At 43.0% G+C, this 72,089-nt stretch overlaps 3 protein-coding genes and 1 pseudogene across 8 annotated transcripts in view; 1 reads left to right on the forward strand and 3 right to left on the reverse strand.

Moving 5' to 3' along the window:
* Positions 1-25,207: 25,207 nt before the first annotated feature.
* Positions 25,208-31,950, reverse strand: LOC123143274 (uncharacterized). Its single transcript, XM_044562131.1, has 2 exons — positions 31,546-31,950; positions 25,208-27,422 (listed from the first exon to the last, which is right to left on the reverse strand). Exon 2 carries the CDS (start codon positions 27,398-27,400, stop codon positions 25,388-25,390), a length of 2,013 nt encoding a protein of 670 aa, XP_044418066.1. The 5' UTR covers positions 27,401-27,422; positions 31,546-31,950; the 3' UTR covers positions 25,208-25,387.
* Positions 31,951-34,053: 2,103 nt separating this feature from the next.
* LOC123142374 (disease resistance protein RGA2-like) lies at positions 34,054-38,452 on the reverse strand (annotated as a pseudogene).
* A 4,618-nt stretch (positions 38,453-43,070) lies between these two features.
* LOC123143275 (disease resistance protein RGA2) lies at positions 43,071-54,651 on the reverse strand. 6 transcript variants are annotated; one of them, XM_044562133.1, is made up of 7 exons: positions 54,474-54,651; positions 54,121-54,242; positions 53,856-54,033; positions 48,549-49,604; positions 45,472-47,638; positions 43,913-45,064; positions 43,071-43,798 (listed from the first exon to the last, which is right to left on the reverse strand). In XM_044562133.1, the coding sequence occupies exons 4-7, from the start codon at positions 49,587-49,589 to the stop codon at positions 43,686-43,688; spliced, it is 4,473 nt and encodes a 1,490-aa protein (XP_044418068.1). In that variant the 5' UTR covers positions 49,590-49,604; positions 53,856-54,033; positions 54,121-54,242; positions 54,474-54,651; the 3' UTR covers positions 43,071-43,685. The 6 variants fall into 6 exon arrangements, 5 of the variants coding, with proteins under 5 accessions (XP_044418068.1, XP_044418069.1, XP_044418071.1 ...); XR_006470772.1 differs by lacking the exons at positions 53,856-54,033; positions 54,121-54,242; positions 54,474-54,651 and adding an exon at positions 49,800-50,365 and having other exon boundaries at positions 43,071-43,363; positions 43,645-43,794; XM_044562134.1 differs by lacking the exons at positions 53,856-54,033; positions 54,121-54,242; positions 54,474-54,651 and adding an exon at positions 49,800-50,362 and having other exon boundaries at positions 43,071-43,363; positions 43,645-43,798.
* A 17,351-nt stretch (positions 54,652-72,002) lies between these two features.
* LOC123141422 (uncharacterized) overlaps positions 72,003-72,089 on the forward strand; it is a 15,157-nt gene continuing 15,070 nt past the window's right edge. Inside the window, exon 1 of the mRNA XM_044560578.1 lies at positions 72,003-72,089. This exon is cut by the window's right edge and continues 76 nt beyond it. Coding sequence (XP_044416513.1) covers positions 72,049-72,089 — 41 coding nt within the window. The 5' untranslated portion in view covers positions 72,003-72,048.

The raw sequence follows: 72,089 nt of genomic DNA on the forward strand, positions 1-72,089 counted from the left end.
TATTGGCTCCCACATATTCTACGAAGATCTTTATCGGTCAGACCGCATAACAACATACGTTGTTCCCTTTGTCACCGGTATGTTACTTGCCCGAGATTTGATCGTCGGTATCTCGATACCTAGTTCAATCTCGTTACCGGCAAGTCTCTTTACTCGTTTCGTAACACATCATCCCGCAACTAACTCATTAGTCACAATGCTTGCAAGGCTTATAGTGATGTGCATTACCGAGTGGGCCCAGAGATACCTCTCCGATAATCAGAGTGACAAATCCTAATCTCGAAATACGCCAACCCAACAAGTACCTTTGGAGACACCTGTAGAGCACCTTTATAATCACCCATTTACGTTGTGACGTTTGGTAGCACACAAAGTGTTCCTCCGGTAAACGGGAGTTGCATAATCTCATAGTCATAGGAACATGTATAAGTCATGAAGAAAGCAATAGCAACATACTAAACGATCGAGTGCTAAGCTAACGGGATGGGTCAAGTCAATCACATCATTCTCCTAATGAGGTGATCTCGTTTAATCAAATGATAACTTATGTCTATGGCTAGGAAACATAACCATCTTTGATTAACGAGCTAGTCAAGTAGAGGCATACTAGTGACACTCTGTTTGTCTATATATTCACACATGTATTATGTTTCCGGTTAATACAATTCTAGCATGAATAATAAACATTTATCATGATACAAGGAAATAAATAATAATTTATTATTGCCTCTATGGCATATTTCCTTCACTGTCTACCATCTTCCGTACATTTTTTGAAGAATGAAAATAAGCTGTCAACTATTTTGAAATAAACAATATAAATTACTTAATAAATATGTTTGAGAAACTCACACAACGGTAGAACTGGAAGCGTGTCAACAAGGACCCAAATGGTCATATTCTTTTCGTCGATGTCAGGATCACCAAGATCGAAGGTGAGAAGCATACCCTCATGAAAATCATACGCCTTGCAAAGTGCTTTCCAATTCAGGCAACCAAAATTGGATGAGTTCACAGATTTACAGCAAAATCATAACCATGATGGGTCCTTAGGTGAATTATCTTTGTCACCATGCTTTCATGATCTTCAAAACCCATCTTCTCCAAGACATATTGTCTTGCATGGCATGGGATAAGCTAGTCGAATTGTAAAAGACGGAAATTACACGTTGAAGAAGCAGAGAAGTCGTGCAAAAAATAACAAAAAACACCTGTCGTCGTTGCGTACCATTTCAACATCGAAGGTCTCCTGGAGCTTGATGCTGAAGCGCCGACCTTCTACCAGGTGAGGCCTGTCGCACATACCGCGCTCATCTTCGCAGTACTTGCACATAGAGAATTCCCTTTCATCGTCAGACATTTCCTATATGTTCATTGTTGAAACAGACGTGCATTCAATAAGAAAAACTAAATCATAATAGAGATAAAACAAATTACTCCATTCAAATTAGCATGCATTCAATAAGCAAAACTAAAATCATAATAGAGATAAAACAAAGTACTCCATTCAAATTAGCATGCATTCAATAAGCAAAACTAAATCATAATAGAGATAAAACCAATTACTCCATTCAAATTAGCATGCATTCAATAAGCAAATAACTAATAGGTAATTAATAGTCCATCATCGAATACATATATAGTAGTTTGTAGTAAAGATCATCATATAATATCACTAATACATCTCGAATAATAGTTAATTAATAATGTCCTATCAAATGCATCTCGTGTAATAGCTCCTCTATGTTCAGTGGGCCGCGGGCGGTGGACACCCAAAGAGAAGGAACCATCACAGGATCATAGCTCTGGTGAGATCCTTGAAGAATCTGCCAGGTATTGGAGAACCTGTCGTCCGCCAACGCAACCATGTAGCGATGGACGTGTGCGTCCTCCTCCGTGACACGGTGCTGTACCACCTGTGCGGGGGACTCAAGCCTCTACACCGATGCAGGCCCATGTGACCGCGACCAAAGACGCTCCGAGTCGACGACGGGCTAGCTCCTCACTAAGCTGCGCTTACCGGAAGGTAGCACAACCCAGTACCAGCCCGGCGGAGCCTAGTCCCGGACATGGCCCCTCTGCTCAAGCAGGCCTCCTCCACCGAGTCGACTACGAGGATGCGGGATAGGCATCGTCGACGTCGAGAACAAAATGCTTAATTATGAAAACAAAATTAATAAACACTTAGCAAAATTCGGCATGACCTTTGCTAAAAGCAAGACATATCGAGCGCCTGAAATTTACCAGAACGTGGACGAATCAACATTCTGGCAAAACATAGGCCACTCGGTTAAACAACTAAGATTGTGACATGTTCAAAATATGACATATATCCACTTCAAAACATCCACTCCAAATTTGCATATAACAGGAATAATTGTTTTTACTAAAAAAATAACAACAAATGTGATTGTTCAAAATATGATCCTAAGATTAACTAGCTAGGGTTCATACTACATTATCCTAAGATTCATACTACATTATCCCAAGATTAACTAGCTAGGGTTCATACTACATTATCCTAAGATTAAACAACTAAGATTAAACACCTAAGATTAAAAACCTACATTATCCTAAGATTCATACTACATTATCCTAAGATTAAACAACTAAGATTAAACACCTAAGATTAAACAACTAAGATTAAAAACCTACATTATCCTAAGATTCATACTACATTATCCTAAGATTAACTAGCTAGGTTTCATACTACATTTTCCTAAGATTAAACAACTAAGATTAAAAACCTAAAATTTTCAACTAGCTAGGGTTCAAAAGAAACTAGGGAGGAGGAGGAAGGAGGGAGGAGGATGTACCTCTCGGTGGAGGAGGGCCGTGTTGGGGAACGTATTAATTTCAAAAAAATTCCTACGCACACGCAGGATCATGGTGATGCATAACAATGAGAGGAGAGAGTGTTATCTACGTACCCTCGTAGACCGTAAGCGGAAGCGTTATGACAACGTGGTTGATGTAGTCATGCGTCTTCACGATCGACCGATCCTAGCACCGAAGGTACGGCACCTCCGCGGACTGCACACGTTCAGCTCGGCGACGTCCCACGAACTCACTATCCAGTAGAGCTTCACGGGAGAGTTCCGTCAGCACGACGGCGTGATGATGGTGATGATGATGCTACCGACGCAGGGCTTCGCCTAAGCACCGCTACGATATTACCGAGGTGGATTATGGTGGAGGGGGGCACCGCACACGGCAAAAAGATCAACTGATCAACTTGTGTGTCTATGGGGTGCCCCCCTCCCCCATATATAAAGGAGTGGAGGAGGGGGAGGGGCCGGCCCTCCTAGGCGCGCCCCAAGGGGAGTCCTACTCCCACTGGGAGTAGGATTCCCCCCTTCCCTAGTTGCACTAGGAGAGAAGGAAGGGGAAGGAGGGAGGAAGGAAAGGGGGGGCCCCTTCCCAATTCGGATTGGGCTTGGGGGGGCGCCCCCTCCTTTGCTCCTTTCCCCTCTTTTCCACTAAGGCCCAATAAGGCCCATATACCTCACGGGGGGTTCCGGTAACCTCCCGGTGCTCCGGTATATTCCCGATCTCGCCCGGAAGCATTCCGATGTCCAAATATAGTCGTCCAATATATCGATCTTTATGTCTCGACCATTTCGAGACTCGTCGTCATGTACGTGATCATATCCGGGACTCCGAACTACCTTCGGTACATAAAAACACATAAACTCATAATATCGATCGTCGCCGAACGTTAAGCGTGCGGACCCTACGGGTTCGAGAACTATGTAGACATGACCGAGACACGTCTCCGGTGAATAACCAATAGCGGAACCTAGATGCTCATATTGGTTCCTACATATTCTACGAAGATCTTTATCGGTCAAACTGCATAACAACATACGTTGTTCCCTTTGTCATCGGTATGTTAATTGCCCGAGATTCGATCATCGGTATCTCAATACCTAGTTCAATCTCGTTACCGGCTTGTCTCTTTACTCGTTCCGTAATGCATCATCCCGTAACTAACTCATTAGTCACATTGTTTTCAAGGCTTATAGTGACGTGCATTACCGAGAGGGCCCAGAGATACCTCTCCGACAATCGGAGTGACAAATCCTAATCTCGATCTATGCCAACTCGACAAGTACCATCGGAGACACCTGTAGAGCACCTTTATAATCACCCAGTTACGTTGTGACGTTTGGTAGCACACAAAGTGTTCCTCCGGTATTCGGGAGTTGCATAATCTCATAGTCATAGGAACATGTATAAGTCATGAAGAAAGCAATAGCAATATACTAAACAATCAAATGCTAAGCTAATGGAATGGGTCAAGTCAATCACATCATTCTCTAATGATGTGATCCCGTTAATCAAATGACAACTCATGTCTATGGCTAGGAAACTTAACCATATTTGATTCAACGAGCTAGTCAAGTAGAGGCATACTAGTGACACTCTGTTTTGTCTATGTATTCACAGATGTATCAAGTTTCCGGTTAATACAATTCTAGCATGAATAATAAACATTTATCATGAAATAAGGAAATAAATAATAACTTTATTATTGCCTCTAGGGCATATTTCCTTCAGTCTCCCACTTGCACTAGAGTCAGTAATCTAGTTCACATCGCCATGTGATTTAACACACATAGTTCACATCACCATGTGATTAACACCCATAGTTCACATCGTCATGTGACCAATACCCAAAGGGTTTACTAGAGTCAATAATCTAGTTCACCTCGTGCTACCTCTTGAGCACTGCGTTGGTTTTCCCTTGAAGAGGAAAGGGTGATGCAGCAAAGTAGCGTAAGTATTTCCCTCAGTTTTGAGAACCAAGGTATCAATCCAGTAGGAGACCACGCGCGAGTCCCACGCACCTACACAAACAAACAAGAACCTCGCAACCAACGCGATAAAGGGGTTGTCAATCCCTTCACGTTCACTTACAAGAGTGAGATCTGATAGAGATGATAGGATAATATTTTTGGTATTTTTATGATAAAGATGCAAAGTAAAATAAACGGAAATAGAAATAGCAAAGTGTTGGAAGATTAATATGATGGAAAATAGACCCGGGGGCCATAGGTTTCACTAGTGGCTTCTCTCAAAATAGCATAAGTATTGCGATGGGTAAACAAATTACTGTCGAGCAATTGATAGAATTGAGCATAGTTATGAGAATATCTAGGTATGATCATGTATATAGGCATCACGTCCGCGACAAGTAGACCGAAACGATTTTGTATCTACTACTATTACTGCACACATCGACCGCTATCCAGCATGCATCTAGAGTATTAAGTTCATAAGAACAGAGTGATGCTTTAAGTAAGATGACATTATGTAGAGGGATAAACTCGAGCACTATGATATAAACCCCATCTTTTTATCCTCGATGGCAACAATACAATATGTGCCTTGCTGCCCCTGCTGTCACTGGGAAAGGACACCGCAAGATTGACCCCAAAGCTAAGCACTTCTCCCATTGCAAGAAAGATCAATCTAGTAGGCAAAACCAAACTGATAATTCGAAGAGACTTGCAAAGATAACCAATCATACATAAAAGAATTCAGAGGAGATTCAAATATTGTTCATAGATAAACTTGATCATAAACCCACAATTCATCGGATCTCGACAAACACACCGCAAAAGAAGATTACATCGAATAGATCTCCAAGCAAGGAGAACTTTGTATTGAGATCCAAAGAGAGAGAAGAAGCCATCTAGCTAATAACTATGGACCCGAAGGTCTGAGGTAAACTACTCACACATCATCGGAGAGGCTATGGTGTTGATGTAGAAGCCCTCCGTGATCAATGCCCCCTCCGGCAGAGCACCGGAAAAGGCCCCAAGATGGGATCTCATGGGTATAGAAGGTTGCGGCGGGGGAAATAGGGTTTCGGCTCCGTATCTGATGTTTTCCGGGTATATGGGTATATATAGGAGGAAGAAGTACGTCGGTGGAGCAATGAGGGCCCCACGAGGGTGGAGGGCGCGCCCCCCTACCTCGTGCCTTCCTCGTTGATTGCTTTACGTAGACTTCAAGTCCTCTGGATCACGTTTGTTCCGAAAATCACGTTCCCGAAGGTTTCATTCCGTTTGGACTCCGTTTGATATTCCTTTTCTGCGAAACACTGAAACGGGCAAAAAAACAACAATTTGGGATGGGCCTCCGATTAATAGGTTAGTCCCAAAAATAATATAAAAGTTTATAATAAAGCCCAATAAACATCCAAAACAGAATATAATATAGCATGGAACAATCAAAAATTATAGGTACGTTGGAGACATATCAAGCATCCCCAAGCTTAATTCCTGCTCGTCCTTGAGTAGGTAAATGATAAAAACAGAATTTTTGATGTGGAATGCTACTTGGCATAATTTTTATTGTAACCCTCTTAATTGTGGTATGAATATTCAGATCCGAAAGATTCAAGTTAATGGTTTAATATTGACATAAAAGTAATAATACTTCAAGCATACTAACTAAGCAATTATGTCTTCTAAAAATAACATGGCTAAAGAAAGTTATCCCTACAAAATCATATAGTCTGGCTATGCTCTATCTTCATCACACAAAATATCTAGATCATGCACAACCCTGGTTTCAGCCAAGCAATTGTTTCATACTTTAGAATTTTCAAACTTTTTCAACTTTCACGCAATACATGAGCGTGAGCCATGGACATAGCACTATATGTGGAATAGAATATGGTGGTTGTGGAGAAGAAAAAAAGGAGAAGATAGTCTCACATCAACTAGGCGTATCAACGGGCTATGGAGATGCCCATTAATAGATATCAATGTGAGCGAGTAGGGATTGCCATGCAACGGATGCACTAGAGCTATAAGTGTATGAAAGCTCAACAAAAGAAACTAAGTGGGTGTGCATCCAACTTGCTTCCTCACGAAGACCTAGGGCAATTTGAGGAAGCCCATCATTGGAATATACAAGCCAAGTTCTATAATGAAAAATTCCCACTAGTAAATGAAAGTGATATCATAGGAGACTCTCTATCATGAAGGTCATGGTGCTACTTTGAAGCACAAGTGTGGTAAAAGGATAGTAACATTGTCCATCCTCTCTTTTTCTCTCATTTTTTTCTTTTCTTTTCTTTTTTTTCTTGGGCCTTTTCCCCTCTTTTTTTTCTTTGGCCTCTTTATTTATTTGTTTATTTAGTCCAGAATCTCATCCCGACTTGTGGGGGAATCATAGTTTCCATCATCCTTTCCTCACATGGGACAATGCTCTAATGATGATGAACATCACACTTTTATTACTTACAACACAATACTTAGAACAAAATATGACTCTATGTGTATGCCTCCGGCGGTGTACCGGGACATGCAATGAACCATGGGTGACATGTATGAAAGAATTACGGATGGTGGCTTTGCCACAAATACGATGTCAACTACATGATCATGCAAAGCAATATGACAATGATGGAGCGTGTCATAAATGAAACGGTGGAAAGTTGCATGGCAATATATCTCGGAATGGCTATGGAAATGCCATAATAGGTAGGTATGGTGGTTGTTTTGAGGAAGGTATATGGTGGGTGTAATGCACCGGCGAAAGTTGTGCGTTACTAGAGAGGCTAGCAATGGTGGAAAGGTGAGAGTGCGTATAATCCATGGACTCAACACTAGTCATAAAGAACTCACATACTTATTGCAAAAATCTACAAGTCATCAAAACAAAGTACTACACGCATTCTCCTGGGGGAAGGGTTGGTAGGAGTTAACCATCGCGCGATCCCGACCTCCACACATAAGGAAGACAATCAATAAATATATCATGCTCCAACTTCATCACATAACGGTTCACCATACGTGCATGCTACGGGAATCACAAACTTCAACACAAGTATTTCTCAAATTCATAATTTCTCAACTAGCATGACTCTAATATTACTACCTCCATATCTCAAAACAATCATCAAGCATCAAACTTTTCTTAGTATTCAACGCACTCATAAGAGAGTTTTTTTTACTAATGTTGATACCTTGCATATTAGGATTAATTTCACGATTAAAGCAAATTACCATGCTGTTTTGTAGGACTCTCAAAATAATATAAGTGAAACATGAGAGAACAATAGTTTCTATAAAACAAATCCACCACCGTGCTCTAAAATATATAAGTGAAGCACTAGAGCAAAAACTATATAGCTCAAAAGATACAAGTGAAGCACATAGAGTATTCTAATAAATTCTGAATCATGTGTGTCTCTCTCAAAAGGTGTGTACAGCAAGGATGATTGTGGTAAACTAAAAATCAAAGACTCAAATCATACAAGACGCTCCAAGCAAAACACATATCATGTGGTGAATAAAAATATAGCCCCAAGTAAAGTTACCGATAGACGAAGACGAAAGAGGGGATGCCTTCCGGGGCATCCCCAAGCTTAGGCTTTTGGTTGTCCTTGCATTTTACCTTGGGGTGCCATGGGCATACCCAAGCTTAGGCTCTTGCCACTCTTTGTTCCATAATCCATCAAATCTTTACCAAAAACTTGAAAACTTCACAACACGAAACTCAACAGAAAATCTCATAAGCTCCGTTAGCGAAATAAAACAAACCACCACTTTAAGGTGCTGTAATGAAATCATTCTTTATTTATATTGGTGTTAAACCTACTGTATTCCAACTTATCTATGGTTTATTAAGCTCTTTTACTAGCCATAGATTCATCAAAATAAGCAAACAACATACGAAAGACAGAATCTGACAAAAACAGAACAGTCTGTAGTAATCTGTATCTAACGCAAACTTCTGGAACGTAAAAAATTCCACCAAATTAGGAAGTTCTAGATAATTTGTTTATTGATCTACTACAAAAATAATCAACTGAAAAGCACGTTCCTGTGATTTATGAAAACTAATCTCGTGCGCACAAAGTTTCTGTTTTCTGCAGCAGAATCAAATAACTATTACCGTAGGTTATCCTAACGGTTTTACTTGGCACAAACACTAATTAAAACACAAAAACAAATCTAACCAGAGGCTAGATCAAATACTTATTCCTAAACAGAAGCAAAAAGCAAAAAACTAAAATAAAATTGGGTTGCCTCCCAACAAGCGCTTTCGTTTAACGCCCCTACCTAGGCTTTGATAATTCTAATGATGCTCGCATGAAAGACAAGAATTGAAGCGCAAAGAGAGCATCATGAAACACATGACAAACACATCTAAGTCTAACATACTTCCTATGCATAGGCATCTTATAGGCAAACAAATTATCATAGCAAGAAAAAACTAGCATATGCAAGGAAGCGGAAAGAAACAATAGCAATCTCAACGTAACGAGAGGTAATTTATTATCATGAAAATTTCTACGACCATATTTTCCTCTCTCATAATAATTACATGTAGGATCATAGGCAAATTCAACAAAATAGCTATAACATAACATATTCTCAACATGATCCACATGCATGCGAAGTTGATACTCTACCAAAATAGTGGGATTATCATTAACTAAAGTCATGACCTCTCCAAACCCACTTTCAATATTAATGCAAACATTATTATCAATCTGATATTCATCATGGGGCTTAAATAAATTTTCAAGATCATAAGAAGAATCACCCCAATCATGATCATTGCAACAAGTAGTAGACATAGCAAAACTAGCATCCCCAAGCTTAGGGTTTTGCATATTGATAAAACAATTGACATCAAGAGAATTTATAGTAAAATCATTGCAATCATGCTTTTTATTCAAGGAGCTATCGTGAATCTCTTCATAAATTTCTTCATCACAATTTTCAGATTCACGAATTTCAAGCAAAACCTCATAAAGATAATCTAGTGCACAGAACTCACTAGCAATTGGTTCATCATAATTGGATCTCTTAAAAAGATTAGCAAGTGGATGGGGATCCATAAACTCTTAGCAAGCAAAGATGCAAGCAAAAAGAAGGCACATGGTAACGCAAGATCGAACGGAAGAAGGGCGAATAAAACGACAAAGGTGAAGTGGGGGAGAGGAAAACGAGAGGCAAATGGCAAATAATGTAATGCGAGGGATAAGAGTTTGTGATGGGTACTTGGTATGTCTTGACTTGTGCAACGGCGCCAGAAATGGCTTGTTGTTGGGAGTCAAATATTGACTTGACTTGGCGCAAATCTCCCCGGCAACGGCGCCAGAAATCCTTCTTGCTACCTCTTGAGCACTGCGTTGGTTTTCCCTTGAAGAGGAAAGGGTGATGCAGCAAAGTAGTAAGTATTTCCCTCAGTTTTGAGAACCAATGTATCAATCCAGTAGGAGACCACGCGCGAGTCCCACGCACCTACACAAACAAACAAGAACGTCACAACCAACGCGATAAAGGGGTTGTCAAGCCCTTCACGGTCACTTACGAGAGTGAGATCTGATAGAGATGATAGGATAATATTTTTGGTATTTTTATGATAATGATGCAAAGTAAAATAAACGGAAATAGAAATAGCAAAGTGTTGGAAGATTAATATGATGGAAAATAGACCCGGGGGCCATAGGTTTCACTAGTGGCTTCTCTCAAAATAGCATAAGTATTGCGATGGGTAAACAAATTACTGTCGAGCAATTGATAGAATTGAGCATAGTTATGAGAATGTCTAGGTATGATCATGTATATAGGCATCACGTCCGCGACAAGTAGACCGAAATGATTCTGCATCTACTACTATTACTCCACACATCGACCGCTATCCAGCATGCATCTAGAGTATTAAGTTCATAAGAACAGAGTAATGCTTTAAGTAAGATGACATGATGTAGAGGGATAAACTCAAGAAATGTGATATAAACCCCATCTTTTTATCCTCGACGGAACCAATACAATACTTGCCTTGCTGCCCCTACTGTCACTGGGAAAGGACACCGCAAGATTGACCCCAAAGCTAAGCACTTCTCCCATTGCAAGCAAGATCAATCTAGTAGGCCAAACCAAACTGATAATTCGAAGAGACTTAAAAAGATAACCAATCATACATAAAAGAATTCAGAGGAGATTCAAATATTGTTCATAGATAAACTTGATCATAAACCCACAATTCATCAGATCTCGACAAACACACCGCAAAAGAAGATTACATCGAATAGATCTCCAAGAGAGACAAGGAGAACTTTGTATTGAGATCCAAAGAGAGAGAAGAAGCCATCTAGCTAATAACTATGGACCCGAAGGTCTAAGGTAAACTACTCACACATCATCGGAGAGGCTATGGTGTTGATGTAGGAGCCCTCCGTGATCAATGCCCCCTCCGGTGGAGCACCGGAAAAGGCCCCAAGATGGGATCTCACGGGTACAGAAGGTTGCGGCGGTGGAAATAGGGTTTCAGCTCCGTATCTGATGTTTTCCGGGTATATGGGTATATATAGGAGGAAGAAGTATGTCGGTGGAGCAACGAGGGCCCCACGAGGGTGGAGGGCGCGCCTAGGGGGGTAGGTGCGCCCCCTACCTCGTGCCTTCCTCGTTGATTGCTTTATGTAGACTCCAAGTCCTCTGGATCACGTTTGTTCCGAAAATCACGTTCCCGAAGGTTTCATTCCGTTTGGACTCCGTTTGATATTCTTTTTCTGCAAAACACTGAAATGGGCAAAAAAGCAATTTGGGCTGGGCCTCCGCTTAATAGGTTAGTCCCAAAAATAATATAAAATTGTATAATAAAGCCCAATAAACATCCAAAACAGAATATAATATAGCATGGAACAATCAAAAATTATAGATACGTTGGAGACGTATCACCTCGCTATGTGATTAACACTCATAGAGTACTAAGGTGTGATCATGTTTTGCTTGTGAGAGAAGTTTAGTCAATGGGTCTGCCACATTCAGAGCCGTATGTATTTTGCAAATATTCTATGCCTACAATGCTCTGCACGGAGCTACTCTAGCTAAATGCTCCCACTTTCAATATGTATCCAGATTGAGACTCAGAGTCATCCAGATCGGTGTCAAAGCTTGCATCGACGTAACTCTTTACAACGAACTCTTTATCACCTCCATAACCGAGAAATATTTCCTTAGTACTCTAAGGATAATTTTGACCAATGTCCAGTGATCTACTCCTAGATCACTATTGGATCCCTTGCCAAACTCAGGGCAGGGTATACAATAAGTCTGGTACATAGCATGGCATACTTTATAAAACCTATGGCTGAGGCATAGGGAATGACTTTCATTCTCTCTCTATCTTCTGTCGTGGTCGGGTTTTGAGTCTTTACTCAACTTCACACCTTGCAACACAGGCGAGAACTCCTTATTTGACTATTCCATTTTGTACTACTTCAAAATCTTGTCAAGGTATGTACTCATTTGAAAAAACTTATCAAGCGTCTTGATCTATCTTTATAGACCTTGATGCTCAATATGTAAGCAGCTTCACCGAGGTCTTTCTTTGAAAAAACTCCTTTAAAACACTCCTTTATGCTTTTCAGAAAATTCTACATCATTTTCGATCAACAATATGTCACTCACATATACTTATCAGAAAGGCTGTAGTGCTCCCACTCACTTTCTTGTAAATACAGGCATCACCGCAAGTCTGTATAAAACTATATGCTTTGATCAACTCATCAAAGCGTATATTCCAACTCCGAGATGCTTGCACCAGTCCATATATGGATCGCTGGAGCTTGCACACTTTGTTAGCACCTTTAGGATTGACAAAACCTTCTTGTTGTATCATATACAACTCTTCTTTAAGAAATCCATTAAGGAATGTAGTTTTGACATCCATTTGCCAGATTTCATCAAATGTGGCAATTGCTAACATGATTCGAACAGACTTAAGCATCGCTACGAGTGAGAAAATCTCATCGTAGTCAACACCTTGAACTTGTCGAAAACCTTTTTGCGACAACTCGAGCTTTGTAGATAATAACACTACTATCAACGTCTGTCTTCCTCTTGAAGATCCATTTATTCTTAATGGCTTGCCGATCATCGGGCAAGTCAACCAAAGTCCATACTTTGTTCTCATACATCGATCCCATCTCAGATTTCATGGCCTTAAACCATTTTGCGGAATCTGGGCTCATCATCGCTTCCTCATAGTTCGTAGGTTTGTCATGGTCAAGTAACGTGACCTCCAGAACAGGATTACCGTACCACTCTGGTGTGGACCGTACTCTGGTTGACCTATGAGGTTCGGTAGTAACTTGATCTGAAGTTTCATGATCATCATCATTAACTTCCTCACTAATTCGTGTAGGCATCACTGGAACTGATTTCAGTGATGAGCTACTTTCCAATTCGAGAGAAGGTACAATTACCTCATCAAATTCTACTTTCCTCCCACTCACTTCTTTCGAGAGAAACTCCTTCTCTAGAAAGGATCCATTCTCAGCAACGAATATCTTGCCTTCGGATCTGTGATAGAAGGTGTACCCAACAATTTCTTTTGGGTATCCTATGAAGATTTACTTCTCCGATTTGGGTTCGAGCTTATCATGTTGAAACTTTTTCACATAAGCATCGCAGTCCCAAACTTTAAGAAACGACAGCTTAGGTTTCTCGCCAAACCATAGTTCATACGGTGTCATCTCCATGGATTTAGATGGTGCCCTATTTAATGTGAATGTAGCTGTCTCTAATGCATAACCCCAAAACGATAGTGGTAGATCGGTAAGAGACATCATAGATCGCACCATATCTAATAAAGTATGGTTACGACATTCGGACACACCATTACACTGTGGTGTTCCAGGTGGCGTGAGTAGTGAAACTATTTCACATTGTTTTAACTGAAGGCCAAACTCGTTAACTCAAATATTTTACCTCTGCGATCATATCGTAGAAACTTTTATTTTCTTGTTACGATGATTCTCCACTTCACTCTGAAATTCTTTGGACTTTTCAAATGTTTTAGACTTGTGTTTCATCAAGTAGATATAACCATATCTGCTCAAATCATCTGTGAAGGTCAGAAAATAACGATACCTGCCGTGAGCCTCAACACTCATCGGACCGCATACATCAGTATGTATTATTTCCAATAAGTCAGTTGCTCGCTCCATTGTTCCGGAGAACGGTATCTTAGTCATCTTGCCCATGAGGCATGGTTCGCAAGCATCAAGTGATTCATAATCAAGTGATTCCAAAAGCCCATCGGCATGGAGTTTCTTCATGCGCTTTACACCAATATGACCTAAACGGCAGTGCCACAAATAAGTTGCACTATCATTATTAACTTTGCATCTTTTGGCTTCAATATTATGAATATGTGTATCACTACGATCGAGATCCAACAAATCATTTTCATTGGGTGTATGACCATAGAAGGTTTTATTCATGTAAACAGAACAACAATTATTCTCTAACTTAAATGAATAACCGTATTACAATAAACATGATCAAATCATATTCATGCTCAATGCAAACACCAAATAACATTTATTTAGGTTCAACACTAATCCTGAAAGTATAGGGAGTGTGCGATGATGATCATATCAATCTTGGAACTACTTCCAACACACAACGTCACTTCACCCTTAACTAGTTTCTGTTCATTCTGCAACTCTCGTTTCGAGTTACTACTCTTAGCAACTGAACCAGTATCAAATACTGAGGGGTTGCTATAAACACTAGTAAAGTACACATTAATAACATGTATATCAAATATACCTTTGTTCACTTTGCCATCCTTCTTATCCGCCAAATTCTTGGGGTAGTTCCGCTTCCAGTGACCAGTTCCTTTGTAGTACAAGCACTTAGTCTCAGGCTTAGGTCCAGACTTGGGCTTCTTCACTTGAGCAGCAACTTGCTTGCCGTTCTTCTTGAAGTTCCCCTTCTTCCCTTTGCCCTTTTTCTTGAAACTAGTGGTCTTGTCAACCATCAACACTTGATGTTTTTCTTGATTTCTACCTTCGCCGATTTTAGCATCGCGAAGAGCTTGGGAATTGTTTTCATCATCCCTTGCATATTATAGTTCATCACGAAGTTCTAGTAACCTGGTGATAGTGACTAGAGAACTTTGTCAATTACTATCTTATCTGGAAGATTAACTCCCTCTTGATTCAAGCAATTGTAGTACCCAGACAATCTGAGCACATGCTCACTGGTTGAGCTATTCTCCTCCCTCTTGTAGGCAAAGTACTGTCAGAGGTCTCATACCTCTCGACACAGGCATGAGTATGAAATATCAATTTCAACTCTTGGAACATTTTATATGCTCAGTGGCGTTCAAAACATTTTTGAAGTCCCGGTTCTAAGCCGTAAAGCATGGTGCACTAAACTATCAAGTAGTCATCATACCGAGCTTTTGTCAAAACATTCATAACATCTGCATCTGCTCCTGCAATAGTTCTGTCACCTAGCGGTGCATCAAGGACATAATACTTCTGTGCAGCAATGAGGATAATCCTCAGATCACAGAGCTAGTCTGCATCTTTTCTCTAGGAACATATCAAAAATAAATGGAGAATTATATCGCGAGCTATTGATCTACAACATAGATATGCAAATACTATCGGGACTAAGTTCATGATAAATTAAAGTTCAATTAATCATATTACTTAAGAACTCCCACATAGATAGACATCGCTCTAATCATCTAAGTGATCACGTGATCCAAATCAACTAAACCATGTCTGATCATCACGTGAAATGGAGTAGTTTTCAATGGTGAACATCACTATGTTGATCATACCTACTATATGATTCACGCTCGACCTTTCGGTCTCAGTGTTCCGATGCCATATCTGCATATGCTAGGCTCATCAAGTTTAACCCGAGTATTTCTGCGTGTGCAAAACTGGCTTGCACCCGTTGTATGTGAACGTAGAGCTTATCACACCCGATCTTCACGTGGTGTCTCGGCACGACGAACATTGGCAACGGTGCATACTCAGGGAGAACACTTGTACCTTGAAATTTAGTGAGAGATCATCTTATAATGCTATCGTCAATCAAAGCAGAATAAGATGCATAAAGGATAAACATCACATGCAATCAATATAAGTGATATGATATGGCCATCATCTTGTGCCTTTGATCTCCATCTCCAAAGCACCGTCATGATCACCATCATCACCAGCTTGACACCTTGATCTCCATCGAAGCATCGTTGTCGTCTCGCCAACTATTGCTACTACGACTATCGCTACCGCTTAGTGATAAAGTAAAGCAATTACAGGGTGATTGCATTGCATACAATAAAGCGACAACCATATGGCTCCTACCAGTTGCCGATAACTTCGTTACAAAACATGATCACCTCATACAATAAAATATAGCATCATGCCTTGACCATATCACATCACAACATGCCCTGCAAAAACAAGTTAGACCTCCTCTACTTTGTTGTTGCAAGTTTTACGTGGCTGCTACGGGCTGAGCAAGAACCGTTCTTACCTACGCATCAAAACCACAACGATATTTCGTCAAGTTAGTGTTGTTTTAACCTTCAACAAGGACCGGGCGTAGTCACACCCGATTCAGCTAAAGTTGGAGAAACTGACACCCGCCAGCCACCTGTGTGCGAAGCACGTCGGTAGAACCAGTCTCGCGTAAGGGTACGCGTAATGTCGGTCCGGGCCGCTTCATCCAACAATACGGCCGAATCAAAGTATGACATGCTGGTAAGAAGTATGACTAGTATCGCCCACAACTCACTTGTGTTCTACTCGTGCATATAACATCTACGCATAAACCTGGCTCGGATGCCACCGTTGGGGAACGTAGTAATTTCAAAAATTTCCTACGCACATGCAGGATCATGGTGATGCAGAGCAACGAGAGGAGAGAGTGTTATCTACGTACCCTCGTAGACCATAAGCGGAAGCATATTGACAACGCGGTTGATGTAGTCGTACGTCTTCACGATCGACCGATCCTAGCACCGAAGGTACGGCACCTCCGCGGACTGCACACGTTCAGCTCGACGACGTCCCACGAACTCACGATCCAGTAGAGCTTCGCGGGAGAGTTCCGTCAGCACGACGGCGTGATGACGGCGATGATGATGCTACCGACGCAGGGCTTCGCCTAAGCACCGCTATGATATTACCGAGGTGGATTATGGTGGAGGGGGGCACCGCACACGGCTAAAAGATCAACTGATCAACTTGTGTGTCTATGGGGTGCCCCCTCCCCCGTATATAAAGGAGTGGAGGAGGGGGAGGGGCCGGCCCTCCTAGGCGCGCCCCAAGGGGAGTCCTACTCCCACTGGGAGTAGGATCCCCCCCTTCCCTAGTTGGACTAGGAGAGAAGGAAGGGGAAGGAGGGAGGAAGGAAAAGGGGGCCAGCCCCCTTCCCAATTTGGATTGGGCTTGGGGGGCGCCCCCCCTCCTTTGCTCCTTTTCCCTCTTTTCCACTAAGGCCCAATAAGGCCCATATACCTCTCGGGGGGTTCCGGTAACCTCCCGGTGCTCCGGTATATTCCCGATCTCACCCGGAACCATTCCGATGTCCAAATATAGTCGTCCAATATATGTATCTTTATGTCTCGACCATTTCGAGACTCCTCGTCATGTACGTGATCATATCTGGGATAACTACCTTCGATACATCAAAACACATAAACTCATAATATCGATCATCACCGAACGTTAAGCGTGCGGACCCTACGGGTTCGAGAACTATGTAGACATGACCGAGACACGTCTCCGGTCAATAACCAATAGCGGAACCTGGATGCTCATATTGATTCCTACATATTCTATGAAGATCTTTATCGGTCAAACCGCATAACAACATACGTTGTTCCCTTTGTCATCGGTATGTTACTTGCCCGAGATTCGATCGTCGGTATCTCAATACCTAGTTCAATCTCGTTACCGGCAAGTCTCTTTACTCGTTCTGTAATGCATCATCCCGTAACTAACTCATTAGTCAAATTGCTTGCAAGGCTTATAGTGACGTGCATTACCGAGAGGGCCCAGAGATACCTCTCCGACAATCGGAGTGACAAATCCTAATCTCGATCTATGCCAACTCAACAATTACCATCGGAGACACCTGTAGAGCACCTTTATAATCACCCAGTTACGTTGTGACGTTTGGTAGCACACAAAGTGTTCCTCCGGTATTCGAGAGTTGCATAATCTCATAGTCATAGGAACATGTATAAGTCATGAAGAAAGCAATAGCAATATACTAAACGATCAAATGCTAAGCTAACGGAATGGGTCAAGTCAATCACATCATTCTCTAATGATGTGATCCCGTTAATCAAATGACAACTCATGTCTATGGCTAGGAAACTTAACCATCTTTGATTCAACGAGCTAGTCAAGTAGAGGCATACTAGTGACACTCTGTTTTGTCTATGTATTCACACATGTATCAAGTTTCCGGTTAATACAATTCTAGCATGAATAATAAAAATTTATCATGAAATAAGGAAATAAATAATAACTTTATTATTGCCTCTAGGGCATATTTTCTTCAGGCCGGCGCAGGAGGAGGGCCGGCGCGGGGGGGGGGGCGGGGGAGGAGGGCCGTCGCGGGGGCCGGGGCGGCCGGCGGGGAGGAGGCCGGCGCGGGGGAGGGCGGACGGCGGGGAGGAGGGTCGGCGCGGGCGAGGGTCGGCCGACGCAGGGAGGAGGGCCGACGCGGGGGACGGCTGCGTGCGGGGGTCGACGGCGGCGCGTGGGGGATTGAGGGAGGAGTGTGGAGTGTGTGAGTGAGTGAGTGAGCTGAGTGATGAGGCCGGGGGCGCGAGCAGGCCGGCCGGCGCGCACGCAGGGGAGGGAGTGGGCTTAGCAGCAGCGCGAGTAATGGGCCAGCGCTCCTGCTAAGCCCACTAGTTGTAGCGCCGGCGCACATCACACGCTACAGCTAAGTGGCCTGCCCTTTTGGCCCTGTGGCCCGCTTAACAGCAGCGCGGCCCGCGCCAACCAGCGCTGCTGCTATACAGTAGCAGTAGCGCCCGTTTTGGCCGGCGCTACTGGTACATACCAGTAGCATGGGCGCCCAAACAGGCGCTACTGCTAAAATTCTATGTATAAGCATTTTCCTAGTAGTGCTACCAGGACGAAAAAAGGAGTTTGCTTCCTCATAGTACACTAAGAGGTGAATCTAGTCAATTGGTAGTCATGATAAGAAACTTTGAAAGACTCCTCGCTGACAGGTAGTCATACCAAAGAATAAAAAGGAGTTGCTTTCTTATAACACTAAAGTTGTCTCCGTAGCACACAAAGTTGCTCTAATTTTTTTTGTCGAAACCTATCCATATGGGATCTAGTTTTGAAAAACTCGTCGTGAGAAATCTAATGGTGAAAACGGAACTGAATTTACATGCCTGAATCAAAAGTTACGGTTTTTAAGACTTTTTGAACCCCAAATAAATGCACATGAGACAAGATGTAGATTGATTCCATCGGTACACCCGTGCGCTACGGGATGTGGCTAGACAGATTTCTTTTCTAGTATACATCGCTGGATACAAGGACATATACTTACCATATATGGGAGTGCGCTTCAAACAACGAACAAGCGCAGCGGCGCTCTCTAGCCACGTCCTTTTTAAAAAATGAAACTTGAGTTGATATTTCTGAAAAATGTGTGAGCCGATCAAAAAACCTGAATATTACAGTGCTTGGGTAATCCGAATTTACAAAAAAAAAGACGCTGTGTATTCTGACCAGAATTAATATTTGATGAGACTATGTACGAAAACTGAAAACAACCAAACAAAAAAAAGCCCTGTGGCATGCCTGCTGGCGTTCTGGTAATGCTTTCTACCCCATGGAATTATATTTTTGGAATAATTGTCAAGTTTGATTCCTTTATTATCGTTGCATTAGGGAATTCATCAAAAGTTCCCAAAATGAATAATTACTTGGACAAACATACGTATGCCATAAATACAGATAGTCTCCAAGAGGCTACACTACATCTTCGTTTTTCCTAACACACAAAAGCTCACTGCGCATCCACGAAGTACAGACTACATAACACTTCTCTTTCTTCTAAAATGTAGGAGAAGTTATGCTAATTCAACTCCCGACCTGCTGGCCAAGAAGTGTTGCGACAGCATATCCCTCGCCCTGAAAGCTTTGCGAGGTCTCGATCATTTACATGGACCCACTTCTCATTCCATTTGTGGGAATTTGATGATTTATAAACCATCCCCAACGAATGAAAGGTTCATGTTTGAACATTATGAATCACTTCATGCCGACTTGTTGCCCATAAACTTTCCTGAATGGAAAACTGGAAGATTTTCTGAATCCGTGGATGAAGAATCACGAGCATAAGAATTTCTGATTTACCATGTTCCTAGAAAGAAGATAGTTCTTTTTTCCATTCGAGAAACGAGGAGCATCCTCGTTTGCTAAATGGCACACTTCCTCGGAGTTAATTCCCGCACATGGTGCTCGCACGGCTGCATCATCCTCCATTTCTACGACTATTATGCAACATGCATCATTCATATACCATTTTACTTCGAGTTTTCAGATTGTTGATCCTCTCCGGGTCATGGTTTGCATCTAGTCCTAGCCAAACCAGAGTTGGAAAGTTCTCTAGAGAGATGAGACCCAGATTCTATAAAAAAAATATTCAAAGCCCTTTCCTGGGAGGCAAGGCCAGGAGGAAGATACTTCAATTTGCAGTGCCTTAGTAAAAGTTTCTGCAAGGCAGGAAAGACTTGTATGAATATGTAAAGGAGAAAATCTAACAAGTCACACACGAAAAAACATAGGCTTGGAAGAGCCGAACAAAACAAAGGAATCAACAGTTCAGGAACAAAAAGAACAGTGGCTCAACAACTAGGTATGGGTTTGATCTCTAAGTAAGAATAACCCTAAATGGCTCGGTAGTGCCGAAAAAACTTTGGAGGTACCGGGGCTTAGTAGTGAAATTCATACAAGGATTGCTAGGGAGTGAATTTTGGATAACTTTGGCTTATGATCTGTTTTCAAAGTTCAAACCAAAGTATTTAATTGTTCGTGCCCCCCTTCGTATTATGGCTTTAATATGCTCAATTCGAATGTCGATTCACCATAATACCTACAAAATACAGACCACGGTGAAGACAAGAACTAGAAAAGATATTTGTAGGGGTTCACCATTCACCAGTCATCTTTCACTAGTACTGAGTCCTGATACACAATGAGGTCACATGCTAGCTATACCTGACATAAAGTCAATAAAACATTAGTTCTCTCAATGATTTTATCATAAATCACCAAAACTAATTAGGATAATATGGAGATGCACTTTCACCATCCTCTCCTTGCAAGGTTATATTCTTCAACGAGTCCCGCTTCGGTATAACCCCCTCCTCAAACGTATAAAGGGCCAATGTAGTCTTTTCACACCTCAATACGAGGCGCGTTCTGTTTGACTGATGTGCGTCCGCACAGGGAGAGCCTCCCAACTGGGCCGGCCCATTATGGCGTGAAAACTGTGAAAATAAACACCCATAAAAAAATGACCAGCAAAAGGGTTCGAACCATGCACCTCAGCATAGTAAGTGCTGATCGCTAGCCAGTCCACTTGATAGAATTCGTTATCAAATAAAGAAACGCTTGCTATTAGAATGACCACAGCAACATGTTTAGTGTAGCGAACCATTTTTTCACCTGTTTCTTTTTCTTTTATTTTTTGTTTCTTTTTCCTATTTCAAGTTTTTTTATTCTCAACAAAATTTAATGCTTTTAATTTTGTTCACAATTTCATAAAATGTTGGTTTTTTCCAATTTGTTCATAAATTGAAAAAATAAATCACATTTTCAGAAATTAAATGAATTTTTCAAAAATGTTCGTGTCCTTAAAAGATTGTTCAGAATGATAAGACATGAACAGTTTTTGAAAAGTACGATCAAAATTCTGAAAACCAATAATTTTTGGAAAACACAAACAACAATTGGAATTTTCAAACATTTTTTCAACATGTCGAACAAAAAATTGAAAGCAAAAGGGTTTATTGAATTTCCTCAAACATTTTTCTGAATTTGTGAACGAAAAATTGAAAGCAGGAACATTTTTTTAAATTCCAAACAAATTTTGAAAGTGCGAACGTTATTTGAAACTCCACGGACATTGTTTGAATATGTGAATAAACTTTGGAAAAAGTGTACTTTTTTGAATTTGTGAGAAATTTTTGTAAACTAGAACATTTTTAAAGTTGTGATTTTTTTGTAAACAACAACATTTTTTAAGAGTAAAATACACCATAAGTCTCAAAAATATTTGGTGTGTGTCATATTGGTCTGAATACTATGAAATTTATATATGGGTCCTAAAAGTTTGCCAAGTGTGTTGCTCATAGTCCTATCCACGCTGCATCAGTTTTGACTTGCACGGGGTGGGAGGTTGACTACTTCGATGTGACAACTTTTTTGCACACCCCCTACCAAAAGGTCATATGTTCTAATTTTATGGCATTCACACTTGCGCACATCATATCCCTTGTCCTCCTCTCCATATCCAACGGCCACCATCCACCTCGGCGCCGGAGCGCGGTAAACATGATGAGCTTCCTGCATCATGCGTTGGAACCACTCTGACACGTGTACCTTTTCCGTCGAGGTAGGATCGGCTATGTTGTGGAGGAACTAGGGACGGAACCATTAAGACTTCTGCAACGGGGTGGAAGGAGGAGGACACAGGATGAAGCCTGCCGGCTGCTTGCTGCCACCGCCGCCCTCTCGCGTACGGCGGTGGCACCACAATCTTTGTGGGAGGCAAAAACCATCGTGTGGGGGAGGGGGCTTTGGGTCGTCGCGTGGGAGAGCATGACTGACGACGACGCTGATGCAGGATGGCGGACTTGCTAGCAAAAGTTGGGATCCATCCTGAGATTTCCAATAAAATACCATGTTTCTGCGGAGAGTGTTTGAGTAGGCCAGAAGGGTCCGTTTGGGAGCAGCTCGTTACTCGACATCCCTTAAATGGCCCCAATTTTTTTAATGGCCCTGCATGACCAATTCAAGGAACCATGCCAAGTTTTTTGAGTATTCGACAATTCTTTCATTTTCTAGAGTTTGTTTTGCGGAAAATGGCCAATAAATGGTCAGACGTGACGCAACTTGCATATGGTGTCAGATTTCGTTCAAACCTGTCGTGGATGCCTACCATGGGCAATATCACTTGCTTGCAAAAATTGGGGTCATTTCATGCATGTCGAAAAATTGACCATGTTCATGGTAGGCGAGAAGGGTCCATTTGTGAGCACTTTGTTTCTCAACATCTCTAAAATGGCTCCAATTTTTTTCTTGGTATTGTATGACCAATTCAAGGCACCATGCCATTTTTTCAGTTTTCAGAAATTCTTGCATTTTTCCGAAGTTTCCGGTGATGAATGGCCGGACGTGATGCAACTTGCATACGGTGTCCAAATTCATTCACACTTGGCATAGATGACTACCATGGGGCATGCCCACCTGCTTGTGAAAGTTGGGGTTAGTTCATGCATGTAGAAAAATAGACCATGTTCAATGGAGGAAGTTCGAGTAGGCCAAAATGGTCTGTTTGAGAGTCTGTTTTTGTTCATGGCCTTGTATGACCAGTTCAAAGTACCATGCCAAGTTGTTTGAGTTTCCGGCAATTCTTGCATTTTCTAGAGTTTTCTCGATGAAAAAATGGTCAATAAATGGTCGGACGTGACACAACTTGCATACGGTGTCGGAATTCATTCAAGCCTGGCATGGGTGCCTACCATGGGTATGTCCGCCTACAGGCAAAAGTTAGGTCATTTTATGCATGTCCAAAACTATACCATATTCAATGGAGAGTGTTTGGTTAGGCGAGAAGGGTTCGTTTGAGACCATATTGTTTTCGGCATCTGTCACATGACCCAAATTTATTCCATGAGCTTATATGGTCAATTCAAGGCACCGTGCCAAGTTGTTTGAGCTCCCGACAGAGTTGCATTTTCTGAAGTTTTCTCGGTGAAAAAAGGCTGATAAATTGCGCATTAAGTTTTGACAAGTTTGAACACATTTTCCAAAATTGGTAACAAATTTCCAACAATTGATGAAAATTTTGAAAAAAAATTGGAAACAATGTACTATTTTAAGAAAATATCAACTCTTTTTGGAAGCACAAATATTTCTTAAATCTATGAATAATATATTCGAAAATGTGATTTCTTTTGAAATTCTAGATCATTTTTTAAATTCTAAAAATATTTGAAAACAAGAACATTTATGGTATTCCAAAAAAAAATCCAATTTTTTGAACAAGTTTGAAAAAGAACAATAAAGTTTGAAAAGTAAAAAATAATTATCAAAAAAATATAATAAAAATAAAAATAGAGAAAAATTGTTTAGGCGTTGGCCTAACTAGGCGACGGCATCAATCGAGGGAAAACCTTATTTGACGCTTATTATTTCCCACATACGCAATCGTTGCGAGTGAACATAGGTCAGCCCATTTTAATCTGTTTGTTGCCTCTGCAGATGCCGGTTTTGGGAACCTCTAGATAGTTCCAGGCTGGTTTTTACCGGTTTGGGAGCGTTTAAGAAGGTTCATGAATTTTGTTTTTCATTTTCAAAATCCCAAAGCTCAAAAAATGTTCAACATATTTATTTTTTATTCGTATTTTACAAGGAAGTTCAAAAATATCAAAAAATGCGCCTTTCAAAAACCTTTAGAGTTTCAAAATTGTTTGTGTTTTCAAAAAAAATTCGGAATTAATAAAATCACATTTTTTAAAAATTGTTCGGAGTTTAAAAATGTGTTTCATGTTTCCGATTTTTTTTCCACTTTCATAATTTTGTTTACAATTTTGAAAAATATCCGCGTTTAAAAAAAGTCACGTTAGAATTTCCGCAAAAGTGTTCAAATATGTGGCTGCTCATAGTTCTTAAAACTCCATGCAGTTACTTAGCCAAGAAAGCTGGCTCATCGTAGTTGTTCGGCTCGTTTGTGTGTTTGCGGGAGGTCCATGTTCGATTGCTGCCGAAGGCAAATTTTTTGTAGTATTTTTCACTCTTTCACTACAAAACCACTTTAGAGATAGATCGTTGATGGGCCGGCCCAATTTACTGCGTGTACGGTTGAGGTGATGTATTTTATGAAAGGACCATCCTACCCTTTCTTATGAAGGGGTATGGGCAGATCTGGTCCGTCAATGTATTTACCGAAGAAGAAGTGTTAACGAAAATAATGGTGGTTGTGTGTACATAGACACCGACCAGTTATGATTTGTACAACGGTGGGAGTTCAGACAAAATAAGGGTACGACAGGTGTCCTTGGCTACGATTTTTTCTTTTGCGCTTGTGCTTATCTACTTTGATGTGACTGATCCTTAGGAAAATTCAAACAAATTTTATAATCACTCATGTGAAAACAGATGAATCATCTGCCAATCTAGGATGAGATGATGGCCTTTTGTAGATAAGCATGAAGACGATCATTTCATTTGTTCCTTCCCCACAAAATAGAGAATTATTTCGATAAAAGCTTGGAAAGATACACTAATAAGTAAACCAAGGATTTGAAGAAGAAAAGAAAAAAACTATGCCTACGCACCGTTGTTGGTATCCGGCCGGTGGATTCCAAACAACTCGATGTGATCTACAAGGATGCGGATAATGGTGAGGAAGTCACCACCATCGCCGAGCTGCCTGCAATGGGAAACATCAGTGCAATGGTGGGCTGCGTAGCACAAGAACTCAACCCACACCGCGAAGATGACCTCCAGCACGTTTGGCAGGTTCCACTTGTTGTCAAGTAGCTTAGTGGCAAGATGACCAGCCCTGGTGTAAGCACCGCCGATATGCTCACTGTTGTGCTTGTGAAGCACATGCTTGGCGAGGTTCTTGCTGGATGGGACCATAGGGTGGTTCCCATCCTCGCCTTCTGCAGTAATTTCCCGTGCACCATCATCCTTCTCCCCAATAGACTGGCCACTACCAGTACCATCTTCCAACCGTTCAACCGTTTCCCAGCTCCCGTCATCCTCATCTTCACTGGACTCTCCAGCACAGAGTTGAGCCATCATTTTCTCCAAATCAGGGCAATTCTGACGGAAAAGGCTGCGGCGTACCCCTCCTGGCAGTAAGTTGGGGCGTACAACCAGGAGGAACCCCATGTAGTTGGACAGTACCTTGATTGCCTTCACAAGGGGGTGTCCCTCTTCAATTTGCGGGCAGCAGTGAAGGTAAATATCCGTCGCAATGTGCCAGACAAGGACGCACTCATCAAAATCCTTTTCCACAGTCGGGCCGATATCATCAAAGATCCCGCAGTCGGTAAGCGCTGCTTGGCCACGCACATATCTGATGTTCCATTTTCTCCAATCATGCATTGTCTTCAACATCTGTGTCATCAGCAACTCCTTCAACTCAGGCGTAACAGGAATGGTGCTTGAGTAATGCAGTTTCTTCCACCAGGTCCCCAGTCCCGTTGCCCTGGCAATTCTGTCTCTGAGCTTGGTCTTGTCACGGACGCAGAAATCCAGCACATTATGTTGCCCGATAGATTGCAACCACCTTCTGTTGCTTGCCGCCTTGACGGACCGACGAAGGCACATCACCGCACCATAACACCGATCCCATTTCCGAGCATGCAAGAATGCGCATGTCCATGTTGACCCTAGTGCCCTCAGTACAGAAGTGATCTCCAGAATGATGGCACCAACCAACAGAACATAGGTGATGGCAATGTCAACCCCGTTGTAAGCACCTCTACCGCCAAGCTGGAACAGCAAGAATGCCGCCACAGTGGCAACCGAAGAGACAACACGGATGCAGCAGCCATGCCAAGTGTGGATCATCGGTGCCTTGGTGTAAAGCAAGTCATACAGAAGAGAGAGCTCCACCTCCACCAGCCCATACATGTACATGCCTCCATTGAAGTGCTTGCTTTTCTTAATTGCTGTAGCGGCACTGTATGCCCCAAGCGTCGGCACACGATCGAGAAATTCACTCCTGCAAAAGCTGAACAGGTAATGAGCTCCCAGCAGAACCTCTTGCTCTGCATCCATATCGCCTTTTCTATCCAGTCTGCCATACTCGCCCTCCCGTATGTCCAGAGTGGTGCCTAGATTTTCAATGTTGGCGAGCCTGAGTGCCAACACCCTCTCGGCATACTTGATGACGCCCACGACGAACATCAGTATGGTCGCTGACACCAGGCTCGGCGCATTGCCAATATAAACATAGAGGATATAGCTGGCTCCTGAAACCTGCACTAGCAGAGTCAGCAGGTGACGCTTCCAGAGCTGGTTGTCCTCTAAAGAGTAGGCTGTGATGGTGTCCTGGCCACCCAGGTGCAGCAGGAAAAACGGCGCCCAGAACGCGATTAGCCGGTCCTCGTAAGGCCTGCTGTTGAGGGACATGTGGCCAAGGGCATACACCGCGATGTTGTCCGCCATCAGGTACGCCAGCCAGAGGAAGATCCTCAGCGCAGCAGAGGCCTTGCGCCGACGGATCCCTGCGAAGATGAGGAGAACCACTTGCAGCATGAAGCTAGCAAGGACCAATATTTGGATCCCCCATTCTTTCCACAGGTGCACCGCCAGTCCTCCCGCCATTGCAACGTTTGTGCACCGGCCACTGAAATGGGTACATCAGCATGTCAGATGATAGCTTGCATGATCAGTAACTGTGCACGATATTCTGAAATTATGAACAAGAAAATGGGCATTTTACATGAGAGAGTTAAGTAAACAAACCAAATTGCGGGAGAGTGCCACCGAATGCTCTGGAGCCAACTCCTAGAACCGCTGAAGGGTTAACAAGGGCAGGGCACTGTATATTTAAGACTAATGGAAACTAGTTCTTTAATTATGTGTTCAGTCGTCTTGCTTAGCCTCTATAAGAATACTAACATGCACATCGTGAACCTGTCCATCCACATTGTATTTCCACAAATGACGCTACTTCTAATCTTAACATTGTCTTGTTAGTTCAGACATGATCGACAACATCTCCAGATTATGTTTAGGACTCACTCGAGTCCAGATTTATCAGAAAGTCAGATGTGCTTGGGATGCGGGCACGCATGTGATTGACACCAGAAGATGAGCTGTACATAGAGAAATGTTCATGTTTAGTAACACCTCAGCATCGGGAAGTTGAAGCCTTGGCTAGAAAAACTGGTAAGTGTAGTTTACTACTCTTAGCTGTACCTAGACATATTCTTTAGGACTCACACGAGTCAAGTCTACCTATGTGCCCTTTTTTTTGTATGAGCCACACCGAAAGGTTTATCTTTTAAAGTTTTCTTGCATTTTTTATCAGTTCCGAAAATGAGAGAAAGGTTCATTAACAACTTTATGTGAATCACAACTGTATATGTGTGTTTGTGAAATACAAAGAAATGCAAAATGCGCTTCATCAACAACTTTATGTGAATCACATATCTATTCTCAGATGACTGTAAATATGCTAGCTATTCTATCAATACACTCACATATTTGTTAAACTTCATCATATATATGTTAAATATACACAAATGCAAAAAGTGCTTCACTAACAACCTTATGAGATTCATATATTTATTCTTGTTGTCTGTAAATATGCTATTTCTATTCATACGTGTAGGACTTCTCTTTGTTTTCCTTCTGAAAATATGGACCTATACTAATACGCAAATAAAAACCTTTTTTCTTGAACACCCAGGAGCCACGATAGCTGTGTATCATAAGGAGAAATAAATATGTACAATGGTGAGGGGAGAAACTCCATCAACCCAAACACACATCAAGACACAACCCTAAGGAATAAACTAAGAACTCTCACCACACATAAAACAAGACTGACCACACTCAGACAAAGGATGAGAGAGCGCACTCGTTAGCAACTGTCAGCAACACCGCCGAAACATTTGGCCTAGCGCCACTGAAAACACAATCGTTCAGATGCTTCGATATTTCTCACGCCACTAAGATAATGAGAAAGCTAAGCAATTTCCGGAGTTCTTTGGGAACTTGAATGGGAGCTTGACCCCCACCAGCCAGCGGTGGTTTGTGGATCAATAGCAATTACCAATTAGGCCTAATCTTTGGAGAATATGAGACCAGACCTGCCGGGAAAAGAGATATGATACAATGATACAAGAAATTGTTCACATGTATATACATATGTGTGTAAGACTTGTAGCACTAGCAGAGCACGCCCAACATAAAAACAGAGACCAAATGATGAGGTGAGCGGGTGGTAGAATTTACTTGGAAATGGTCTGTTCATTTGAAAGCTAGCAATAAGACCATAACCAAAAGAATCTTTGTGACTTGGTTTGATCGTTTCACACTAGTGAACTATTCAGGAACTAAACTTGATGCAGTACTACTGAAATGCGTACATGTTTACACTAGTTCTTTCCGACGCCATTCAAAATAATGTTTACTGCATTGGTATACGTTACTCCCTCCGTAAAGAAATATAAGAGTGTTTAGATTACTACTTACATGCAACTTTGTTCTTAGTCTCTATAATAAGTACTCCTCCGTTTCTAAATATTAGACCTTTTAGAGATTTCAATACGGGCTACATACAGATGTATATAGACATAGTTTAGAGTGTAGATTCACTCATTTTGCTCTGTATGTAGTCCGCATTGGAATCTCTAATAAGCCTTATATTTTGAAACGGAGGGAGTAATATACTAGCTTGCACATCATGAACCGATCCATTCACATGCATTTTCCACAAGTGACGTTGCATCTAATCTACCGATTAATTAGCGGCGCCAGATCAATCAGAAAGTCAGATGTGTCCTAGATGCGTGCACGCTAATGATGCCAAACTGTCTTGTTCATTCTGACGTGATCAACAGCTCGCCATGACAATGGAAGATGAGCTGCAATAGCTTTAATCAAGTACTGTAAATCATCAGGGCATGCATCATTCGAGCATGAATTGTTCATCAGATTAATACGTTAGCAGGCAGCTAATTAGCTTGTCAAAGTTACAACTGACGCCATCTCTAGTCACCACCCACTAGCCACTCTGACATATCAAAGTTTAAACTTTCAGCAGAAAACTGGTGAAGTGTAGTTTGCTACTACTCTTAGTTGTAAAAGATAAACTCTTTAGGATCCAGTCGAGTCAAGTCTATACTTGCATGCCTTTTTTTTATCAGAGCCACCCACTCCATCAGCAACGGAAAGCTTTCAGAATTTCATCTAATTTCTTGTTTTCATTTTCCAAAAAGGAAAGTTATTGACAGCTACAGAATTTGTTAAAATACATTCAGATATTAATTTACGATGAGATTTAGCATAATTATGATATTCATGTAAATGCAAAATGCGCTTCATCAACAAGTTTGTAAATATGCTATTCTGCTCTTACGTGCTGGACTTTTATTTATTTACTTCCTAAAAAATACGAACCTGATGACATGCAAATGAAAAGCTTGTTCCACAAAAGAAAAATGGGAAGAACATGTTCAAATATTGAAAATGGGAGACTTGTAGCGATAGCAAAGCACACTAATTTAATCACGGACCAAATAACGGCGTGAGCAAGTGGTGTAGTTTATTCTGAAATTGTCTGTTTGTTTGGAAGCTAGCCATAACCAAAAGACTCTTTGTGAATTGGTTTTGTGGTCACCTTACTTGTGATCTCTAACATCGACCCATCCACAATTGTGACCGGCAGCGCCATGACAACTGATGATGAGACGCACTAACAACTTTAATCAAGTGTAAATTAATCTTCCGGGCCTGCAGGCCTGGATTATTCATCAGATTGATCTGTTAGCTGGAAGCTGGCAGGCTGGTGAATAGTAAAATACAATTGATGTTGATGCCTTATCTAACACTAAGAAGTAAGCGTCACTAGTAGCCAGTTGATAAGAGAAAACATGTGCCTAGAGATATGTTGTTTATGACTCGTAGTCAGTCCGTCAAGTTCAGGCTTGCAGGAGTAGAAAGACACATACAGCTGTAAAAAGAAAAAGGAAATCATAGGGATTAAGCTATGAGAATACAAGACACGCTGTTTGTATAAAGTCTTGTAACAAATCGTATTCTATCTTGTAAAATGCATCGACTGTACAGCTGTTGTTTCCCTCAAAAAAGTAATGTATACTCCTACTAGAGAGAAACGAGCACTGAAACAGAGAAACGCTAGCTAGAGAGAAGAAGGAACGCCCTGGTGAATTGTAGTAGGTGAGGCCCTATTATCAGGACTGGAGAAACTGAAGACTGAAGATCATCACCAAGCACTGCCACCATTGGTGGAACCAAAATTAGTTATGCACGACCTAATGATTGCTGTTGCTTCAGTAGTAATTGAGAGATTTATCAGTGCTGCATTCTATTGACAAGAGGGAAAAAGGAAAACGCAAAACCACACATGAACTGAGTTAGACTGATTGATTCCGAAATAGCAAACCTGAGAATCTAACAGCGACTTGGGTGGCGCCTGTCTGACCATGGAGAAGGTCGCTGTGCTCAAGTAATTCAGAGACCCCACTGTGGCCTTCTACTAACAGTGTATTTGGTGGAACTGAATCAAGGATGTAAGAACAAACTCTGGCACTCCCGGATTTATTTAACAGCGGGTGAACCAGATTTATAATAAGAAATAAAGGGGGGAAATGCAAACACGCACATCAACTGAATGGAACAAACCGAGCAAACGAATTAGCAAAAAATAAGGATCAAAGGGTGAATAGATAGAACAAATAAAATGCTAAGGATCAAACGATGAATGAATGTGGCGGTACCCGGCGGGCGGCGCGGCAGCGCATCTTGAGTGCAGATGGCAGTGGCGTTAAAAGGTTTGCCGTACTAGCAGCAACACCAGCAGCGGGTTGTCTTCTCCAGCCTCCGCACCCTCCGGTAATGCTCCCCAACGCCGGAGCTGGCAGTGGCTACCGCCGACGTTGTTGGCACCGACCGCGCCCGCCCCCTTCCTCTTCGCCGACTGCGCCACCGATGCGCCCCGGCCCCAGTCCCGCTCCACCGCGCGGCCCTCCTTTGGCTACGGCATGGCGGCGCCCGCGCACAAGCATCTGTCGGACCAGAGTCGCTCCGACGGCGCCGCCCGCGACCTCCCCGGTCGTCAGGCAAGCTCCGGCCGCAATCCAATCCCACCACCGACGCTCCAAAAAGACGGGCTGCAGCACAGCCCGCCCGACAGCAAGCTTACCTGACGAGGTTCTGTTTCAGTGGGCTGCAAATATTGGCCCATTGGGTACATTTGGGATATTATTTTTCCTTTCAAAAAGGCCGAAGGCCATATATTAACTAGCACAAACCCTTAAAAACACTCTTACATAAATTGAACACATCACATCTTTGGGGGTTACCGAAGTCTTCTTCCTCGCGCGCATCCACCCGCGACGCTCCGTGATAAGTACTGTGCATGTCAGTGTACGTTGAACACGTACATCTTCAACTGAATTTACAAGTTTTATTCAGTCTGAATCTTTATGTTTTATCATTCAGCCTGTGCTAGCTTGTGATATCCTGTACTTCAAACTGTAATCATCTTTAGCTGCTGTCTGATAGTTAATGAAGGTGGTATGTCTAATTTGGATCTAGTTAGAGCAGCAAGAGGCTTCTACTTCTAGCAGCTGGGTGAGAAATTTAACGCAACTGAACTCATGGAAAAGGAAAACAATGAACTTTACTACGTAGTACTGCAGTTGAGTACTGTGGTAGCCTACTCCTTCAGTACATACTACACCTGACTTAATACTCTTCCAAATTGTGATTCCAGTTTCGACGCATATGGCTTTAGCCATTCCTGCTGTTAGCATTCTGTGCTGTATCTGCTAGTACTTGACAGCTTTGATGGCTTAACAGTTTCGAAACTCAAATTGTTTGATACCAACTATGTAGTTGACACACATCTATAATACCTAGATAGTTCATCCCAGTTATTTCTCTAGACATGTAGCCTATCCACATCAGCAGCCAGCCATGTCAGCTTTTTTCTTTTTTCTTTTCCAATCAAATCGTGTGACTCAAGTTCTCTTTAGTTCGTAGCGTTCCTTTGGTCAACGAATTGCTCTCTCGCCTTCTGCAACCGATCGATGAGTCACTCAATCAAGAGCCGGTGGAGCCGATCTCTTTGTATCTTACACATCGACCTATCAACCGTTGCTGTCACGCCGCGCGAGGTAAGGCAGCCCAGGTTCCGGCGCAGGACCGCCGCCTCCTGCCGCTGCCACTGACGGACAAGGACGGGGATTCTCCACCGCCGGCCACCGTCGGGCGTGCAGCCCCATCTCCGCTCGTATCCAGGCATGCCGGCCAGATCATGTCGCTCCGGTGTCCCCGCATGCCGCGCAAGGTAAGGAGCCCCTACCAGCTCTGGCGCAGGACCGCCGCTGCCTCCTGCCGCTGCCACTGATCAACAAGGACGGAGCTTCTCTGCCAGAGGCTCAACATTCAGCTTCGTGCCTCTGATGGTGACCATCTTTTTAATCCCACTCGCTATCGTCACCTTGTTGGCAGTCTTGTCTATCTTGTTGTTACGCGACCTGACATCTCCTATCCTGTCCACATCCTGAGTTAGTTTGTTTCCGCCCCAACCTCTGTCCACTATAGTCATCTCCTCCGTGTTCTGCGATATCTTCGTGGCACGATCTCTCAGCGACTTTTCTTTCCCCGCTTCAGCTCTCTTAAGCTCCAGGCCTACTCTGATGCTACTTGGGCTAGTGATCCCTCTGATCGACGCTCGCTGTCTGCTTATTGTGTCTTTCTTGGTGGCTCTCTTATTGCCTGAAAGACGAAGAAACAGACTGCAGTTTCTCGCTCGAGTACAGAGGCTGAGTTGCGAGCCATGGCTATGTTGACGGCTGAGGTGATCTGGTTACGGTGGTTACTTGAGGATTTTGGTGTGTCTGCTACTACCTCGACTCCCTTACTGTCAGACAGTACCGGTGCTATCAGTATTGCGCGTGAGCCGGTGAAGCATGAGCTCACCAAGCACATCGGTATGGATGCCCACTTTGTGCGTGCTGCTGTGCAGGATCAGACTCTCGCTCTTCACTATGTGCCCTCTGAGTTACAGCTGGCTGACTTCTTCACGAAGGCACAGACTCGAGCGCAGCATGGCTTTTTCCTCTCCAACTCAGTGTTGTTGATCCACCATGAGTTTGAGGGGGGGTGTTAGATGTGTATAGTCTCTTTTCGGTATATCCCCATTGTACAAGGGGTTTCCTGCACTTTACCACACATGTATATGTAATGGACTTTGGCCCTCAGTAAAGCTAAGTTGCTTTTTATCTAACAGTCTCCAAATTGTAGGGATTAGCCGTGTACAAGACATACCATTTCTTTGAAATACCTCCTTCGCGTGCATATGCCTTGACATGCTCAATGTGCCTGAACTTGTCCCACTCAGGGCTAGATTAACCCGCTGCTATGGAAGCGAGCAGCGCTAGGCTGTAGTATAGCTCTAGATACCTTAGGTATAAACCTCCCATGTATTATGGGAGTGTCTCCGTGACTTTATCCGCGAGAACGAGCCTCTGGAGTGCAGGAACACCCTCCAACACCTTCAGCTTTGTGCAGTCTTCCATGGAAAGCTTCTGCAGTCTGGGAAGATTAGTGATCCTCTCCAGGTCAAGGTTTTCATCCAGATTCAGCTCAACCAGAGATGGAAAGTTCTCTACAGAGATGAGACCCTGGACATAGTATATGTTTAATTTATTCAAAGCCCTTGCCTGGGAGGCAAGGCCAGCAGGAAGACACTTCAATTTGCATTGTTTTAGCATAAGCTCCTCCAAGACAGGAAAGGCTTGCACTTGCTCCTCCCACTCCCAGTCCTCCCATTCCACCATTCCTGTAAAATCCAACTCATGCAATCTTGGAAATGCAGCCACCATCTGGGAAGGACGAGGACTGTGGTGATGGTACGAGTGCAGGAATTCAGGTCCAACACTCTTGATGGCTGGAGCACGGTTGATTTGAATGTACTCCAAATAAGGGAGCTGACACAAGCCGTTAGGAAGCTGTATACAACAAGCCAAGTCCCAAATGAACAAAATTCTCAATCTCTGGAGGGGCACAACTGGTGATAACATCATCCACCTTGGAAGCCATCGACCAAAAAATCCAGTGATATCAAGATATTCTAACCTAGGCGGAGGGCAGAGCTCATCAAACACCTTCTCGATTTGTTGTTGCTCTTCCTCAGAGACACCATCTTCCTCTTTAATCAGCCCATCATCTCCCAATATACTAGCACAGTTTAACATTAGGTTGGTAAGATGCACCTTGTCGCCAAGCTTTGCCTTTGTTGCAGATGAGGAAGCAGTAATATTCTCCAGTCCGCCCAATTGAAGTTTCTTGAGACGAGAAAGAGGACCCAACTCTTCCAAACTGCACCAATCACCATCCACTTGGACTGGAAAGTCAAGTACTATCCTCAAGTTTGTTAGAGCACAAAACCCCCTGGGTATGCCTTTTATACTTGTTCCAACGAAGTTAAGGTGCCTTAGCTGCCCTAACTTTACAATGCTAGGTGGAAGTTTAACAATTCACTAAGACTTATGTACTGCAACAGTTTCATCTTTCCAATGCTATCTGGCAAACTAGATATATCAGTGTTTTCCAAGGACAAGTACCTCAGGTGCTTGAGTTCATGCATAGATTCAAGCAAAGCTACAACATGTGCAGAATATATATATATATATATATATATATATATATATATATATATATATAAAGTTCGTAGACATGGTAAATTAACCAAGGAATCACCAGGCTTGATATTTATAAGCCAACTGAACTTAGCACCCTTAGTGTACATTGTGCTTGCAAAGAACTCCAGTCTAAACCATCTGATTCTGATCCTTTGCTTTCTAAAGATATTTGAAGAAACTCATGTGCACTAAGTTTACTAACAATATTAGTTTCTCCACTGCAAGTTGCTAGTGCCTCATTTCTAGCCACAAACTGAGCAAATGAGCGTACAACATCATGCATGTTGCAGACACACTGATCAACATATTGTGTATTTGGCTCCACAAGATTCCTCAGTATCAGCTCCTTATAGTACTTGTTTCCTAGTTCTTCTAAGTCATCAGAGTCCCCATGAACAAATCCTTCACTAACCCACATGCCAATGATTTCATCTCTATAAAACACTGCAGTTTTAGGTAGAAGAGAGTAATGCAGAAAGCATTGTTTGGCACAAGAAGATAAATCTTCATAGCTTAAATATACTGCATGGTTTAGCTCTTCAGGCAGTCCAGATATTGACCATATAGAATCATCCAGAACCATCTCCCACTCATGGTGTTTTTTGTCCTTCTGACACAAGAGCCCTCCCATTATTTTGACAGCAAGAGGCAGACCATCACATTTTGCTATAATCTGCACTCCAATATCCTTGAGCATATCAATTTCACGTTCATCTGTTTCACTTAAGATTATCTGCAAGCAGTTGAACTGATGGTCAATAACGAGGGTTTTTCTTGAGAGAAAAAATAGTAATTTTTTAACCGCTACTAGTGTCAACTCAATATTAGTCAATAGTAGGCTAGTGGAGTAAAGAGACTCATGAAAGATCAGTTAATATACTGTCTAAATTGAACTATCAAGTGAATGAGCTGGTAAGTGGGGCATGTTGCTGTCAACTGGGATGCCCTATAGCATGTGAGCGGCTATTGATCGTTATAGATCTTAGTTTAATCTCAGAAACTAAATAGATTAGTACTTAATTATGCGGATAGGTACTACAAATACAAATACTCATCCTCAAGAAAACAAAGTCATATTTTGTGCCAGAAAAACCAGAGTCATATTTTATCTGCAACTACACAAGGTGATAGGCTTATTACATGTTTAAATTATCTATAATTCTATATAGGAAATTTTATAATCTGGACATCCAAATAAGGAGAAGAATGTGAAGTACCAGCTTTTATTTTTATCCATGTTGGCAGATTATGGGTCGGGTTGGCTACACCTATTGGTGGGCCCGGGCACGCTTTGGTATCATTCTGCCGATTACAACCTTTTCATACTGTGGTATAGACTGTACCACTTAATGTGGATTTATTGATGCCTCCAGGCTCCAGCCAAACATGACTGAATTTTAGGCCAAGGATTGACTGTATTTGTGAACATGATGAAAATGGAAGAATAATACCACTGTTTCTCACCTTTTATAAATTGAAGAACATTTATAAGATCCTAATTATCGATTTTGTTTGGACTTGCATTTTAGGTGACGACTACGAATAGTTTGAAATTTTAGCATGCTAAAAGGGAAAAACAAACACAAAAATAGGAAAAAAAACATACACTATTAATTACTCCCAGGTACAACTATATATTCGGAAAAAAGATACATGTGAGAATATATGAATATGAGTTCTGGTGTTGTTGTGGGAGTGCAGATGTCCAATTTTCATCAACCTGAATTTGATACCTCGGCCGAACTATTCCGCCTTCTGTGCGACGATAACACATGTGGCGGGTGCATGTGAGGTGGCATAAATATATATAGTGTTCGTATTGTAGGATTCATGTCATAATCTCAAAGAACAATATATAAAAGAGTGTGCCCAATTATTATATCTCCACCCAAATCAAGTACTATGCAACTAGTAATGTTAAAGATGAATGAGATTTAGTTACACACCTGTTTCTTGAGCAATGACCAGGCATCCTCCTCCTCCAACTTGTTGACATGGTGGTAGGGAAGCACAGCTTTCATTCCCCGAGCTACTCTTTCATCTCTAGTAGTGACGAGGACTCGGCTACCTCAGGCCAAGACATTAGCCAAGGGTGTTTTAAGCACATTGTCCCATGCTCCATGGTCCCACACATCATCTAGCACCAAGAATAGCTTCTTCCCTTTCAAGGTAGTGGCAAGGATTGGCTGAAGCACAGTCAATGCCTTTTCACCTCCATGTATTCCTCCGGCAAGAGTGATGATTGTCCTTAGCAGCTCAACCTTGTCGAAGTCCTTGTTGATGCTCAACCACATTGTTTTGTCAAACTTGGCCTTCATGGTTTCGTCATTGAAGATTTTCTGGGCAAGAGTGGTCTTACCGATCCCACCGACACCAACAACAGCGAACACCATGATGTTGTTGTTGCTTTTTTTCAGAAAGCATCATCTCAACCAGTTTTCTTGTGTCTTCTTTGATCTTCTCCCCGACTACACCCTGCCGGTCGAACTCCCCTGATGTCTCACGCCCGGCATCACTAGAACGAGGGGCGTGCACATTGATGCTACGATCCTCATAGGAACCAAGATTGATGAAGCTAAAAGCAGCGCTTCGCTCCTTGATGGTGTCAAGCCTCTTGTTGAGCGCCTTGATGCGGGTGCCGATGTCACGGGCATGGGAGGGATTCCGCATGCAAAAGAGCAAGGGGTTGAAGCACCCGCAGTCTACTTTGGATGGACCCCGCTCCATGCATGGCCTTGAGCTGGCAGAGGTCGAGGATGTCGGCAGCTTCGTACATGGCATGCTTGAGCTGGCCCACCCACTCTCGCACGCTCTCGTCAGTGATGTTTCTCCTGTGGGCGTCGGCGAGGAAGTTCTTGAGGTCCATCTTGTCGATCTCGTCTCCGACTCCAAGCAACATGTGCACCTCCTCGCTCACCATTTCGGTCAGCATGTTTTGCACGTAGGATGCAAAAGCATCCAGGACCATGGCCATTTTTACTGTGTTTCGCTGTAAGAAAAGAGGGTAAACCAACATATCAGCTGATAAACCTGAAACTTGAAACTGCTGCAGTAAAGAGTTTTACATCTGGGACTCACCAGTCAAGCTCGGATTTTTGTTTTGTTTGTCCAATAAAAGTTCCCCAATCTGACGGCGGCGGCGCCCAGAAGCGATTCGCCACCACGCCTAGGAACTGCGCCGCTCCGGGGCCGTCAGGAGTCAGCCACCGCGCGGCTGAACCGGGACCCAGCGGTGAAGGCGGGAGGTGGGGCGACCAAACCCCGCCGGCGCCGGGACACCGAAATTTGAGCCTAGGCCGTCGCGATTTGTAGCGAGGCACCTCAATTCAGATTGGATCAATGTTTTGGTTACCGAATGAGGCATTTTTATCAAGGAGGACTGGTAAACGTGGTTACCATGGTTACCGAGAAATACTGAGAATATTTCGAACGAATTTTATAGTTGAATTTTAAATTCAAATAAGTAAATGAATGAACATTTGAACCAGAGACCTCTCAAAACAGGAAGTAGGTCGGTACCAACACACCAAAACCAACTCTCATGGCATTAATTACATCCTACGTACTTTACTATAAATCGAGAGTTTAAATTTAAAAAATTCAAAAAAATGGTATTTTTTGCTCGGTGTCTGGATTTACCGAGGGGCACGGAAATACACGGTAACCATGGAAAATCTTAAAATTTCGACCGGTAACCAAAACCTTGGATTGGATGGGATTTGTGTGCTGTGTGGCGTATGGCGCGCCGGAGGAGGAAGTGGGCGAGGTATGGTTGCGCAGGCAGGGGCATTGATGGATCCGGGGGTACATAGAAAAAAGCCATGTAGCTAGCTTAGAGCATCTCCAGCCGCGCCCCCAATAGCCCCCAGGCGAATTTTTGGCGCCGGTGGCCGAAAATCGGCCCAGTCGCGCCCCCAGGATCTCGTTTAGCGCCGGTTTGGGCGAAATACAGAGCCGGCGATCCCGCCCCGAACCCAAGCGGCCGGGTGTCGCCTGGGCGCGCCGGCACAAGCGAAAAGCGGCGTGGGGCTGCTCTGTCGGCGACTGAAGCCCTTTTCCCGCCGTTTTCTCCCGCTTTCCCCTCTAGGCTCCCCACTCTTCTCCATTCCTCACGCATCAAGTGGACGTCCAAGGAAGAGGAGTGCCTCATCCTGAATCAGATACCGGCGACGCCGACGCTGCCGCCCAGCCCGGCGGCTGATGACGATGCCTCGGCGACGCCCACCGACGGTGCCTCCGCGACGCCCACCGACGATGCCTCCACCGCGCCCGGCAGCACAGAAGCCACGCCGACCAGCCCGGAAGCCGTGCCGACTCCTTCCAGCCCGCGTACGCCGACGACGCCGCCGCCGGAGGTTGAGCTCGACGTTTGATGTACTCCTTCCGCGTGTCCTTTTGTTTGATCGCCGAACTGTGGCACTGAATCGCCGAACTATTGCGATGATCGCTTTTCTTTGAGCGGGAACGATGGAGTTCGAATATGGGGCGCCTTGGGGGGCGGCACCTGGAGGCGTGGCTGGGGAGAAACGAACCCCAGAGACCGATCTAGCGTCGGCTCGGCCCCAGGCCGTTCTTTTTCGACGCCCTGGGGGCCGAACTGCTGGAGATGCTCTTAGCTTAGGGGGAGAGAATCGATGCTTTGAGCAATGGCACACGCTGCCTGGCTGCCTGCTTTGCTCTCAACACAAGGCGAGGCGAGAGATGCTTTGCTCTCCACTCCGGGGCACGCCAAATTAAAGCTCCACCAAAGTGGCATCTGATGCTGTAGTAATGAATCACCTCGAGCTTTCTTTGCCAGTAGAATTAGTAATTTCCTTTTCTTTTGCGCTCATGTGGAATTAGTAGTTGTGTCTTGTGTGTATGCCACATAATTTAGTTTTTCTTTTTTTGAGGTTAGTTCTTTTTATTTAGGGAGTTAATTGTAGGATTCGACTACGCCCAACCAAAACTTTTTAACTCCTTAAATTTTTAAAGAGTTAAGTTTGAGGAGGCATTTAAGGAGTTAACCGCGGCGACAAACTCCCGATTCTTCGTGGTGAGCTCGGCCATATAGGCTTGCCGAGGCAGTCGGCCTCAAGCTGGTTCATGGTCTAACAATTCCCGTTCTCCTCACGATGGGAGACCACTCGAGGCTCGACGAAGTCCGGGATGCGGCTACCAAGGGGGAAGTAGTTACCTTCGCCATGTCGTGCGCGCCCGCCGGCTGCTCCGCGGATTGGAATGTGCCGAGCCACCGCTTATCCCACGTGTTCAGATTGCTGATCTCTGCAGCCCAAGGGCCCCACAACCATTGCCACCCACCATACTACTTCTTCTTCGGCTGCAACGGTGGCTGAGACATGGATCTCGAGTGGGCGACGGCGGCAGGTGCTCGGGTGGCTGTGTGGACCCTTCTGAATGAAACAAGGATACGGGGTGGCCCTACCCATTGGCAGTGGTTAGATCCGTCGATTCGGGTTACGATGGTGGGCGGCGGTCAAATCAAAGTGGGTTGGGGGTTGCACGGTTGGCGGCGAGGAAAGGAAAGCGACAGAGGCAGGAGGGCAGCACCGACGTGGAGGCAGCCAAGCGGGGGAGGAAAACTTTTTTCTGAGAACTCGGTTCGGCTGCTCAAATTTGAGGTGCAGCCGATGCGCCACCTAAATTTTTTGAGGAGTTAAACCGTTTGAAGTTTGGGCTAGGTCCGGTTTAACTACTCAAAAGGAAAACTTTTTAGGAGTTAAACCCTTGTGAGGGTTCGACCATAGTTGCTCTAACAACAATGTTCATAGGGATTAATACATGATCCCGAGCCACTTCAAGCCAAACATAACACAATCTGAAAGACCAAATTTTGCCAAGTTTTGAGCTTTTTTTCGTAAAACATCACATCTATTATAAAAGTTCATCGAAAGTACAAATCATCTCAAACATAATAAAAAAATACATTGAGATTCTGCGACCACTAAACGACGTACTTTTTAAAATTTATCGACTTTTTTGAAATGCAAGCATTTCTTAAATTTGTGAACAAAAGAAATTCAAAAACAGGAACATCTTTTAAATTCCAGAAAATTTTATAAAATTGTAAACAATGTTTGAAAGCAAGAAAAAATTATTAAACAGGCTTCAAAAATAATAATAAATTTCAAAAAGGCGAAAAATGAATTAGTGAAAATAGAAAAGAAAAACGAAAAAAATAGACATCGCTCACGTAAGGTGTCTATTGGGCTGGCCAAGTTTTGTCGGATATTAAAACAGTTCGTCCATTTTGAAAACAAATGTTTACGAATTTGAAAAAAAATCGCAGACTTTGAAAAGTTTTTGTAAAAGTTGAGGTGAGATCATGAATTTGAAGAAAAATTCACGGATTTCAAAAAAAAAGTTCGCGAATTTAAGAAAATATTCAAGAATTTGAAAAGTTGACGGATTTAAGAAAAGGTTCATGATTTAAAAATAGTTCACAATTTTTTTAAAGGAAATGAAAATGTAATAAAAAGATATAAAAACGGAAGGGAAATGGGACAAACAAAACCCTAAAAAAAGAAACCACAAATGTTTAAAATTGTTCATGTTTCAAAAGATGTTTGGAAATTGTTCACGTTTTTAAATTTTGTTCAAATTTCAGAAATAATTTGCTCAAATTTGTCCATAAATTCAAAAACTATTCGACATTTGAAAAGTGTTGACATTTTTTAATGAATGTTTCAAAAAAAATTCAGAAAATATTTCATATATATGGATGTTGCTGTGTCTTCTTATATTTTTCGCACTACAAAATACAACAAGTGGCAGTGTGGTGAAGTGGATAGCAGCGCACGCCTCTGAGTGTTGGTCTCGATTCTGAGTCCCTGCGAGCTCCAAATCCCTCCTTTGAATACTGGGAAAGTTCAGTATGGTGGCTGGTCACGTCGAAACCTTTGAGCATCACAATCACAGGTGGGATCTGGTGATGTTGTCTTACGGCCTGTGGCCTTGGGGCCGGTGCTGATATTTTGGCTCGTGACAATGCCTGAGATTTCACCATTGGCATAATAATAATAACCTATAGTAGTAGTAGGTTCAAAGCTAAAAGCCCTGCCTTCTGTGGTGGTGGTGCACTGCTGGCACCTGATCACATGCCAATCGATGCAGAATCAGTCAGCCCAATAAGAAACAGCAGCTCTATTCATGTAGTGTAGTGCACACCGAAGAAGAAGAAGAAGAAGAAGCATCAGTCCAGGTAACATTGCCCTCTGCAGCATGTGCTGTGTATCACATTCATATCACATTCAGGTGTATTTTGATTTGAAATTTTCCACCAAGTACAGCCTGCCCTTTACTTGTATGTATGCAAAGCAAATTCTCAAGTTTGCATCAACCGACCGACAGACGGGAACTACAGACAGACAGACAGACAGTCTCCATGCATCTACAACAGACAGACATAGGTAACTCTGACTCTGAGATGTCAGTGTTGCAACAACAACAACCAAGAGGGGAAATAAAGCGAAAAGCAAAACGCACGAACTGAATTAGACAGACACTTTCAGCCATGCTCAAGCACGGCAAATATGGAAGTACCCAAAAATGCACAGGTTCCAGCCGAATTAACAAATCTGAAAATCAACGAGTGAAGGGAACCAACTGAATGAGAAGAGAGCCTGGGTCTCCACGACGTACACTGACTGGGAACTACAGAGAGTCTCCATGCATCTTCTACGCCACAAGCGTCGTTTTTTCAACACATACAGTACATGCCAACAACTGTCTTTGCTGAAATTATAGTACAGTATAAAAAAGAATGCCCAACTTCACTTCCTGTCGCAGCATCAGAGTCGTCTCTGGCTCCATCGCATGGGCTGCTTCGCGTGCATGGATTTAAGAGCTCCCAGCTTCCAGCAGGATGGTGGGCTTTCCCTTCAACCTGGTCAAATCAAGGTTTTAAATATATCATCAATTTTCATTTGCACCAAGAGTGTAGCTGTTAACTCCATTTGCAATTCAGAGATGCTATTAAATGGATGGACCGTCAATTGAAGCAACTGCTGATGCAGGGTGAAATGCATAAGAGTCTCAGCTAACAGGTATATAATGTGTTGTATCAGTTCCTTTCTTTCGGAGTTGATCGGAGATTCTTATTCACATTAGTGCCGTATCAAAATAACAAACCAACAAGAGAACAAAACTTGATGCTAGCAGTAGTGCCTAGAATGAAGCTGGAAGATGTGGCAGAAACAAGTTGTTTTTCAGTTAACGATCTCTTCATCTGCTCTTCTTGTCTGCACTTCTTGTTCCTTGTCTTCATCCCCTGAGCCCAATGCAACTACTTCATGGTCCTCCTCTGCATCCACCGGGCTGACTAAACAGATGAAGGATGTAAAAAAAACAGGAAGAAATAATTAATTATGACAAATTAGTGGACATAGAAACCAAACAAACAAATCAAGATGTAGGAGAAGTTATCTTAATTCACCTCCCGATTCAGATGACATGGTGGTCAAGAAGTATTGCGACAGCATATCCCTCGCCACGACAGCATCCTCATTTGCTACCTGGCGCAGTTCCTCAGACTCATCCGGCTCCTCAACGCTCAACGTGGCTGCATCATCCTCAGAGTCATCTGGCTCCTCAGCGCTCGACGTGGCTGCATCATCCTCAGAGTCATCCCGCTCCTCAGCGCTCGACGTGGCTGCATCATCCTCAGAGTCATCCGGCTCCTCAATGCTCGGCATGGCCCCATCCTCCTCCATATCTATAACTATGTTATGCAAGTAGCAGCAGGCATGGATTGTTTCAACTAGTGTGTCCGGATTGACAGGGCATGACGTCTCTCCCTGCAGGTACTTCCATGTGTCTTTGAACCTTGCCAGCGCCTTCAGAGCGCAGGTTGTGGCTGCGTTGTGTCTCCTATTGAACTCCGCCTTGGAGTCTGAGAGGTCTTCTTCCTGGTAAGGTGTGAGTAGCCACGGGAGAAGAGGGAATCCTGCATCACCAATTATGTATTCCCCGACTTCTGATCCATCTAATGCCACCTTCAGCTTGCTGCCATTCAGGTAACCGCCCTCCTCGCACTCATTGAACAAATTAGATTCATGCAAAATACTCAACATGTTCATACTGCTTATCCGTCCCCACCAAATGGACCTGAACCTCATCTCTGGATCAATGACGAGCTGTACTAGGATGCTGTCATTCTTCTCACGGTCCCAGTTTGGCCCAAATGGGATGTGAGTTGTACATATAACACCGCAACAGTTATGCATATTGTGGATCTTTTCAAACATGGATTTGATCTTATCCATTTCGCTGGAGTCTGGCCAGCGCGAATGGTGCCCTGCTCGCTTGTCCACAGACACAACGAAGCTCTCAGTTACCAACAAAAGAGTTGACTCGTTCACACCAACAGAGGATCCTATGGTCTCCGGTGGCTCACTAGAGTACAACCTTTTCAGAGAAACGGCCACTCGGTCTTCTAAAGAAAGTACCCTCCCGTCAACAAATGTGTAGCTGTTCATATCTTTCATTGACGGCTTCATCACCAAGCTGCAGATGTAGCTAAATGTTTTTCTTGTCATTTTGAAGACATGCTCAAATCGTTGTGTGTCCTCAAAAGAGGTTAAGGTTCCTGCATGAGAAAAAAGGATAAAAGTGAATGACGGACTAAAGCTTGCAAGTCAACAACTCAACTGTGACAGAGTTAAAACAGTGAGATGAAATAACATATGAGCAGTAGGGAACAAGTGTGAACAACAGTAACTAAGCAAATGATGGACTCGCCAAATCAGAAAATAGCATCGGTGAACAAAACGATAAAAAGCCAGTCATCTATTTCTAAAGAGAAAAAGCTAGTAATACATCTATGCAGACATTACTAGCATATTATTGTTGTCCTACTTTAGAAGGGTCTATTCAAAAGGAATAGTTGGCAATATGCAAACTCCAGCATACTGACAAAATGTACAATACAGACAGAATAGTTCAGATAACCAGAATAGATAGACAAATTAAGATGAACGAGCAATGTGAAATTACCTCTGGACATGAAAGAACGGCTGACATTTGTCTCCAAGTTGTAGGGATCAGCTGTGTACAAGACAAACCATTTCTTTGTATTATCTCCTTCAGATGCATATGCTTTGACATGCTTAACATGGCTGAACTTGTCCCACTCAGGGCCAGACTGTGCAGCGGCTATGGAAGTGAGCAGTGCAAGGCTACAATATAGCTCCAAATGCCTTGGGTTTATACCTCCCATGTATTCTGGGAGTGTCTTCATGTCTTCATCCGTGAGTATGAGCCTCTGGAGTGCAGGAACACCTTCCAATGTCTTCAGCTTTGGGCAGTCTTCAATGGTAAGCTTCTGTAGTCTTGGAAGATTAGTGATCCTCTCCAGGTCAAGGATTTCATCCAGATCCAGCTCAACCAGAGATGGAAAGTTCTCTAGAGAGACAAGACCTTGGACAGATGTTATGGATAACGAATTCAAAGCCCTTGCCTGGGAGGCAAGGCCAGGAGGAAGACATTTCAATTTGCACTGCTCTAGCATAAGCTGCTGCAAGACAGGAAAGGCTTGCACTTGCTCCTCCCACTCCCACTCCTCCCATTCCACCATTCCTATTAAATTCATCTCATGCAATCTCGGAAATGCAGCCACCATCTGGGAAGGACAGGGACTGTGGTGATGGTAGGACTGTATGAATTCAGGTCCAATACGTTTGATGGCTGGAGCATGATTGATCTGAATGAACTCTAAAAAGGGGAGCTGAGAAAGGCCATCAGGAAGTTGTGTGCAGCAAGCTAGGTCAGTAATGAACAGATTCCTCAAGCTCTTGAGGGGCACAGCTGATGATGACATCATCCACAATGGTAGCCTTTGGCCAAAATATCCCTTGATGACAAGAGTTTCTAACCTGTGCGGAGGGCAGAGCTCCTCAAACACCTTCTCGATTCGTTGTTGCTTTTCCTCAGAGACACCATCTTCCTCTTTAATCAGCCCATCATCTCCCAGTATACTACCACAATTTAAGAATAGAATAGTAAGTTGCACCTTGTCGCCAAGCTTTGCCTTTGTTGCAGATGAGGAAGCAGTTATATTCTCCAATCCGTCCAATTCAAGATGCTTGAGCTGAGAAAGAGGACCCAACTCTTCCAAACTGCACCAATCACCATCCACCTGGGCTGGAAACCCAGTTAATACCCTCAAGTTCGTTAGAGCATGAAACCCCTTAGGTATGCCTTCTATGCTCGTTCCACTGAAGCTAAGGTACCTTAGCAGCCCTAACTTTACAAAGCTATGCGGAACTTTCACAAATTGTTCGCATCCATGAAGGCTAATGTACTGCAAGAATTTCATCTTTCCAATGCTATCCGGCAGACTAGATATGTCCGTGTTTATTAACGACAAGTACCTCAGGTGCTTGAGTTCATGCAAAGATTCATGCAATGCTACAACATGTGCAGAATATATACATAAAGTTCGTAGACATGGAAAATGAACCAAGGAATCCCCAGGCTTGATATTTATATAGCCAACTGATATTAGCGCCCTTAGTGTCTTTTGTGCCTGCAAAGAACTCCAGTCTAACCCATCTGATTCTGATGCTTTGCTTTCTAGAGATAACCGAAGAAACTCATGTGCACTAAGTCTACTAACAATATTAGTTTCCCCACTGTGAGCTGCTAGTGCCTCATCTCTAGCCACAAACTGAGCAAATGAGCGTACAACATCATGCATGTTGCAAAGATTTTGATCGATATACTCTATATTTGGCTCTATAAGATTCCTCAATATAAGCTCCTTATAGTACTTGCGTCCGAGTTCTTCTAAGTCATCCGAGGTCCCATGAAGAAATCCTTCACTTATCCACATGCCAATGATTTCATTGCAAAAAAACTTTGCAGTTTTAGGGAGAAGGGAGAAATGCAGAAAGCATTGTTTGGCAGTAGAAGGTAAATCTTCATAGCTTAAATACACTGCATGGTTTAGCTCTTCGGGCATTCCAGATATCGACCATACAGAATCAGCCAGAACCATCTCCCACTCACGGCGGTTTTTGTCCTTCTGACACAATAGACCTCCCATTACTTTGACTGCAAGAGGCAAACCATCACATTTTGCTATAATTTGCAACCCAATGTCCTTGAGCATATCAATGTCACGTCCATCATTCTCACTTGAGATTATCTGCAAGCAGTTGAACTGATGCAGTCAATAAGTAGTGGATTTTCCTTGAGAGAAGGAATAGTCGTTTGTTAACCGCTAGTGTCGAAGCAATATTAGTCAATAATAGGCTAGTGGAGAAAAGAGACTCACGAAATATTGGTTAATGTACTACCAAAATTGAATTATTGAGTGAATGAACTGGTAAGCGGGGACGTTGCTGTCAACTGAGACGTCTGGCATGTGAGTGGGCGTGGGCACATTTAAGTATCATTGACCGATTACAGCCTTTTCATACAGCGGTATAGTACTGTACAACTTAATGTGGATTTATTGACACCTCCAACCAAACATGACTGAGTTTTAGCCCAAGGATTGATTGTATTTGTGAACATGATGAAAACAGTTTATGAGTTTTAGCCCAAGGATTGGCTCTGCATTTGTGAACATGATGGAAACGGAAGAATAGGGCCAATGTTTTTCAGCTTTTGTAAATCAAAGAAAATTTGTACAATCCCAATTATCCATTTTTTTGGACTCGCATATTTTAGGTGGCGACTACATATATTTCAAAATTTTAGCTTTCTAAAAGGGGAAAACAATGCCGGGAAAGGTAAAAAATTCCTTTAGGTGTATACTAACAAAAAAATATATGAATTAATTACCCCCAGATAGAACTATATTCAGCAAACCATACACGAGGTCTAGTGTTGTTATGGGAGTACGGTTGTCCAACTTTCATCAACCTAAATTTGATAACTAAGTCCAACTATATATTGTGCCTTCTGTACACATGCGGCTTGCATGTGTTGTGGCATAAGTATATGTAGTGTCCATGTTGTATGGTGTTTAGTTACACACCTGTTTCTTGAGCAATGAATAATACATAAAAGAATGTGCCAATTATTATATCTATACCCCAAATTAACCATGGAATTTAGTTACACACCTGTTTCTGGAGCAATGACCAGGCATCCTCCTCATCTAATTTGTCCACATGGTGGTAGGGAAGCACCACTTTCATCATTCGAGCTACTATTTCATCTCTAGTAGTGACGAGGACTCGGCTACCTGGAGCCACAACATTAGCCAAGGGTGTTTTAAGCACATCATCCCACGCCCCATGGTTCCACACATCATCCAGCACCAGGAATAGCTTCTTCCCTTTCAAGGTAGTGACAAGGATTGGCTGAAGCACAGCCAACGCCTTATGACCACAATGTACTCCCCCCGCTTGCGTGATGATTGTCCTGAGCAACTCAACCTCATCAAAGTCCTTGTTGATGCTCAACCATATCGTCTTCTGGAACTTGTTGTTCAAGGCTTCGTCATTGAAGACCTTGTGGGCAAGAGTGGTCTTGCCGATTCCGCCGACACCGACAACGGCGAACACCATGATGTTGGGGTTGCCCTCCTTTTCACTCAGCATGATCTCAACCAGCTTTCTTGTGTCTTGTTCAATCTTCTCTCCGACTACAGCCGACCGGTCAAACACCCCTGACGTCTCACGTCTCTTATTGCCAGAACGAGAGGCTTGCACCTTGCTACTAGGATCCTCAGAGGAACCAAGAGGTATGAAGCTGAAAGCAGCGCTTCGCTCCTTGATGTCGTCGAGGTTCTGGTTGAGCGCCTTGATGCGGGTGCCGATGTCGTGGGCATGGGAGGGATTCCGCATGCAGAAGAGCAAGGGGTTGAAGCACCCCACATCTGCAGTGGAGGGACCGCGCTCCATGGCCTTGAGCTGACAGAGGTCAAGGATGTCTGTAGCTTCGTACATGGCACGCTTGAGCTGGGCCACCCACTCCTGCACGCTCTCGTCGGTGATGTTTCTCCGGTCAGCGTCGGCGAGGAAGTTCTTGAGGTCCTTAAGCTTGACGTCCATCTTCTTGATCTCGTTTGTGACTCCAAGCAGCATGTGCACCTCTTCACTCACCATCTCCGTGAGCATGTTTTGCACGTAGGATGCAAAGGCGTCCAGGACCATCGTCATTTCCGCTTCCTTTTGCTGTAACAAAGATGAACCAACACCATATCGTTATCATTCCCCACCATTCGGTGCAGCTAAGGATTAATTACTAGTAGAAGAAAAAAAAATGACAGCAGGTTGGAATGCTGAACTGACAAACATGGGGAACGAGTTATAAGCATGCCAACTAAACAGCAAAGAAAAGAAAAACAGGCAAGCAGAAGCTACGGCTACCTGATACCGGATGGATAGAAGCAAGCAAACCCAGAGGAGAAGAGCTTATGTGCCACTCAAAGTTTGAGTACTCCTCGTCGTCGTCGTCGCCGCCGTCGCGGCTGCAGCTGTGCTGTCACTGCCCTCACCGTCGTGTCGCCATGGAGAAGCTAGCAGGGACGAAGCACGGCAGGAAGGGTAAGGGGAAGCAGGGCGGCGGCGCTTGGAGGAGATCTGAGCAGGAGGGAGGCTGCGCTTGGATTGGATCTGAGAAGGAGGGGCGCGGCGTTGGCAGAAGATCTGGGCAGCGGCCAGTGAGGTGATTAATGGAGACAGCTGGGAGAGACGCTAGGCGAGTAATGGAGGCAGGGAGGGCAGGGGGCAGGGAGTGAGGAGTGGGGCGGAGCGATGAATGATTGAGAGAGAGGGTGTGTCAACATTAACTACCGGAGCAGTAGTACTACCACTATTCGCCAACTGCAACGTGCTCCTCTCCTCCGTGTGCGCAGCAAGCAATAATGGTGAACACACGGCTCTTCTCCAGATGATCCAATTTCTCGCTCTTCTCCTCAAGAGCCACTCCCCGCCATACATTATTTCTTTTTTGAGAAAAAAAAGGGCTGGTTAAAACACAAGTAGAAGCACCCCGTAAAGTGCATCTACAACAACGGACCAAAGTTTTGGCTACCAAAATTCAAAAAAAAAAGAAAATTAATGAAGAGGAGAAACTTTGGATAGCCAAAAAAAATCATTATATTATTATTAAAACAGAAAAGACAAACCAAATAATATTATTATAATTTTTACAGCACACCTAAAACTTGATATCCATATTTCTGCTTCTGCTTCCAACCACATATTTGTGTATATGCAATGCTCTAAATAATATCCAACTCACATCAAATAAAACCAACACAAATAAACACACAAGTAGTACTTAAATCATTATATTATTATTAAAACAAAATAAGACAAACAAAGTCCCCGGGCACCCGGACAAAACAAAAGTCGAGAGAGCCAGAGAGAGGGTCGGCACCCAGACACAGCCGAGACCACGAGCAATCTCCCCAGTGCCTCCGGGCACCCGGACCTCTGGAGGTGGATACTTCCTCGGTGACAATAACCTTCCCATGATCATGGAATCTCTTGGGAGAAGTGTATATGAAATAATTTTAAGTTCCCCAGCTCACTAATCTCTGCAACCCCTCTTGATAGTAAAGATGTTCCTAGGACTCAAAAAAGTAACCGAAAACTTTCCGAGCCTCTGAAAAACAATGCCTTTTTTCCTCTTTGAATAAATGGGGTTACCAAAGCCCATAGACCAAATGGAGAAACCAATGTCCTAAGATATACTCCCTCCTTCCTAAAATATAAGGCGCCGATTGGCTTTTCTGGTCTTTGTTACACAACTTTAACTATGATTTTCATGTATTATATGTCTACAAAATTAGTATACAAACATATGAAATAAAATTGTTTTGAAAGATAAATACGACGATGCCATTTATACATGTTTAATCCATGTACTTCGGCATATATGCACGGTCAAAGTCGTGCATCAAAGACCGTGCAAAGTCAATCACACCTTATATTTTGGGAAGGAGGGAGTACTTGGCAACCGTCATTAGTTCTCGCAAATTGTACTGCTATGAACACCAAAATCATAATTGAATGACAATTGCACTTTCAATGGGTTTATGATTTATGTCTTCCCTCTCTTGGTTATATCTTATATGCTGGACATCATCCATTGCTTGGACTTGATCTGCTACTACTGGTGTTCCCTGATGTTGGACTACTTCCTGTACTTCTAATCTCTTGTCCTGTACATTTGGTCAATCTCCTGTTCCGGGATCAAACATGTTCTTCTGATTGGCTTTCTTGCTATGTTGCTCTGGGATCTTTCTGATTAGGGTTCTTGGCCCAGTTGCAATGATCCCAAGTACCAGCTCAAACACTAATGCATTTCCCTTAGGGGAATGCAACAATTTAAATATAATCCAAATTCTTTCTCTGCTATTGATAGTTTTGCAGGTTGAAGATTAAGAAGAAAAGAAGAAGAAGATCAAGGACTAGTATAGGTTTAGTTTAGGGTTCTGGTTCAGTTGGTCTGAACCTGCCATTCGCTTGCGCTATCGTGCATACTGATCAGTGCTCCACTACGGCTGATCAAAGCCCATGCACCTGTAAATATTTGTTATGTATCTTTGCTCCAGGATTACCACTGTAATCGTGCACTTGCATGTGCCTCACTTGCATAGTTGCATACATGGACACAAAATGTATGAAAACAGACACCACTCGTACATGACACAAAGTGGCATTTCAGAAGGATTCGTACAGTGCCCAGAATTTGTCATCACTAAACATGGCATGGAACAAGGTACTCCAGATCACATCCTGTACCAACACTAGCTCTATCAAGGTGCTCTAGTAAACAGAAGAAATTTTGTCGAAACTATCACAATAACAACACAAGTTCACTGCATACAGATCTTCAGAACTCCAAGTAACACTAGCATGGTCGTTTGCATGGGAGGAGCAGGCACGCAGCTGGATCATCATAAAATCATCTCAGTTCGTTGCTGGAGTGAGTATATCATCATCTTGTTTTAGAGGTTAGAGCTGACTGGAGACAGGGGAATAAGAGAAAGCACAATGCAGCTGCAGACGGCTGTATCATCACTGGAGTTGTCATGGTGTTGAGTTTTCTCGGCAGATAGGAAGGGAAGAGTTCATCACTGGAGTTGGTGTATCACATCATACTGTCATCTCAGAGCTAATAACTGAAAACAGAACAATAAACAGCTGCAAATAGCTGCATTTCATGGTGTTGTGTTTTCTTGTCAGAAGGAAACTAGTGCAGAACTATAACACTCAAAATTGATGTCGAGACTAAGATGTGGCCAGCCTGTGATAGCACTAGTTTTGATTATTCAAGCCAAAACAATCAAGCAGCCATGCTCCATTTCCTCATGTCTCCAGTCAAGCAAAGTGGCAAAGAAAGATGACATCGCTTACAAGATCAGCGAAAGATGACCACAGTTCTGAAGCCCAGGCGTTGCTTTTGTAACCGAATGGATTTCATCTTCCAGGTTAAAAACAAACGATTTCAAGAGTTGAATGTTGTAATGTGAACTTGGCAAGCGTTGAAGGTTGTGAAAGGTTATAGAGTAGACTTTATTTTTCACATGGTCCTTACCAATAAGCTGGACTAGTCCCAGGACTAAATAAAAGCCTCTGACCATATCCACAGCGGTGGAAGGCCTTCCTTGGAACAACTATCTATATCTATGCCCCTATGTAGTGTACAAATAAATTTGAATACTATCGGTTGATTTACTTCCATCCAACAGTTGATAGGTGCAAATCCGGGCATCTGTAACCATTGGATTAATTTATCGGTTGCACCAGATTATGCCACCTTGCATCTCTAGATATTTCTATCTTGTCAGTCGTATGAGGTGGGTACCTGGCCTGGCGTGAATTGATCAAAGCTGCAGCACCATGTTTTCTCCGGGCTTCTCTAGAACAATCATATAAAATCATGAGCAATGTGCATGTTGCGGCCCATTTCATGCTCTCTGTACCAAATAAATATGGGATTTTCCTGTTTATTAACCTTGCTCAGACCATGTCGACCATTTCCATACTATGACAATCAACACCGCCACCTACCCATGTTTCTGTCTAAATGTCTATGCTTCCGTCAATGCTTCTCACAAAATCAGAGAAGGTTTCCCGAATACGCTGATGTATGCACTCAATTCCCCATCCTCTTCCCTAAGCAGTACATGAGCCAACACAGGCACGCCAATAAACAAAGACGAGGAGCTTAAGTTGTTCTTCCAAGTATTAGAGGAAGTTGTCATTTTGTAAACTAGAGATATGCTCTAAGGTCTTATGCAGTACATATTATCATGTATGCATACTCAATTTAGTTGAGATAAGACCAGGCCCGCTAAAGATATAAAGACATAAGTCAGACGCACCACTCTAATTTTTATAAAGTAACATTGCGACTTCAATTAAAAACTAGACAGGTGATATGTCACATGCGCAGCATGTACAGCTTACTGGTACTGAGTTGGTCCTTGCTCCCAAGCACCAGGAAGCGACGAAAGGAGGTTATCAAGCCTGATCCTTGCTTCCCATGACGAGAAGCAACGGAACCCCTAGGATCGTAACACCAAGAATTGCATCCGCGGCCTTCCTCATGTTGTTGGCAGACTTCAACATCCTCTCCAGATCACGCCTATGAATCAACAAAGCAAACAAGTGAGTGATCAAAACGTCCAGGTCTTGAAACATCAATAGAACATAGAGTGATTCAGAGCAGCACCTCGTCTTCTCCTGCAAGTCAGTGAACTGTTGGTGTAACAGCAGGTGGCGTCCGGAGGCCAGAACAGGTGTCTCTCTCATCGCGCTCTGCAGACTTGCCAGCACTTCTTGCGCTTCTTTCGCCTGCGAGGAGGGAACAGACACGCAGTATGAATCAACATAGGCTTCCCAGCACTTCTTGCAATGTGAAAATCAATCTTTTTTAATAACAAGAAAAAAAATATGAAAGGCGATTCTGGTTCCATCCTGCGTGGTGAGAGGTTCCGCCGGCAGCAGATCTACTGTCGCTCTTACGGGAGAAGAAGACCTAGATCGCGTCGCTTTTAGAGGAGGGGGGCCGTGGGTGGGACGAACCTGGCAGCGGGTGCCCATGAGGCGGAAGCCGGCCGCCGGCGATGCCTGCCGGAGCACACCGGCCGGAAAGCCTCTCGACAGGGAGCGCAGCGCCATGGTGCTGTCGGAGCCGCCGCCGGTGGGGTTTGCGGCCCAGCGATGCGGGGAACAGAGGCCAATTAGTACACAGTGCGCTGCGTCGTTTGGTAGTGGGCCGGCCCATATATGGCACAATGGTTCTACACCTGTTTTCCGAAGTTTTCAGAAGGTTTCGCCGGAACTCTCAGAAAAAAAGAAGGTTTCGCCGGTTTTCATTCGTCATGTTGTTTTTTATTCCGCTTTCTTTGTTTTTATTATTGGTTAAACTTTTATTTTTATAAATTAAACATTTCATAAACACTTCGTGAATTCATTTGTTTTGTAAAATTTGTGAGCGTTTTTCAAATTTGTTAATATTTTCTAAAAATCCGCAAATGTTTTCAAATTCATGACCATTCTCTAAAATCTATGAACATTTTCTAAATCATGAACACTTTTTGCATCAACAATTTTCAAACATTAACTTTCTTTTTCAAATTTACGACCATTTTATAAATTTCTTAACATTTTTTAATTTTTTAGGGAAATTTTGAAATACATTATTTTTCAAAGTAATGATATTTTCAAACATTTTTTAAAATCAATAAAAATGGAGCTGTTTCTTTCCCGAGGGGAGCGAATTGGGCGATGCTGTATTGGAGTGAGCTGGTTTTTATTTTATTGCATTAACCTGGAACACCTACTTCTATTTGAGGGATCTGGAGCGCATACTTTTTATAGCACTAGAAAGTGTGTACGTGCAATGCACGTAAATATTAAGCAAGATATTATTTGTATCCCTAGCACATGCAGGTGACATCTCCAATGAGTTTTTTGGCCTCCTGAATGTGATGGTGCATGCTGATCTTTCTCTCTTGCCCATGTCTCTCTCTTCTGGCTGTTGGCGAGGAAGGGCAAAACGGTGAGCGCAGAGCATGGTACGGCGATGCCGACATGCAAGTGGGCGCTAGTTGTGGCCTGTGGAGTGCGGATGCATGGCGTGCTGCAGCACAACTACACACAAAAAATTCAAAGTCATAGACTTGCGGATTAGGAGTCCCCTCGCGACATGAACTGTAAGAGGAGAAGGAGAGGACCGTGGCGTAATCCACAGTATGTCAGCCCGAGAGACGAACTCGGCAACGGCGAATCTTTGGGCCGCCTGCGTCGGTGACCTCGGACCGTCGCTTGCGGGTGATCACGGAGGGCGAACACGCGACATCAGTGAAGGAAGATCTGGAGGACGCCTATCTCCATTGCCATTCGCTAGATGTGAGAGGGAGGAGGAGGACGGTGCCGAACACGGTGTCGATGGAGATGAACGTGCGGAACGAGCGGTGCAGGTAGAAAAAAGATCTGTAGAAAACGAGGTAGGGACTTCCCTTGGTCGGGATGTAATTTTGGTGACGTGCGAAAATTAATTAATGTGATTGAGCGACTTAATCTAAGGTTAGTTAATTTAGATTTCGTCTTTAACGATTGATTAGAAATTGACCGTGATTGATTTTTTCACATAAGGCATTACAAAATAAATTGCGCCCAAATGAAAAGTTGTGATCCATTCAGATTTTTTTCAATTTGTGTGGGACGTGAAGCAAAAAAGAAAAACAGTGGGAGAAGATGATGGGAGATGAAACGGAAAAACCCATTGAGAAAAAGCTACCAAGTCTCCTTTAGAGTAGAGATAAGAACATTTAGTCTATGCTGACCTATGCACCACTGAATGGCACGGGCCAACTGTAAGTTGAATCACATGGTGGAACACAGAAGTGAAGTTTCTACTAGACTTTGGCGCCTTTTCCTAGTCCTTATGCACTGGGTTTTGGTCCTTCGGTGCGAGGTCCTGGTCCTTATTACCGAAAACTGTAAGAAGAATACAAAGTCATGCAGACGGTTCCATTTACACTTTAGAAGTTTCTCTAAATTCATATATCTTATAATACACTAAAAACAGCTATAAATGTAATTTCTAGAACATACGCGTTAGAGATCTCTAGTAAGATATTTAATTGAGGGATAATTAGATTTATACCCCTAGTTATGTCCCACTCGTCTGTTTTACCCCTAATTCCCAAAAGTCACCGGTTCTGTCCAAGTCACTTTGATCCTCTTATGCTTTTGCCCTTTGACCGTTTGACCGTCAGTTTGAAAACTTCATAACTAATTCATACAAAATCAAAAAAATGCAAATAAGATACCAAAATATTCAAAAAAACATCACCTATATGTCAGTGTCATTTGCATTCATGAAAAAAGTGTTGGAAAGTGCACATCCGAGTTTTAGCTCTTTTGATACCACCATGAATAGTAAACTCTAAAAAAATTCAAAAAAAAAGTGGTGGCAAAGAACGACAAGTGTTCTAAGTGCTTGCCAAGTTTCATTAGGGAACAACATTCATGGAAGTCGTGGCAAAAAATAATCTATTTTGGAGTGCTGATTGTTTTTTTTTGCCGCGGCACCCACAAATGTTATTTCCTGATGAAACTTGGCAGGCACTTAAAACATTTGTCATTCTTTGCCACCAAATTATTTTTGATTTTTTTTGAACTTTTTTAGATTTTACTATTCATGGTGGTAGCATAAGAGCTAAAACTCGGATGGGCACTTTCCAACACTTTTTTCATGAATGCAAATGACACTGACATATAGGTGATGTATTTCTGAACATTTTGGTATCTTATTTGCATTTTTCAGATTTAGTATGAATTAGTTATGAAGTTTTCAAACTGACGGTCAAACGGTCAAAGGGCAAAAGCATAAGAGGAGCAAAGTGATTTGGACAGAACCGGTGACTTTTGGGTATTAGAGGTCAAACAGACGAGTGGGACACAACTAGGGGCATAAATCTAATTATCCCTTTAATTAAATATACATGAGTACACACAAAAATATACGTATACTACAATTTCTGTTTTGTTTTGATTTAAAAGTATTATATTTCAAATTCTTGTTAAGACACAATGTCTTGAAAAAGAGAGAAACTAGTACAACATATTTTTATAAAAGTTTAGCACAATGCGAGTGTATTTTCCAAAGATATATACACTACATACATGTAACAAATAATGCTAAATTGTTAACAAACAGTAATAATGATGCTAAATATTAACAAAGTATGACCACTGTGTTAGCAGAGTATGCTAAATAATACTCTATTAATATTTACCATTATTATTATGTCGTTAACTATGCTAAATATTTAATAGAGTAACATACTCGTTAAGATTATAGTATGAGCATAAGAGTTTGGTATAAAGTATGTTGATTTTAACTCGACTTGGCCAAAAATTGAGCTATCTTTTATCCAAAATGTCTAAAAGCAATGTATTTGCTTAATAACAAATTGATAAATTTTACCTAATATTAACCCTTAACAAGAATGAACGGACATGCACCACTATTTGAGCAGTGGGAGACAGGAGTTGGTAGTCCTCACGCATCGGGTGGCAACGCGATCGAAAACAATAGGTGTGTTGCTTGCTTTGACATCATTAGGAATCTCATCGCCATGCACTCCACACACTTTTCGCCTCGTGCAAATGGGAGGTTTTTTATGGACTCGCGACAACCAGCCCATCGTGATGAGAGTCCTTGTTCTCTCCAGGCGCCTGCTCATGGCGGTGCCCCCTCCGGCCGCCACACGCGACCATTTGCTGGCGCTGCAGTATGCGACTCGTGGTATAATGGGGTAATCGATGGTTCAAATCCAAGTCTTTTCTTCTTGGTTCGTTTGGGCTTTGTGGTTTTTATTTGCGTTGTATCTGCCACCGTATCTCCGATGCATTTTAGTGTGTCATATTTTTGCCCACTGCTCCGTTCAATCGGATTCGGCCTCGCCTCCATCTAACCCGGCCCAAATTTAAAATGGATTTGCGTCCACAAGAAGAGTAGACGGACACAAAATGAGTTTGCGTCCGCGTGTTGGGCCATCATTTCTACCTACGCAGACCCAAGCGAACAAAATGTGTCCATGGTCCGGGCACTGCTATACCTTGCTTTTAGTGAGACCGAGGGAAACCTTGGATGAAGGGAGGCACGAGATGAGCCGGACCAGGCGCGCGGGCAGCAACAACCTCTTTTTTTGCATTCGTTTTTCCACTTTCGTTTATACGTTCAAACATTTAAAATAAATATATTCCAAAAACACTCTACATAAAACATTTGAGAAATGTTAATTTAGCATTTGTAAAATGTTAAATGTGTCTATAATATTTCTCATGTATATGGAAAATGTATACAGAAAATACAATGTTTATGGAAAAAGTTGACCATGTACTTCAATTATTTTAATCAAGCATTTGAAAAAAAATATTCATCATTTTTTCAATATTAAACGTGTATAAAAAATTTGTTCCCTGATGTATACCAAAAACATAGAACATGTATTAAAAAAGTTGAACATAAATACAAAAATTGTGAAAGATGTTATCATGTATTAAAAATGTTAATCATATATTTCCAAAATGTTAACCATGTATACAAAACGTCCTGATATATACAAAAGATGTATTATGCGTATAACAAATTTAGTCATCAAACACAAAAAATCGAAAACAAATGTTAATCAATTACTTCAAAAAGGTTAAATATGTACAAAAAATGTTTCTCACATGGACAAAAAATGTAGACCATGTATTAAAATTATGGAACAGAAAAACAATAATTTTTAAAAGTGTGGATCATCTATAAAATATGTTATATGAATTTAAAAATATTAAACATGTATTAAAAAATATGCCTGATATATACAAAAAATGTACAATGTGTATTGGAAAAAGTCATCAATCATATATTTTTTTAAATGCTAATCATGTATTTTGAAAATATTAAACATGCATAAAGCGATATTCCTGTTGTATACACAAAAATTAAAAATGTGCATGAAAATGTAGATATGTGTTTGAATAAAAACATGAAGAAAAATGGTCGAAGAAACAAAATAAATACCTAAAAAAATCAAAGGAAAACTGTGAAATCCCATGAGAAACCAAAGAAAAATAGACCAAAACCAAAGAAAAACATATTTAAAATGTTGAAAACTAAGAAAGATAGAAAAACCAAGGAAAATGTAATAAAAATGGAAAAACCAATAAAAAGAGAAAGCAACCAATGGAAAATCAAAGAAAACTGAAGATAAAAAGGAAAAAAATAGTAAAGCCAGAATAAAACAGAAAACGATGAACAAACAAAGGGAAAACCCAAAAAAGCATGAAGAAACAGAAAGACCGAAGAAGAACCGAAAAGAAAAAAAAAAGAACACAAGCAAAACTCAGTGAGTGAATGAGCGCCCGAGCGAGCGAGCCCGTTACTTAGTGAGCACTCACAAGTTTTAGCAAGACAGAAGCTATTGTCGCTAGAAGCGAGATATAGCTGTCGCGCACTGGTCCGAGGCGTTGGATATTTTCGTGCCTAGCCTAACACAGCGCATCACGCACAACCCGACGAACTAGAGCTTGCACGCTGCACAGCCCAACCATCATCGTGCCTCAGCCTCCCAACAGTCGAAATCACTAATTAAGAAGTACTAGTAGAATGCCCGTGCGTTGCTACGGGCATAGCGGAGGTAAATGAATCAATTAACAAAGGCATCATTTTCTACCACGGGCTTGATCTGGTGCCACCTAAATTGTCCTACTATTCTCCTGCTAGTATATAAGTTCCAAAACAAAAAAAGTGGAAAACAACTATCCCAACTACAAATTAAGAGGATCAAATAAAATCAGAAGTTCACTCTTTCAGATCTTATTCTATTTTCAATTAATTTATATATAGAATCATATTTTTGAACACTTATATATATAAACATTGATCATGCGTCTAACGCCTATCCTCACTGCCTCCTACCATTGCTGATGTGAGCCCCATATATTCCCCCATCCTTAGCGATGAATGTTGTGTTTCCTAGCCATCTCGAACACTTGCGCCACCAAATCGTTGTCCTCCCCACTTCTCACACGTTTTTTTAATACGTACCCATTTGTTTTTCAAATCTTTAGATTTGTACCTATAGGCAATGATGTAAAGCAATAATGTTCATTCTAAAGCATACAATTTTAGCAAATTGTAAGCATATCAATGTGATGTACAATAGGAAGTCGGTGTTACAAAATGGAAGGAACTATATAGGAATAAGTAATCGTAATTCATAAGATCTATTTCATCCTCATATCTCTTCTCATGGCATGATAAAGAGCCTGGACCTGAACAACAACCAAAGTAACCTTGTACACGTGGAAGTAAAATTTCCACAAATGGGAATCTAGGTTGTTAAGTAGAATATATTTGAGCATTACAAAACAGGGTGCTACCTCCTCATTCGAAACCACAAGAATCCTCCCCAAAAACATCCCCCCTAGTAGATATTTTCCGACTTGCTTCGCGATGTACAAACCAAATTGATATGTTAGCTTAATTAAAACTAACGTTCATTGTATGGCAAACGAAACATATACACAGAACCAATACTACAATAAACAGCTAGCTATGCTCACAAGCTTGTGACCGTAAATATATATGGATTATTTATCCAAAAGTCCGTGGTGTTAAGAAAGATGTTATATTGCGCAAAGACAGTTCCCACATCAAATCTATGGCGCATATGTTACCACATATTGTTGGGGTACACATTTTATATACTGGAAACAAGCCCTAGAAAAAAGAAACACCTTTATCATCACTCCATGAAATAAAAAAACACATGACGAGGAGAATTACCATCGTAATATTAAACCTGAACACAAACGGTCTTAGTTACATAGAACTCAGCTAGAATTAGAAACATTGGAGCTAATTAGTTAACCAATTTAATTTTCCTTGAGACACTAATCAAACCATAAAACTCTCAATACAAGTCCACTAATTACTTAAATTAGCATAAGAGTTTTAAAAAATCTCACCTATTGACTCCGGCACACGTTGAAAACACGAAAAGATCAACAGACTTGTTGGGCAGATCGATCTTGCCACAGTTGGTCCACTAAGAAAACCATAATGCTGCACTTGGTGTAAACTGCAGGGGGAAAATATATTTCAGCTAGAACCAATATTTTTGACCTGATGCATTGATAAGAGAACACGCGGGAAGCTGGTTAAGAAAAACTAAACCACATGCGTTTTATACAGACCGTGCACACACTATTGATACAGAGCCGACCCATCCGTCTTGAATCTTTCTGAACTTACAATCCAGTTAAATATATAAAACCCCGTATGGTACTAAATATCCAACTATTTGGATTTCTCTACAAACAATCTCAACTTGGAACCAGTATAGTCTGAAAACTTTCCTCGTAGGACTGAGGAATCAGAGGTACCTTGATCACATGGATTTTGCTCTGTGCATTTGCTGGAAATCCCTAATTACCGGCTAGAAAATTCTCACTCACTCTTCTCACCCTCAGTCCTTCTTCAGATGCACACATTCGTCATTTGGTTAATCCTGACATCGAGCAAGACAATATGGACATTTGGGTCCTTGTTGATACGCCTCCAATTCTACCGCTATGTGAGTTTCTCAAACATAGTTATTAGCTAATTTATATTGTTCATTTCAAAATAGTTGACAACTTATTTTGATTGTTCAAACAATGTGCGGAACATGGTAGACAGAACCTACTACACCGATGGCTCTGAGTTAACTTATAAGGAGAAAACTCATCTGGTCGGATTTTGTACTGATCTTGAGAATTACAATATCTATTGTAGAACTCCTCCACATTATGGTCAATACGTGCCACTAGTGCACGTGTTGAACTACGATAACTACTATGGAGATACCCTGGTAAGATTTCTTACTATTACGACATCCGTGCATCTTTTGCATACTTCTAAAACTAGTACATCATTGCTAACTATGAAGTTATTACTATGTTTTTCAACAGATAATCCCAGAGGATTGTGTGCCTCATCTGATGTATCAGAGTGGTCGCCTTGATGTTTTGAACATACGTCCAGGTCATCCTACGAATCTGAACTGTCCATACCGGATTTCTAAAAGAAGTGGAGACATGAAAATCAAGGAATGGGAAAAATGTATGGACAGTCGTAAGGAGGTTCTTGGAAGCAAAAGGAAGCGAAGCGCAAGAATTGGAGACAAGATGATCTCCATTCTTCATAATGGAGAGTCAGGGTCTATATTGTTTTATGCTACTTTACCTTAAAGAGGGTATTTAGGTCCTACCTAATACTGATGATCATGTGCCTAGAACAATTAAGTAGGGTTGGTTCGATGACTATGAGGATGATGATCGTATGACTTGTTATTAATAACGAGTAGAAGTTGTATGATGATGATTAGTAGGACTTGTTATTATGACGATGCATGATGCGGGCATGAAGAGTTATTATATATCAGTGGGTGAAATGAACATGGATTGGATTGAAGTGAAGGCAACAAGCATGTGGTGCATGTCGAAAGTAGTACTAATCCAAACTTGATCAAGTTGGGATTAATATTACTTTCGACATGCACCACATGTTGCCTTCACTTTAATCTAAGCCATGTTTAAGCATAGCAGTAGCGTTGGTAAACCAAGCACGAAAATAAGAGAGTACACTTCTCTTTGTTAGCTAGCTTACACACCCTAAATTAACCCCTAAACCAAACTTGATCAAGTTGGGATTAATATTACTTTCGACATGCACCACATGTTGCCTTCACTTTAATCTAAGCCATGTTTAAGCATAGCAGTAGCGTTGGTAAACCAAGCACGAAAATAAGAGAGTACACTTCTCTTTGTTAGCTAGCTTACACACCCTAAATTAACCCCTAAACCCCCACCCCCCCCCCCCCTAAAAAAACCCCCCAGCCCCTGAAATGCTGACGCATGGATGCCTTTTGGTCCCGGTTGGTGGAGCCTCCTGCCTGGGCTGACCGCAGCGGTCACGTGGAGGCCCATCTGTCCCGGTTCGTGTAAGAACCGGGACTAAAGGCCTGGGCATTAGTAACGACCTTTTAGTCCCGGTTCCTAAACCGGGACAAAAGGTTCTTACGAACCGGAACAATAGGCCCTTTTTCTACCAGTGGCAGCGCGGCAAGATCACCGGTGGTGTTGCTGCCGGCGTGATCTGAAGCATCTGCTGCCCCAGCCACCGCTGACAGCAACAGTACGGATGCTAATAGTTGTAGGTGGTGAATGTGCAGTGGAAGCTGGCTCATGCCCATGGTTTTGTAGGTGGTGAATTTGGGTCGTCAAACACAACCCCACTGAAGTGAGATCATGATCTGCAGCAGCAAAACCATGGGTAATTCCAAAAGACCTTGACTTGGCTTATACAGTATTGATGTAACCCAGCCCTTCCACTACCAGTGGCATGTAGTTTCGTGGTGCTCCGTTTGATACGATGGAACGGGTCGAGGCCAGCGCTCCCGTCCCTATCGGAATCATGGTGTGAAGCAACTTTGTAATGGAAATCCATGTAGCAGATCAAGTGGGCACACTGAAGTACTTACATTCAGCTCGGCTGTTACTCATGCTTGCTGAAGGTGATCCGACTTACAGACAACATAAAATAGCATCGACATAAAAAAAGAAGGAGGCAAAAGGACCATATCGTCACAAAAAATATATCAATCCGCCTTCTTCTAGCTAGGGCAGCAGTAAAGCATGACATATAGGTGAAGGAAACAAAAAAAAAAAAACAGTGTACCATGGCGCTTATCATTACCTAATAATAAAGTATCGATCGCTTCTGCCCGCTCACCGTTACGGTGTTTTTACAGAAAAATCTTGCAGTTTTGCCTAATCAACCCATAGTCCATGAGTAAAAAAACATTTCGCTAGGGTAACCACCCTCAATTTTCCCTCTACGTCGCCACGCACGTGAAATGCCCGTCCACCTGTTTCCGCGCCACCCATCGGAGACCACTTGCCGGCCATGATACGTCTCCATCGTATCTATTTTTCCTATCGCTTTTGCTCTTATTTTGGATTCTAATTTGCATGATTTGAATGAAACTAATCTGGACTGACGCTGTTTTCAGCAGAACTAACATAGTGTTGTTTTTGTGCAAAAGTTCTCGGAATTGGACGAAACTTTTTAAAGAATTATTTTAAAATATATAAAAAATACTGGAACCAAGAACCACCGGAGGGGGTGCCCTGGCTGGCCACGATACACTAGGGCGCGCCACCCCCTCTAGGTGCGCCCTGGTGGGTTGTGGAGCCCTCGTGGCCCTCCTGACCCTAATCTCAACTTCATAAATACCTATGTTTGGAGAAAAAAATAAGGGAGAAAGTTTCATCGTGTTTCATGATACGGAGCCGCCGCCACCTCCTGTTCTTCATCGGGAGGCCATATCTGGAGTCCGTTTGGGCTCCGAAGAGGGGGATCTTCGGTCTTCGTCATCACCAATCCTCCTTCATCACCAAAATGGAATTGGTGATGACTAAGGAGGGTTGGTGATTCTTTCATAGGCTCGCTGGTCGGTGAGGAGTTGGATGAGATTCATCATGTAATCGAGTTAGTTTTGTTAGGGCTTGATCTCTAGTATCCACTATGTTCTGAGGTTGATGTTGCTATGACCTTGCCATGCTTAATGCTTGTCACTAGGGCCCGAGTGCCATGATTTCAGATATGAACCGTTTATATTTTCACCATTATATCTATGTTCTTGATCCGATCTTGCTAGTCATACGCACCTATTACGTGTTATGATCCGTAAACCTCGGGGTGACAGTAATCGGGATACTTTCCGGTGACGAGCGTAGTTTGAGGAGTTCATGTATTCACTATGTGCTAATGCTTTGTTTCGGTTCTTTATTAAAAGGATGCATTAATATCCCTTAGTTTCTTTATGGACCCCGCTGCAACGGGAGCGTAGAACAAAAGATGTCATGCAAGTTCTTTTCCACAAGCACGCATGACTATTTACAGAATACATGCCTACATTATATTTATGAACTGGAGCTAGTTCTGTATCGCCTATACTTGATTGTTATATTGGTTTGAGCATTTCGTAAAGTGGTCATATAAAGAACTAATAATATAAGAGACAAAAGCTTCTAAGCAAAGAGAAAAACAAAGAGCTTGTAAGCAATAGCCGTAGCATAGTCACATTGCATCTCAAATTTCTATACTCGATAATCTTGGATCATCGTGAGAGAAACACCAGGAACCATACATGCATAACATACTTGGGATAGAAAGTCGATCTGTTTTGTCTCTCATAGGTTGTGCACAAGTTTCATATCCGCTAATTGAGCAATCGTGCTAGCATCTCTCTAGAGTTGTGCACCACGAGCGTTTTCCGTGCATTCTACATTTTGTGCTCATTCCTTGGTTGCACAACCCCATTTATCTATCCGTGTGTGTGCTTCCGTGTGCTAGTGCCACTCCTTGCTATTGGTCTACGTTTTGCACTTGCAAATCTGTGAATCTCTTTCAACAATATTGGCTCTTGCTAACAATTGCATAAATTTTATGCCTATATCCTAACCAAGCTCCTCAATAAGCTTTACTTGTCTAGGCGTGAGAAACAAACACGATACCAATTCTACTATCATAGCATTACATTGAGTGATACTCGATACACCATCAATCTTCGGAAAATATAACTTTGGTTTTGTTCTCTCATTTCCTACTCACCACTACTTAATCATGATGGATAGGCTGAGCACTTCTTCAAATCCACTTTCGACGAGCGCGACGCACCGAACGACTACGTATCCAAGACCCAACTCTTTGGCGCGCAATGAGCCTTGCATCAAGAAAATGAAGCTTTGGGCGACCACATCAAGCGAGTCGCCACCCACTTGCATCAATATGAAGCAAAAACAAGAGACTACCTCGACGCCAAGCTTTCTACCCAAATGGAAGAATTTTGTGGCATGATGGTTAACCGCTGTCACATCCCTAGCTTCTGGCATTGCCTAGTGCTAGCTTCTGGTGTTGCATCATGTTTACCTTTCACCGAAAGTTGAAATGGGGATGACAGAACCCCCAGCACCCCCCGAAACCAACTAGGGTTTACTAAAATTATTTTCATTGAACCCAAAATGCCCTTCCAAAATGTTCATCATGTTTGCCTTGGTCTAGAACCCCTGACAAAAATGGTGCACATTTTTCTAGGACACATAAGTTCACTGAAATAAATCATATGCTATTTGCAATTGGGCATTTAAATGCTCAATTAATTCTGAACTTAAGTGAGGGCTGTTGGGAATATTCCAACCAGAGCCCACAATTATTTTCAGGATTTTTAGAAACGTTCTGGTATTTTTAATAAAGCCCAGAAGTTACAGAGAAATAGAAAAACAGAAAAGAATTAGAAAAGGAGAGAGAGAGAGCTACCTGGGCCTCTTACCTGCAGCTGCGCCGGCCCAGTTCCTGTTCTGGTCCAGCCCACCACGGGCTCCTCCCCTGTCGTCTTCCTCCCCTGCCAGGAGGACGGCGCGTGCCCGACACGCGCACGCATGCGCCCCGGCCACCTCCTCCCTCCCAGCCTGCCTGGCTCCCCCTCGACGCGCCTAGACGACGCCAGCGCGATGCCTGGACGCCTCGGACCCCTCTCACTCCTCCCCGTGGCTCTCTCACCTCTGCCCCCTTCCTCTCACCCGCGCCGAGCGCAGCCGTCGCCGCCGACGAGCACCACCGTAGCCACAGCCTCCCCCTCGACCTCTCTCCGTGCTCTGAAAGACCGCCACGACAGCCTCTTCCTCCTCGATGACTCACGCAAGCCCGGACGCCCTGTAGAGCGGCCTTCAACGCCGTCTTCTTCCTCGATGCCGTGGATCGCCGCCGTCGATTTCGTCGCGTACAGGACCTCCCCGAGCACTCTGAGCGTCTCTGCGAGATCAACGTGAGCCCCCGCATCATCTCCCGCTGTTTTCCCTCTCGTTTTCATCCTCTAGCCGTGGCCCCCTTCGACCGAGCGCCGCCGTCCGCCATGGCCGATGCTCTGCTTGATGCCGAGCTCGTTCCGCCTTGCACCGCTGCCCATCGTGCTTCAGGTGTAACACTGATGATGCCCCGCCGCTCCGTTGGGTCGCTAGCAACTCGCAGCCCCGTGGCCGAGCCCACCGCAACACGGCCGCCGCTCCGCTCGTCGCTGTCGTCGCTAGACCCCACGCCGGCGGCTGCAACGACCACCACTGGATGCGCCACACTGTGGGCGTCCCAGCGAACCCACCCGCACGACCAGCCGTTGCCGGAAACGGCCGGCCGGCGATCGCCGCCGTGCACTGCTTAGCGCCGGCGATTAGTCTCCGGTTAACCCGTCATTAGCTTCCTAAACATCTAGGTAACCACCCCCTGACCCACAGACAGCCTGGCTAACCAAATAGTTTCAGGTTAATCTAATTACCGTGGGGCCACGTGTCAGTTTGACTACGCTGACGTGGTCGTTGACCTGGCCCCACTGGTCAGCCTCTGTTCTTGCCCTGTTACACTGACGTGCGGGTCCCACTGGTCAGGTTTGACCCGGACCAGCCCCTGTTGACCTGCTGACGTCACAGTGACGCAATGCTGACGCAGTATTACATTTTTTGGATTTATGTTTAATCAGTAAATTCCAGAAAATGCCCTAAACTTCTAAAATTCATAGAAATTCAACCGTAGCTCCAAATGAAAAGATTTATATATGAAAAATGATCAGAAAAATCCAATCTATCCATCTGCACTGGTTTCATGCATGTTAGAGCAACTTAACCTTGCTATTTAGGTCAAACATGTTAATGCACATATATGAACCCATAACTTGAGTTTGTATTTGAATCTTTGGTTCAAATAAGCTCAGCCCATCTGGTTGTAGTTGCATTAGCCCAACACACTCATATTTCCATGTCATGATCATGCATTATATTGTGCATTGCATTGATCGTGTTTCCTCTCTGTTTGCCGGTGTTGTTCCCCCTCGGTAGACGTGGTTTCGACGATGAGTCCGATGACACCGATGAAGAGTTATATCATCTTCAGAAGTGTCAGGCAAGCAAAACCCCCTTGTTCATTCCGATACAATCCCACTCTCTCGCTCTTGCTCTCTTTTATTGCATTAGGACAACAACGATTCATCTGTTACATGCTGCGGTAGTTGAACCCCTTTCCTCTGCATGACCTGTCATTGCCACAGTAAATAGATGAAACCCACTAGCATGAGTAGGAGTTGTTTGAGCCCTGATGTGCCTACTCATTCATGCTTGTTTGTCATGCCTGCTATTGCTTAGAGTTGTGTCCGGTCTGATTCATCGGGAATGAATTGGAATGGTGATGAACATGTCCTACTGTGCGTGAGCTAAGTGTGTGAACACGATTTGGTAAAGGTAGCGGTGAGAGGCCATGTAGGAGTACATGGTGGGTTGTCTCATTGAAGCCGTCCTTAGGAACTGAGTTCTGTGTTTGTGATCCATGAACAGTTACTACCACACATTGGAATGCTTAAGTGCCCCTCTCGACTTATTAATCAACTTGATCCCTGTCCAGGAGTTGCAACTAGTTTCTGGTGTTTGTAGGTTGTGTTGGTAGTCTACCAAGTGGTACCCGGTACAGGTGGGCTTGGGACAGACTAGGCACCGTGGCACGGTGTACCAAGCGTAGATCCATCCGTCGAGGTGGGCTTGGGAACCCTGCACACATCGTTTGGAGCCGTGAGCGACACCCCGGCCGGATCTCCTTGCGGATGGAACCCGAATAGGCGATAAACCTGGACTAGAGACTTGTGTGGTTAGTGAGTTCGTGGCCGACTCCCTCGCCAGGCTTCCGCTTGAAGGTTGCCGAGGTACACGACGTGTACATGGTGGTAAGTGGCGAGAGCATGTGTGAAGAAGTACACCCCTGCAGGGTTAACATCATCTATTCGAATAGCCGTGTCCGCGGTAAAGGACTTCTGGGTTGCCTGTACAGTTCATAGACAAGTGAAAGTGGATACTCTAAAATGCGCAAGATAAGCGTGAGTGCTATGGATGGCGTTCTCGTAGGGAGACGGGAGCGGATCCATAGTGGTGTATTGATATGATGAATATGTGGACTCGTGTGCGCCACCTCAAAAGAGTTACTTGCAATTGTAGTTTAGGATAGCCACCGAGTCAAAGCTGGCTTGCTGCAGTTAAACTCCACCACCCCCTTTTGATACTGATGCATATGTAGATAGTTCTGATGTAAGTCTTGCTGGGTACAATTGTACTCACGGTTGCCCATTTTATGTTTTGCAGAGAGACGTCAGTCTCGCTAGTAGTTCCGTGTGGACTTCGACGTTTAGCTTGATACCTCAGCTACGATCTTGTGCCCTCGGCAGGGTCTTGTAGATAGTCAGGCTTCACAGCCTTTTTCTTTGTAGATGTCTATACTCAGACATGTTAAGCTTCCGCATGTGCTTTGACTTGTATGCTCTGAATGTTGGGTCATGAGGCCCATGTTTGTAATATCTGGCTCTTCGGAGCCTAATGAATAAATACTCTGAGTCGTAGAGTCTTGTTGTGATGCCATGATGTATTTGCACATATCAAGCATATTGTGTGTATGATTGAAATGCTTGGTATGTGCGGGATCCGACAACCTAGTTGTTTATCCTTGGTAGCCTCTCTTATGGGGAAATGTAGTCTTGTGCTTCCATGAGCCATAGTAGTCCCCTACAGCCCGGTTCACCGGAGTCCTGGTAGCCCAGCACTACTGCTCCGGAACACTTGACTGGCCGGCATGTGATTCACTTCGTTCCTGTGACTGTCCCTTCGGGGAAATGTCACGCGGTGACATCCGGAGTCCTGCCTAGCCTGCTACAGCCCGGGTTCCCGGAGTCCTGTTAGCCCAGTGCTACAGCCCGGATTCGCACGCTGCTGACCGACATGCTCGATGTTGATTCATATATGCCTGTCCCCGTAAGTTAGAGCCACTTTGGGTTCACGACTAGTCATGTCGGTCCGGGTTCTCTGTCATATGGATGCTAGCGACACTATCATATACGTGAGCCAAAAGGCGCAAACGGTCCCGGGCCATGGTAAGGCGACACCCGTGGGAATACCGTGCGTGAGGCCGCAAAGTGATATGAGGTGTTACAGGCTAGATCGGTGTGACTTAGAATCGGGGTCCTGACAACCGCGCTTCTTCCACTTCATCTTCGTCAAGAGGACACCGCTGAAGGAGACATTCTTCGGATACATGATCGGATGCAAGTCTTCCACGAGCTCGTTCTCATCGTCGAGATGACCCAAGAAAGTCAAGCTTCACAAAATCCATTCCATGGCAATGGTTTACAAGACCACCTTCGAGCATTGACCTACACCGTTTGCATAGTTCATCCAATTTCATTGATGAAATGCGTGATTGGGCAACTCACATTCAACTCCAAAATGATTTGGTTGAGTATATGTGGACTCACCTTGACAACCAATAGATATATTGAATCATTTTTTAAATGTATTTGTGACAATTTAAATTTAATTTGGTTTGCAAACTATGAAATTTTATTTGGTTGTAAACTATTTATTATTATTATTTAAATATGCGCATAAAAATATTGTGTACATTTGACCGCTGGCCAACTGAACGGACCAAATGGGTCAACCAGTTGGGTGCACTGCACTGCCATGAAAACACAAACATGTCGGGATGCAGCATATTTACCGGTCCCAAACCAGTTGGCCTTACAAGCTGGGGCGCCGGGGCGTGAAGTGGAGGTTGTGCGACCCAGTTGAGTCACAGATGCGAGCGCTGTCCCTACTCTCGTGGTTTGGATGGAGGCCAACATGACGAGGCGAGATACAACGGCTGACACAAGTGTGATCGTGGGTCTGGTCGGGGATGTATCTGGTGCACCGGGGCAATATGTGCTACCAGTGCACCGATCGTCCGTTGCATATTCAAAAATGTTCAAAAAAGTACAGAAAAAATGAGTGCATTGAGACAACATCAATGTAGTTTGTCACAAAAATTTAAATCAATATTGAAAACATTGCTCGAGATACAAAAATAACAAATTTGACACCGAATAGTACACAACACAAGTTGGGCTCCATTTTTGGCCCATTAGCACATTGACATCAAATTTGTCATTTTTGTATCTTGAGCATTGTTTTAAATTTTGATTTGAATTATTGTGAGGACATACATTGATGTTGTGTCGATACACTAAATTTTTTCCGGATTTTTTTGAACATTTTTAAATGGGTAACGGGGTTCGGTGCACCGGTAATACCAATTGCCTTGGTGCACCAGATATGTTCCCGGGTCTGGCAAGGTGACCAATTTGGGTGACTTGATCGGTCGACCGACGCGTGTCTTTTCTCTTTTTCTTCAACCTTGTAAATGTACTTCTCTTTTCTTACTTCAGATTCTATGAAAATTTGTAAAAGTGAGTATGGCATCGGGAGAAATCCTCCTGTTTTACGTCAAAATTTATTTTCGGAACGTGGTGACATGTAGATTTTTGTCCTGCACAAAGAGTCGTGACGAAATACAAGTCCACCTATGACTTTGTGACCGTGGTGGAGTACATATAGCGAACTAGTCAAGTTAGAAACCAGGCGTGACTCATCATACGTGTTAATTTTGCAGGCGATCGTTCGTCGAAACAGGAGAGCCAAACATATGGCGGCGGCGTCGCGTCGGTTGCTGCCGATGGTCAGCTG

Source organism: Triticum aestivum, chromosome 6D, assembly GCF_018294505.1.
Source record: "Triticum aestivum cultivar Chinese Spring chromosome 6D, IWGSC CS RefSeq v2.1, whole genome shotgun sequence".
In the NCBI taxonomy this organism is placed as follows: Eukaryota; Viridiplantae; Streptophyta; class Magnoliopsida; order Poales; family Poaceae; genus Triticum; species Triticum aestivum.

What these genes read in the sequence shown, in the direction of transcription:
- LOC123143274 (XM_044562131.1), bottom strand. Translation starts at nt 27,400, where the DNA reads ATGGCGGGAGGACTGGCGGTGCACCTGTGGAAAGAATGGGGGATCCAA.
- LOC123143275 (XM_044562133.1), bottom strand. Translation starts at nt 49,589, where the DNA reads ATGACGATGGTCCTGGACGCCTTTGCATCCTACGTGCAAAACATGCTC. An exon ending in GGTCATTGCTCCAGAAACAG is followed by an intron (nt 47,639 to 48,548) that starts GTGTGTAACTAA and finishes TGACTGCATCAG; the next exon opens with TTCAACTGCTTGCAGATAAT. An exon ending in CATGTCATCTGAATCGGGAG is followed by an intron (nt 43,799 to 43,912) that starts GTGAATTAAGAT and finishes TCATCTGTTTAG; the next exon opens with TCAGCCCGGTGGATGCAGAG.